Here is a 72,089-nt window from a genome sequence, read left to right as displayed (position 1 = left end):
TTCCTCGCTTGGATTGCACTAGAAATCACAAACAATTTGTGCGTTGAGATTGCACACTCCGAATTTCCAAAATCCGTTGACGGTGTAGCGTCGGCGGCACGGTGATGGAAGGAAAAATAACTTGGCCAAAAATTTCCCAACCAATTTATTTCATGGCCGAGACTACCATGATTCTAAATCATGGATTTGGTGTTAATTGATTATTAAACAATCATTAACTAATAATTATTGATTCTTAATCAACAATTAAGCAAATCCAATTTGCTTTGTGGGCCAAAATTTCTTCACCAATATATTATGGTGGCCGTGAGTTTTCTTCAAGGAAGGGAAGGATTCTTGAGTGTTTTGTGTACCAAAAATTAGGTTTTTTTTATTATGAGTCCTAGTAGTGCATATATAGAGTGAGACTCCTAATCTAATTAGGAGTCCATCTCCCACAAAGACTCTAATAATTTCATTATATTTAAACTCTCATATTATTAATATATAATGTATTTATTAACCTTTAATAATACATGATATAATAAGATTATATACACATATTTTATATCTCCATATAAAATATATACTTGTATATTAATTAAATTAAATAACCATTATTTAATTAATAAATTAACTCATTGGTTAATTTAATTCTAGACTCCTCTAGAACATATATGAGAATTTGTGCAACTTAGTAGTCACCACTACTAGCACAATCATTTAATTAGTAAATTCCAAATTCACTAAAAAAATGATTCCGAACTCATTATAACCCGAACGACGATCCGAGAGCGCCGATGTACAAAGGATACAAATCTTGTTCATATAATGAAAATCGAAAATTTCGAAGATCAAAATTTTTCATTACCAAATATAGAACTTGCCATATATGACAGTTACCATATTTGGCAGCTGCCAGTTTTAGTGAACTCCTTCACAAAACAGGCAGTTCCACTCTCCTTCCTTGTTTAGCAATCATGCTAACTTCCACTTCTTTCATCCTATAGAATCAGCTCATAAACTCCTTTATAAGCTTTCTGTTTGATCTCCATCAAACTATAGTCGCCAAATTCCAACTCCTTGAAATTTGACTATCTCAATGGAACACAGAATCCGATGCTTGTGTGACCCTCAATGGTTCAGGGATACAGCTAGCCGTGGGTTCACATCTCCATGTGATTCAGAATAACATTTATTCTTATTCGGGTTACCCTAGTTAACCCCATTCTTTTCATCAACTACTTGATTAAGAATGTCAGAACTCATTTCTGATACCTCTATCGGATCATGGTAAGAGCGTCTAGTATCCCCTAAGTATCACTGATAGTGCCTGCAAGAACCTTTAGTCATGGTTAGCGTACAGTATGGTCCCTTCAACAAATATATCCCGATCGAATATTCAACCATTGGTATATCGAGAGTTGCACATGAATTCGATAACGATACGATTTATCTTTGAGTACTAATAGTGGCATGGCATGTGCAACTAGGAAAACACCTTTCCCTAAAGCACATTTCTTGCTCTGGCCAGAGACTCCTTGCACTATTAACTCATCAGATCACATAAGGATATCTTCACCCGTAGGCGAACGGTGAATCCCCGACTACAATGAATTTGCTCCTGCGTATTTCGAAAGTACACCCAACCTCGCCACCTGATGACCCTCGATGGAGTCGGTAAACAGATCAAAGTGCATACTAGTACGTATAGCCCCTACATTGTCCCGGGTCAAAGGACTAATGGTGTACAACCATAACTGCGAACTATTCTACTCGATAAGTGGGAACCAATTGGATAGTCCGAGGGAGGGTTTTTTAGTGCATCATCATATCATATGATCACCCATCTGTGTGAATGGACATCTTCATGTCCTTGACAATGAAACATGGCGTTTACACCACAGATGCTATTCTCGAGCTCGAGCGCCTTTATCCTTGTTTTAGATGGCTGAATCGACTAGGAACCTATTTAGACTATACGGTACGCTTCCTAATGAGTTTCATGATATTACGTTGAGACGCAGACCTCATGGTACCTATTGTATATTCAAGGACTTTATCTATGCAGCTTGCATGGGTATACAGATAAAGTATAATGTCATAATCGAATAAAATCGTAAAATATTATTAAAATAAAGATTGTTTTGCATTAGAGTCAATAAAAGCCCTAGCCACAAGTTGGCTTGCCGGGCACCTACTCTAACAGAACCAGTACTTGGAAGAAACTTAATCGGAAATAGAATTAAAGGTAAACTGAGAATTTGAAAGATTTCGGATATTTAAATATGAGACCTTTGAACTAGTAGACAAACGGGACACGTGCCATGCTATCCGCTAATATTCTGAAATTTTTTAAAATACAAGGTAGGGACAGTGTACATTTATTAAAATACATAAATAAAATGGTCAAGTCTCCCTTAATGATTAATGAGGAGAATTAAATAAGTTATTAAGTAAATACTAAACGATAAGATTAGTTAGACTGAGAGTATTTTTTATCAGTTATGTGATAAACTAACTATTAGCTAGAGAACCTTAAAGACTAACTGACAACTGTATTATCAGTAGAGCTTCAAGAATTAGTATTATCACTAAATTCATGCATCCTAAGATAAATCAATAAGTGCTAAATATTTTTGAAGAAGGAAAATTTATTCTATACAAATGGTTTGGTGAAGATTTTTTAGCTTTTTGCAGTACAGTTGAGACATATTCCAAACATATGTTCTTTCTCAACACACGATCTCGGATAAAATTATGACAAATATCGCTAAGCTTTGTCCAAGAGTGCAAAAATAGATTGTGTGTGATCGCAATTGCAATTGTGTTGTTTTAGAGAATTGGTGACTCCTTAGCAACAATATCATAATCTTTCAGTTGTTGTTGAATCCAAAATAGTTTGACACAACAACTCCCGTCTAAGTATTCATATCCTGCAGTTGAAATGGCAACTGATGTCTGCTTTTTTCTTAACCAAGAAATCAGTTGGTCTCCAAGAAATTGACATGATCCACTGGTACTCTTTCTTTCAAGCTTAAAACCTACATAGTTTGCATCAGAATATCCAACTAGATTTAAAGATGAGTCCTTATCATATCATAGTCCAACATATTGTGTTCCTTTAAGATACTTAAGAATTATTTTTGGCAGCTAAATAATGAGGTTGCTTTTTATCATACTGAAAACGAGGACACCTACAGACTGCAAACATGATATCAGTCGAATGGAATTTAGGTATAGAGAAAACCTATTTAACCTCGATACATGGTTAACTCGACTAATACTCCCCCTTTGTCTTTATCAAGCTTAATTGCTGACCTCAAGGGGGTTGCTCTAGCTGAACATTATTCAATTACAAATTTCTTCAATAATTGTTTGGTGTACTTTGTATTGACTTAAAAAAGTTTCAGAGTCTGATTGCTTGACTTGAAAGCCAAGAAAGAGAGTCAGTTCATCCGTCATGTTCATCTAGAATTTCTCATGGATCAGTTTGGCAACTTCTCATAGAGTTTTGTGTTAGTTGATTAAAAAATAATATCATCAACATAGATTTTAAATAACAATGTATGATCACCTTTAACAAAAATAAATATAGTCTTATCAACAAACCAATTGTGAAATTATGATCATGTAAAAATAATGATAGTCTATCATTTCCATGCACGTGGTGCTTGTTTTAATTCATACAATACTTTATTTAATCTAAAATAATCAGGTTGAGTATTATTTACAAAACATGAAGATTGTTCCACATAAATCTTTTCTTGTAATGCGCCATTTAGAAATACACTTTTTACATTCATCTGAAACACTTTGAAATCTTTGTAAGAAACATAAGATAGAAAATTTCTAACTGATTCTAGTTTGGCTACTTGTGTAAATGTTTCATCAAGGTCTATGTCTTTTTCTTGCGTAAATCCTTGTGCAACTAATCTTGCTCTATTCATAATCACAATTCCATCTTCATTCAGTTTGTTTCTGTAAACCCATCAAGTTCCTATACTGACTAATTACAAGGAAATAAATAATATACTTTGTTCATGTCAAACTGATTTAGTTCTTTCTGCGTAGCTTCTATCCAACTGCTATATAGAGAGAGCTTCATCTATTTTTAGGTTCGAATTGCAAATAAATATAGCATGTATATTCATTAAGCATTTTTTTGTCTACTTCTTAGTAGAACTGAAGTGTTCTCGATTACCAGTGAAGGTGGATGCTTCTTACTCCATTTGTGACATTGTCCAAGAGGATTTATATTATCGATATTTAGATGTAGGATCAGTTTGAATATATTTAGTTGGGTTACCATCAGCTTGGTTTTCATTGATTTGGATATCATCAGTCTGTTTCTGTAGAGTCCAAAATCAGTACACGTAAAACCCTTGTATTTATATAAATGGTTACTTATTTATTTAATTTTAAATTATTTTTAGCAACGCATGATTTGTGAAATTGCATTATTTTGAATTATTACAAGTTTATGTGATGCGCGTTAAAATGTTTTCTTGAGTTTCATGTTTTATGCGATTATTCGATGCGGGATTGGACAAAAGAGACCCGGTGACGATTTGGGACGATTTGTAAAATGTGGTATTTTGTTTCAAGTCAAGAATTTGATATATTAAATGATTTATGAATTTTTAAGCATTTTAAAGTCTCATTTAATTATTAGGTGATTTTTAAGATTTTAAAGTTTCAAAATTTATCACTTGAGTATTTTATTCTAAATTATGATATTTTTAGTAAAGTTAATAGTGGGTTAGTATTCTTAATTAGCAAGTTAATTATTAATTAAACCACTTAATTCCCGCTAACCCACTAACCCATTAACACACGTTACTCACTCACACACACATGCATGTATACACGTACACACACTTGGCCTATGCACACACACCCACACACATTCATTGCATTCCATTTCATTTCTTTTGGAAGAAGTAGGGTTCTTGGAGAGCAGCAGCCACCACCCTTTTCCCCTTCATCATTTCAGCAATTCTCGATCATTTTTGTATCAAGAAATCGTGCCACAATTCGTCTCGGATCAACCCTCGCAACTCTCCGCTTCGGTATCGTCGTTCGTGACTATATTCACCAAAGGCGTGTATATTCTTTCGTTTTCGCATTGATCTTGTCATATTAATTATTTTGATGTATATTGTACGAAAAAAATGTGTATGTTATGCAAACGTTTGAGAAAAAATGTTTGAAACTATTTTGGATCAAAATTTTAGATCTCAAAAACCTGAGTCTGCTGTATTTTCAAATACTGTGAAATTTCGGTCAATTTTCTGAAAAAACTTTCAACATATAAAACGTAACACATTTTGATACCTTCGATTTGACAAGTAAATTCGTAATTTTTTTACAAACAACGTGTGAGTTATGATCATTTTCGTGAGACTGCTCTAGCTATGAAATTTATGTGTCACAAAATCTGTCACCCTCTGTTATTTCGAATTCTACGACTTATAGGTTGGTTTTCTGGAAATGTTTTCAACATATGATTTGTAGTACTCTGTTTTATCTTCAATTTTACAGTAAATTCATAATTTTCTGATAAGAAATGAGAGAGATATGATTTGTATCGTAAACCCGCTTAAACTGTGAAAATTTGTGCATGCTCTTCATGTTTTCTCAAGTTTTGTTTGCAGGCTTCGCCGGGATCTCCTGAATCTTTGCTGCTGTGGTTAAGGCAGCATTTCCAGAGCGTTCCAATGAAGCCCTCGACGTTTTTAAGTGTGTTCGACATTAAAAAAAATGTTTTATGTTTTTGAAGTATGCGAAATGTCTTGTGACCAAATATGAACGGGTTTTGAAGTTGGTGAACGTGGCCGAGGACCTCTCCACCCTGGTAAAGCATGAACGGGTTTAGATAGGGATTAGAAAGCGGTAAAGCATGACCAGGGATCAATCCACCCGGTAAAGCATGAAAGGGGATCTCATATATGTGGTAGTGGACATTCCTGCCAGCCCAGTACTGTGGTTTAGTCTGATCAAGCGCATTATGTTACAGGTCACTAGCTTTGAAACATATCTCTACACAAAATGATGTTATGCATGTTCTAGTACGTATGATGCAAGTATGTTTATGAAAAGTTTTATGAAATGTTGGCACGTCTATGTTTATGTAAGTACGTTCAAGTTTCAGTATGTATGTCCTACTTTAAAAATGCATGTGGTTTTATTATGTATTACTTGTTATTCCCAATTTATACATGTTGAGTCTTTAGACTCACTAGACTTGATCAATGCAGGTGAGGATGAGTATGAGAAGACGAGAGGTGAGGACCAGTGAGCTGACTCGGACTGCGCAGAGGCTAAACCCGAGGACCGCCTATGTTTTAAGAATTTATTCATGTTGATTCAAATACTCTGATTTTAATGAGTTTATTTTTCGATGATTTAAACGAATACCTTTTTTGCAAACTTTGGTTGTAACTGTTTTTATTCCAAATATTTTAGACGAGTAGTTTATTTTATCGTTATTTGAAAGGTTATTATTTATTTAAGAAATTTTTATTTTTCTACAAATTTCAAGTAGTTCAAAAATACGGTACGTTACAGTTTCGTCTCACTTTGATTTAGATAAGTATGGTTATTTGCGGAATTATATAGTTCCTCTGTAACCTGTCTGACCGGCTGATCTCAAATTTTTGGTTCAGGTGACTGATGAATCATCTTGTTTGCATTGATTTTATCTTTGTTGTCACTTTCTAAATGATATCTTGCATCTGATTACTTAGATTAGCTGGGTTAGCTTGATAATTTATTAGTTTAGTTTCATCAAATACAACAGGAACAATTTCTTCAACATTCAATATTTTCTTATTAAATACACGATAAGCCTACAAATAGAAGAATACCGAAGAAATATGTCTATATTGGATTTAGCCTCAAAAGCGGACAGACTGATTTTTACCATTATTATGAATATATCATTTACTTCCAAATAAATGATAGTACGACATGTTAAGCTTACTCTCATTCCCTATTTTATTTGGAGTTTTACCCGCCTTCTTGTTGATCATTGTTTTGTTCTGAGTATAGCATGAGGTGTTGATTGATTTTGCGCAAAATCTCTGTGAAATTCTTGAATCAGCAAGCATAGTTCAAGCAGCTACTTTCGAGCTTTTGTTTCTTCTTTCAAAAACTCCATTTGTTGAGGAGTTCGGGCAGCTGAATATTCATGATGAATCTCCTATTCTCATCTTGATTACTGAAATTGTTTTTTTTTTTTTTTTTCATTTTGAACATGCTTTAGAAAATTTATATTTTGAGTACATGTATAATCTCTACCACTTAACAAAATTACCTATGCAAATCTTGAAAAATCATTATCAATAACAAGACTATATTTCATTCAACTTAAGTTAAATACAAGTATTGATCAAAATAAATCCATGTGCAGTATTTCCATACATCTATTAGTCAGTTTGCTATTTTTATTTTTATGGCTAGATCTAAACTTTTTACCTAACTAACATGTTGAACATACATGTTTTTTTTAACATTTTTTATCTCACACTACAAAAAAACGCAAAACGACAACAGATAATATGCGTTGTCGTTTTGCTGCCAGAAAACCGTTGTAATTTACTGTGTTGTTGAAAGTACGCTCAACGACAACGGTTTTAAACCGCTGTCGTAGCGTCATATTGCGATGGTTTTTGAAATTAGCGACGGATTTTACCGTCCCCTATTTTTTGACCAATCCGTCGCTAATTGACGACAGTTTAAGATATACCGTTGCTAATTAACGGCGGTTAGGGAAACACCATTGCTAATTAACGACGGTTTAGACATAATCCGTCGCTATTTTTTAAGTAAAATAAAAAAAATTAATTTTATAATTTAATAAATCTACCAAAAAAACTTACAATCTGACTAAGCTAATAATATTCATGATCTTAACTAACACTTATAAATTACCAAGAATTTAAACAAAAACACTAACCCTAAATCAAAACTAAAATCGTCTAAGACAGAAAAATTTATCATAGATGTGGACGATGTGGAGGAAAATGGACCGGGAACACGAGTATTTATAGACAATTGTTTAATAAACCGTCGCTATTAGCGACAGTTAAGCAAAAACTGTCGCTATTAAAAAACCATCGCTATTTTAAAAATTGCGATGGTTTTAATAAAACCGTCGCTAAATATTCTCTATCCGTCTCTAATTAACAACGGTTCGCCTAAAACCGTTGTCATTTCTCCAAAAAAACACGCTAATCCGCAACTGTTAGCTAAAACCGTTGTCGTTTGTCCAAAAAAACACGCTAATCCACAACGTTTAGCTAAAATTGTTGTCGTTTGTCCAAAAAAACACGGTATTCGACAATGGTTTTCTACAACCATTGTCGTTTGTCCAAAAAACACGCTAATACATAACGGTTTAAACAAAAAATATTGTCGTTTGTCCAAAAAACACCCATCAACAACGATTTTTGTTAAAACCATTGTTAAAAGTAAAAACACAACAGTTTTCCAATAAAATCGTTGTCTTTTGAGCGTTGTTGAAGGCATATTTTCTTGTAGTGTCAGGAATTCCATCAACTATATTCAGTTTACGCAAGTTATTAACCAATCTAAAATCGAGATGATTCAACATATTATGTCATAACCATTGTTTATCCATATTTACTGCTACAAAACAAATTGGTGTAACTAAGTGATTATTAATCCAATTAATATTATACGTACTACCAGTTCTAATTCATGTCAGCAAGGTTTTATTATCAGTATCCTTAATTAAATAGTTGTTCTTATGAAATTCTACAAGATAGATGCTAATCAAATTGAACATAAATTTTCAACAAGCAGTACATCATTAACAGTAATGTTTTGTTGAGTAATCATACCCTTACCCATAGTCATAACCTAGCGTTGTCACCGAAAGTGATTTTGAGTCATTCATATTTGATTAAATTACTTATCAGTTGGGCTTGACTAGTCATGTGTCGCGAGCATCCACTATATAGATACCAGGCCGAATTCTTCAGCATTTATTCCTTATTAACCTAATCACTTGCATACTCCAGTTCAGAATCTGCCATGAGGCACTGGACCTCTTTTTCATCACTCTCACTGCCAGAACTCTCTGACTCAGAGGAATCAGAGTCAGAATCTACCCACTCGGCATTACTATCCTCAGCCACTAGAACTTCCTGATCTATTCTCTTCCTAAACGACTTCTTGTCATCCTTGAACCTCTTCTTCTCTTCATGAGATCAAACTTATTTATCATTTTTCCCTCTTTCATACTTCTTTAGCTTAGGACAGTCGGCTATAAAATGACTGATTTTCCTCACAACTGAAACATGTATGGTCCTCATCAATTGACTCTTTCTTGTAATGATTGCATTTGCTTGGACTTTGAAAATTACCTTGATTCTTCCTTAAAAACTTGCCAAATTTCTTCACAAATAATGACATCGAATATTTGTTTAATGGCTCGACTGACTTCTCTTTGGAAATAGATAGATAACTGGATGTAGCAGCCAGAGCCTTCATCAGTTTGGCAGTCGATTCACCATATGTTCTTGACTTTACCTCAAATTCATATGCCTTGATATTTGAGAACAAATCATACAGTTCTTTCTTGTTAAGATATTTTGATTCTCGCATAGCCATATTTTTAATATCCCATTTTCGCGAGATCACCCTCATTACTTTCAAGACTATTTCATGATTGTCATACTCCTTGCCAAGAGCAGACAATTTGATTATGATGTTACTCACATTTTCATCAAAGTCTGACATGAAATCACCAGTCTTAATCTTAATGGTGCCAAATTTCTGTATTGCAACAGACAATTTGTTTTTCTTTGTTTAGTCATTTCCCTCGCACAACTAGATCAGTTCTCCTAGGTCTTTGGCAGTAAAACACATCTTGATTTTGTTGAAGATATTTTGTCCAATGTCTTGTATAGAATATCCTTATCTACATTATCTAAGTTGGCTTTCTTCTAGTCTTCACTGGTCCACTCCATTTTTGGCTTTTCAATCATCTATGGAACATCGTCATTGATGGAAATGACAGTATTTGATATCATGATTTTCAATGGTCCTTCTGTGATAACATACCACATATCATCGTCTTGTGTAGCTAAATGAGCTTGCATCCTGAATTTTCAATCGTACAAATCGTCTTTGGAGAACATGGGAATCTTTTAAAGGAGGCCATTTTGAATTTAGTGTTCAAAGAAAAAAATTAACCCGCTCTGATATCCCTCTGTTAGGATTAGGTGACTGGTTAGAATGGGGTTGAATAAATAATCACAACAATTTTTTGTTTTTAATTAAGTTGGATGAACAACACATGAATTGTAATTCTTCTCATTTCAATATCTGTTGGCTAACAGGCTGATTATGTATGGAAATAGGCTTACTGATAGATTGAACACACAAAATGGCTAAGTAAAAAAATCAATTAGCTAGATAACTGAAGTGCATAACAAATAAAACTAACACAAGTAATTTTATAGATGTTTGAAGAATGAATTTCTCCTACGTCACCCTTTCTTTCTAGATTGGATAGATATCCACTAGAAGACTTTGAAAATTACAAGTCTTTATAAAAACATGATTCAGTAGGACTTTAATTTATTTACCATTGTCTAACTTAAAGTCCTAGTAACTCACTCAACTTAACAAAAGTCATCGGTACACTTCCGGCAAATTATAAGTATTTTTGAAAGAAAATAGTAAGCACACAAGATCCTTAATGATCTGATGAAATCGTTCAAATGTGTGCTGGGAACTTTGACCATTTAGGCTCTTGAAAGCTTAAAAATGCTTAAATTTTATCAAAGATGCGAGAGAGCTAGATTGACTGATATCTTCATCTATTTATAAACTTTTATCCAATGGTCGAGAAAATAAATATGACTAATAAAGTAGCCATTGGTTACGTCGCTTTACATGTCAGTGTCCTTTCTCACAATAGATCATCGAGAGTAGTGCTCGTGAAATTATGATATTCTATAAAAAAAATGAAAGAATATTAAAATACGGAAATTTTTATCAGGACAATTCAGTTGGGTTTTCATCCTTAGCACGGAGTAAACTGATGAATTTCTTGGATTTTTTGCATGAGAAGTCTAACTGATCGATTTATGATTCAGTAGGCTTCGCAAATCAGTCATCTTATTAATTTCAATTGTTCTTTGAGGATAAGCGTACTTCAGCTTGGTAGACCTCGAGAGCACATTTATGTAAATTCAGTTTTTTTGTTAAGTACTTCAGCTACATTTTATTAAACCACCAAAACTTAATTGATGTAACATTATATCTTTATCAAGTGTGAGTTATTGTATTCTGATAGAAGTAGTACTTCTAATCAGACTTATGTGAGAAATCGATCATTGTACTAAGAGTTTTAGTAGGTAGTTTTAAGTCCTACTGAAGTGGGTAGTTACAAAGTACTGTAATATCCAAGTCTTTTAGTAATACCTTATCACTACAACAAAAACGTTAAACGAAAACAGATAAAATCCGTTGTCGTAGGCCATTTAAAACTGTTGTAACTGAGGGTGTTGTTGAAAGTGCATTCAACGACAATGGTTTTAAACCTTTGTCGTAGTTATCATTAGCGACGGTTTATGATATGGTTTCCTTCGCTCATTAGCGACGGTTAGAGACTAAACAGTCGCTAATTAACGACCATTCTTGACGAAATCGTCGCTCATTAGCGACGGTTTAGAGAAAATCCGTCGTTAATTAGCGACGGTTTTTCATAACACCGTCGAAGCCGTCGCTATTTAGCGATAGTTTTTCATAACATCGTTGCCAACATAATCCATCGCTAATTTTTTAAGTAAAATAAAAAAAATTACTTTAATAATTTTATAAATCTACCTAAAGCTAATAATATTAATGATCTTAACTAACACTTAGAAATTTACCGAGAATAGAAGCAAAAAACTTAACCTAAATCGAAACTAAAATCGTCTAAGAGAGAAAATAATTTCGTGTAAAGGAAAATGGACCGAAAACGAGGATATATTTATAGACAATTTGCGACGAGTTTTGGTTAAACTGTCGCTATGTTTATTAAACCGTCGCTATTTTAAAATTGCGACGGTTTTACGGTTTTAGTAAAACCGTCGGTAAAACCGTCGCTAAATATAGGTCGCTAAATATAACAACAGTTTAAGTTTATTGTTGTTGTTTGTCCAAAAAACACGCTAATCCACAACGGTTTTCTAGAACGTTGTCGTTTGTCCAAAAAAACGCGCTAATAGACAACGCTAAAAGACAACGGTTGTTATAAACCGTTGTCTTTGACCCCCAAAAAAACGCTAAAAGACAACGGTTTTTAGAAAACTGTTTTCTTAGACACATCAAACACAATGGTTTTTAAAAAAACTGTTGTCTATTAGCGGGTTTTTTTAGGCTACGACAACAGTTTTTGTTGAAAACCGTTGCTAAAAGAAAAAACACCACGGTTTTAATAAAAAAATCGTTGTCTTTGATGTGTTATTGAATGCATATTTTCTTGTAGTGTATGGAAACAAAAGAAATGGATACGTAGAAAGATCCAACCTTAGAACTTCCATAAACAACCCTTTTTGTTTTACTTTCTACACTTCTGAATTGTATTGTTTACAAAGCCTCGATAGATTTTTTCCTCATTGAATTGTAAAGAATCAAACTTCTACTAATAAATTGTATGCCAAATACATATATATTATAATTCTACACTATATATAGTTATATACTATAACTCCCTATATTAGAAAGCATGAGGGCCTTATAGTTATTACTTGTAGTGTTTTGGTACTGTATTTTTTAATGTCAAAAATACCCCTGACAAATTACAAAAATAATAAATATTTTAATAAAAGATTTCATAAAAACCTATGTTATTAAATTTGCAACTTATCTATAAATAACATATTTAATCTATTTCAAAAATTCTTTTAAATTTTAAAAAATATTTTTTTATCATCATATATATTTTTATATTTTTAGATGACTATATCAATTATAATAAAAAATATAGAAAATCCTTAATTTGAAAATAACAAAAATTATCATGTTTGAATAATTATTTGAACTATATAAGCACATAAATATATGAAAATGTGCAATAGTGTTTTAAAGTAAATTATAAAGATTCAAATTCAAATTTCAAATAAATCCTCAAACCCTAGTTTCATTTAAAATTTACTCTCTTGTTCATCAAAAATTAGTTTAAACTCCCTACTATATTTAAGATTTTGAAAATTATCCTTTAAATCAATTTTCAATATGTGGCGTTGTTATACCTATCACTAGTAGAAAAATCGCTTTTTACTTCGCGTATTCAATGAAGTAATAAGGTAGTTAATTGCAGAAGTATATGGACGTGAAGTAATAGATGTATCTTTTACTTCGCATAATAACCGAAGTTGTATGTTTGAAAATACTGAAGTCTTTGGCCGGTTTTCGAAGGAAAATCGGTCCAATTTAGACCGGTGGCGAAGTAAGAAATGTTTTTTACTTCATCGATTATTGTAAATAATGAAGTAATATATTATATATAACTTCGTCTTAATTATTATTTAGCGAAGTAGTTTATAATATTTTACTTCAATATTAACAATAATCGACGAAGTAATTCATCTGAAAGACTTCGTAGTTATGTATTTTGATGAGGTAATAGACACAAAAAACTTCACAATTTATCCTATTTGTCGAAGTAAATATTATCTATAACTTCAGCATTTATCCTATTTGTTGAAGTATTTTATATTATGTTACTTCACAAATTGCATTTAGTGACGAAAGTAAGTGGTTCGAAAGACTTCAGTAATTTGTGTTTTGGTGAAGTAATTGCGCAAAACAACTTCGTTTTTACAGAACAATGTTGAAGTAAATTAATTCTATCACTTCGTCTGATTTCTTATTGACGAAGTATTTAATATTATGTTACTTCACAATTTGCAAATAACAACAAAGTAATTTACCTGTTACACTTCATTATTTTTTATTTTGATGAAGTAATTGTTAAAAAAGACTTCGCAATATATGACTTAATACAATAATATAATTAGTGTATTAATAAATTACACTAATATATGACTTAATACACTAATATAATTAGTGTATTAAAAAAAGACTTCGCAATATATGACTTAATACACTAATATGATTAATATCCACGAATCCACAATTACATATTCATCAATCCACAAGTAACCCAAAAAATGTATCCACAAAACCAAAAGTATATCCAAAAATCAACAATGACAAACGAAATATTTATCCCAACATACACCATCCATCTAAGCACCTACATAGGAGTAAACAAATTCACTCCATTCACTTCTGACCTCGTCATATTGACATTGGGTGTAATATTGGTTCTTGATGCATCCTGCAAACTGAAATTTGAAAAAAAAATACATTAGATTCTTCTATTTCAAATAAAAATTGACAGATATAAAATATATCAGTACTGGTAGAGGCAGGTTTCATTTGAAAGTACGAACTTATTTCATTTGCATATTGAAATAACACCAGATAAAAATTCATTACAGATTACCCCTAATTGCATGAAGACAATTGCACTTACTAAACCAAAAACACACCCCATTTCTTGACAAGACAAGCCTTCATTTCTCACGACATTGCACATATCTGTTCCTCATTCAAACCCACCAATATAAACCTTAACCAGAAAAACAAAACAAACACCACCGCATCCAAAGCACACAAAATTTACACTTCCATACAGACGAATCAAAACTAGCTTAACTCAATCAATTCAACAACAAGACACAAGCAAAACAAGATTTTCACAAAATGGGAAGTGCCTGATTAATCAAAAATGCACCGAGGAGAAACTCGATCAAAATAATTATTAACAGAGTAGTAATCAGGTACCGTAACAGAAGAACCCTAGCTTTTGTGCTAAAATAAACAGATACAGCAAATACTAACTAAATCCTACAATTTATGCGGTCGAGAATGAGCTAACAAATCCAAAACCAACAAAAAGCAAACAAATTTGAAGAGAAGTACGCTAATATGAGATCTATTGCGCCTCCTTTTTGTAGTATGCTCGTGGGATTTATGAAAGATCAAAGAACTAAAGCTGAATTTGAGATCGCTACTTAATTTGAAGATGAGAAAAATGTAAGAGGGAACCAATGTTAAGCACCAATCCGATATGAGGGAACCAATGTTAAGTACCAGTCAATTCCTTCAAGATGGTTAGTTGCATTTACATTTGCGTGAGGACAGATATAGACCAAAAAAATAGGAAAAGACAAAACCAGATCACCTTAAACTCCAACAAAATCTGAAGCAACCCAACTTCTTGTTTCAAGAAGCAAAATCAACTTAAAAGTAAGAACAGATTGAATTTGTGCCACTTGGAAATGATACAAGAATCTTGAAAAAAGGACAACACTTACAGGAACAAAATTTCCTTTTTTTATCACTAATATAAAATATATCACAATGACAACAATTCATCTCAAGCAATTATCTCAACAATAAAATATATCCCAATGGAAACACATTATCTCAACAATAAAATATATCCCAATGGCAACACATTATTTCAAAAATAAAATATATCTTAATGACAACAATTCATCTCAGTCAATCAACAAATTTATCCCAAGAAGAAACTCACCATCTTCTCCAAGTGTGGATCATCGCAATCGACTATCTCTTTCATGTACCTCATGACACAATATCCACACTCAACCGAACCACTTTGTTTCAGATTACCCTATAATGGAATTGAAAAGTTAATGCAACAATCACAATCTAATTAATAACCACTACCAATTCATGTACTCATAAATAAGTACGATACATACCGTCAATACTTTAAAACCTGGCCCTTAGAAATATCCTTGAGGCATTGTACATCTTCACCCCACTACATTTTAAATAGTAAGAAGATATATTTTTGCATATTTATAAGTTAATGTATTCAAAATCAACATAAGCTACTACCTACTTTGTCACAATAGTTTTCATGTATCATCTCGATTCCTGTTAGACGTAGAATCCAATAAATATATCATATTATTATCTTCGTTGACGATTGTCAAGATCCAATGGTACCTGAAAAAATGAAATTACAGCATTGGCTACCATGAAGTAGAAATCTATAAATAACTAAATTCTTACCCAGTGTTGTATGGGATGAGGCAGATGCTATCTCTACACATTGCTTCCAACTGGTCAGCAATATGTTGTGATAAGTCACGGCCATCTGTTTCCAATCGGGCATGTAGGTATATTACCGGGATCCACAAACGAAAAATAATCAGCCTTGTCTTTTTTCTTCAAATCTTTGTAGAGGTGACTGCATGATATAGATGCACTAATATATCGTTTAGAAAATTTTCAAAATATGAACAAGTACCACAAAAAATATTATATAAATGCACAAATATTGTAAGTTAGACATTATATATACCCCATGTAAACTAAAATTTGTCTGGCACCTATCTCCCTCATCTCCATAAAGCGTACGATATCTTCTCTTAGCAACCGTATGCTTTTAAGACGTCCAAACATAGCGTCCTCAAACTCAATGCATATGGTATCCGATTCATTCAGCAATCGAACAACATGAGAGTAGATATACTTGCACGACATGGGTAATGTTTTCTCAATTTCTTTGAAATTGTCGCGCTGACCAGGAACATCCGCAAGCACAAATGATTGAGGTTTCCCCTTCATCTACAATTTAAAATATTATTCATACAAGTATTTTAAAATAAAACATTGTTCGAGCAACATATCTGACAGTTGCAAACACAAAGTCAAATGAAAACCGAAAGTACCTTTGTCGTTGGAAAAATAACCAACTCTTTAGGTCAACCAACAATGACTCCAACAGCATCATTGATGATTGTTGGTCCAAACTTAATTGGGATCGGAAGCTGTGCTTTTTCATCTAAGACAACATCAATAGATACCTTGAAGTTCTCTTCCCCAAGTGGAACATGGTGAATCATAACATTTGGACCTCCTTCTGATATTATTTTGCCATAAGCCACCACGTTTTCGCGTTCTTTTACAGCCAGGTGACATTTTTTCCCCATTCAAGAACAAAAAGACATGATATATTTTTATATGGAGGTGAATATAATTTAATTGACATCAAAATTCAGAGACATACAAGCTTCGTATTTGAAGTGCCGCAATCATAAACTTCTTGCACATCATCTGACAATTTTGAGTCTTTCACTCCTGGGAACTTGTTTGATGCTACAGTCTCAGAAGATCGATCATTGATTAATGGAATCACAGCAGCAAGTTGAGACCTCAGCATCTCCAATTCAGCTTTCAAACTTTTAGTCTCCTCCGATTGTGCTTTTACATTTTCAATCACAGCTTTTGAGATTGTTTCTCTCTTCTTTCTTGGAGTTTTAAAGAATACTTGTGGTTTTACGAAACCTCCCACACCTCGAACCCTTCCATAGTGTTCTTGGCTTCCTAAGGCAGCGGTTAACACGTCATTCATTCCAGAAGATTTGAACTCTCCTTTGCCTTTCTTTGCCAACAATTCATCCTACAATTGGAGACATGACAAATCAATTCATAATCTACAGTGTTATTTATCTAGGCAATATGGCGATTGAATAAAACTAAACATTTACAACTTTTTCAACTACTTCTGATGTCTCCGAACATGTTATGTTGCCAGATTTGTCTTCTCGAGCTTTACGCCAAAGCACAGGTCTATCAACTTCCTCATCTTCAGCAACCAATTTTTTGTTCCGCTACAATTTCAAAACTCATATGTTTAATAACATGAAGAACATGCTAAAAATTACAAATATATTGCTCTGTTTCTTACCAGTTCAGCCTCCAAGCCAATGTAACCCTTGCGAGACATTCTGTGGTGATATTTACAATGCATGGTCCGTTTTTTTTGTTTTTCATGAGTAACCTGCATCATTATGTTGGCTCGGTTAAGTATTGAATTTAATAAATTCGTGAGGAAACATATCAAATTATTAAAGTACCTCTCATGATGGATCCAGTCTCGCATCCACAAATGCTTTCCAATCCGCTAGTGGGATTTGATACTGACTTGGTGGAGAAATCAACTTTTCAGGATTATCTTTGTTCGGCCAAACAAATCTACTAGTCAATTTGTTTTTGAAATCTCGCCACTTCTGAGATGCTGAATGCATCACAGCATACTGACTTTCTGGCGCTAGTTCAAAGACGTTCTGCAACAAAAACAGATTATTTAGAGGTGCAAGTATGATTGTAAATTCAAACTGAAGCTTGTACTTACCGAAATCTCTTCCCACAATTTTTGTTTTATGGTTTTTGGAACTTCAGGCCATGACTTTATACTGATTGGCACCATGGCTCTAGCAATAGAACCAATGTATGATTGTAAAGCCCTTCCATTTGCATTGTATGCTGGCCGCCCCATGTCATCATAATCAATCTTTGCTTTTTTCCTCCATCTGGCAGTAGCAATTAGTTTACCCATCAACGTAGGGCCTCGCTTGTTCCTCTGCACATCTACAGGATGTTCTTCTCCATCAGTAAGTATAGGGTGCTCTGCATTAGTAACTATATTTAGCTTATCATCATGTACTCCTTGTACCATCTCAACTGTAGCATTTGTGTCCTTTTTTTTACGACCCATTGAGCCTTTTTCTACATATTTACATGAATGAAACCAATGTTAAAACCTACACAATAACATTAACCATTAAAATAGCATAAACAATAATTCTAATAAGACATGTATAAACATGACATAAATAATAACAGAAACAATAATAACATAAATAATGAACATGACTTGTAGAAACCTGACATAAATAATAAACATGACATAAATAATAGCAATGAGGTTATGTTTATAGCATAACAAAAAACATGACATAAAAGTGAAACACATCATTTTTTCTTGTTCGTTTCCCTAGCCACCCTCAGTTTCTGATCTAAAGTAACTTTCATGAGCCGGAATACAATGAGTATCAACATCATCAATTGGTCGAGAATCAGGAATACTAGTCCAACCATCATCATCTCCCTCGTAACATCGATTTGGCACAGGGAGTACAATTGACCACCCTTTTTGTAATGGGTCATCAATATAAAAGACTTGATTGACTTGACTTGCAAGGACAAATGAGTCATTCTTGTGCCCTATTTTGTTCATATTGACCAAGGTGAATCCATATTCATCATTGTTGATTACTCCTTTGTCATTTTCAACCCACGCACACTTGAAAAGAGGAACTTGAAATTGATGATTGTCCAACTCCCATATTTCTTCAATCACTCCATAGAAAGTCACACCAGTCATCAAGGGATTCTTATCTTTGGCACTACAGACAAGCATGGTGCTAGCAACTAGAGAAACCCCACTGTTTTGGCAAACTCTCTCATCATCCCGTGCCTTTGTTTGGTATAAATTGTCATTTATCACATAACTACTATACTTAATGACTTGCCCACGTGGACCATGAGCCAGCCATGTCAATGTTGATGTTGTTCCACCATTGCAGCTATCTATTTCAGCATCCACCTGACATTTATACAATTAGAATAGGGTGATTAAAATACTAGCTCCAAACTGTTCACCACACCACAAAATGCATAAAGCAGATTTATCCACCTAACCTTTGCACGAAACCAGTCAATGAACTTCTTATTGTGAGCATCTTGTATCCACCTTTCATCTTTCTCTTTTCTCGGAAACATTGACTTCAGGAAATATTTATGTTCACTGTGGAAATATTTATATAGAAATTTGTGTTCGATATTAAATATTGACAATCACATGGGTGCAGAATTATAGAATAATGCAATACACTTACATAATGTAGGGAGATACTTCTTCTGTATTTTCCAGCACAGTCAAATGTGCTTGTTGAAGGTCAACTTGTGGCACTATAATTGGTGTTTTGCATGCTAAGAAGCAAGCAATTTTCGATTTGGGATCGCGATTTGATTGAGGGACCCCAATAGGATCAAGGTCATTTAGGTATTCCGAACAAAACTCAATTGCTTCTTCGGCTGAATATCTCTGAACAATGCAACCTTCAGGATGTTTTCGACTGCCTACATAACTCTTAAGCACCTTCATGGATCTTTCGAACGGTACATCCACCGGAAGTACACTGGTCCACATAATCGAACTTCTCGAACAAGATGAACTGTTAAGTGAAGCATGACATCGAAGAAAGAAGGGGGGAAATACTGCTCCAATAAGCAGAGTGTAACAACCAAGTCAGATTGCAACTTATCTAACTTGGCTACATCTATCACCTTGCAACAAATATCTTTGAAGAAGAAACATAATCTTATGATGGCATATCTAACATGTTTTGGTAACGCATCACGTATGAGTATTGGCAAGAAATGCTGCATTAGAACATGACAATCATAAGATTTCAAGCCAATCAATTTCAACTCAGACAAGGACACAAGATTATTCAGGTTCGATGAGAAACCTTCTGGGACTTTTATATCCATTATCGACTGACAAACTTGTAACTTTTCTTTTTTTGTGAATGAGCATGCAGCAGGAGGAAGATATGTTCTTTTTTCAACAAATTTAGGTGCCAACTCAGGCCTAACTCCCATTTGAACCATGTCCAACCTAGCTGCCACATTGTCCTTGGTTTTTCCTTTAACATTCATCAAAGTATTAATGAGAGATTCGAAGACATTTTTCTCTATGTGCATCACATCGAGACAATGCCTAACATGCAGGTGTTTCCAATAAGGAAGATTGAAAAAAATTGATTTCTTCTTCCAACTTTTTCTGAAATCTGTTGATCCAAAATCTTTTTCTTCTTTACTATCTTCCAAATTATTGTCCTTTGCATTCTTTCTCTTTTTACCTTTCATAATAATCTTCTTTCCGAAAACACACCTTATGTCAGAAAGCTTGTCAAACAAAGCAACCCCAGATAATGGTGTAGATGATTCTCCATGTTCTTTCATACCATCGAACTCACTTGCCTCCGATATGGATGAAACCGTGGTAGAAATCGTCTATAACCAACAAATGACATTTTCTTCCCATTTTCCAAATGTTTTGCACAAGTATCTTCTTTGCATACTGGGCATGCATAATAACCATGTGTAGTACATCCACTAAGGTTACCATAGGCTGGAAAGTCATTGATGGTCCATAGTAAGACTGCTTTAAGAGTGAAAAATTGTCTTCGATAAGCATCATAGACACCATCAACTCCATCCCACAATCGTTGCAAATCTTCAGCTAACACATCAAGATAGACATCTATATCAGTTTCCTAGCTGTTTAGGCCCTGAAATGAGCATAGTTAGCATGATGAATTTTCTCTTCATACACATGTTTGGAGGAAGATTATAGGTGACCAACATAATTGGCCAGCAACTGTACCGACTACTAAGGTTGCTATAAGGATTAATTCCATCAGCTGCAAGTGCAAGGCGAAGATTTCTTGGTTCACTTTCAAAGTCGGGCCACATATGATCCACCAACTTCCAAGATGGCGAATCAGCTAGATGACGTAACTGACCGGGAAGTCCTGTGGTTTCTGCATGCCATGTTAAATTTTTCGAGGTATGTAAGATTTAAACATGCGCTTAAATCTTGGTATGGGAGGGAAATACCACAACACCTTTGCAGGAACACCTTTCTTCTCAACGTTCTTCTTGGTTAGCTTCCACCGTGACAAGCCACATTTAGGGCAGTTTACGCAGTCTTTATATTGCTTCCTATAAAGAATGCAATCATTGGAACAAGCATGAATCTTTTCATGACTCAACGCCAAACAACTCAATGTATTTTTTACATCATACATTTTGGTTGGCAGGTTGTGATTATCTGGTAGCATATCCCCAAAATCCATTAGTAAATCGGAAAATAGAGCGTCACTCATCCCATGCTTTGCTTTGGTGTTGTATAGTTTCACAATTGCACTCAACTTTGTGTAACGCTTACATCCATTATACAAAGGTTTCTCTACTTCCTCCAAAAATTCCATAAACGCTTCTGGATTTTCTGTATAGTTATCATATGCTGCCTCATACATATTAGTGGTTTCAAAGTGTCCGTGATAGTTACCAATTGGCTCCTTGTTCATGCTCCAATTTACTTTGTCACTTTCATTAGACTCACCGTGCCAAATCCAATTCACATAATTTTGACTAAAACCATGGAAATAAAGATGCTCTCGAATGGACTTAGCTGGTCTTTTTTTAATATTTTTACATTTGCAACAAGGACAATGAATTAAATTGGGGTCAATATGGGGATTCTCTAAACAACCTCTGATAAACAGTTCCACACCCTCCTCGTACTGTTTTGACCTTCTATCCGAGTGAATCCAAGATTTATCCATTTCAATACAGCAAAATACCAGAAATATATAACAATAAATTTGATCTAAACCTGAAAATATTACATTTAATAATGTCATTTTCAATTTAATTTGTTGAGCGCAAAAAAAACGAAAGAAGACTACCTATTGACTAACAAACGAAAAAAGACTACACAGATGCATATAAGTTAGAAAAACAAAAAAATTCGACGGAGACAATGAATAACAAACATCGTCATCTCCAGTCCTCAACACACAGTGCATATAAGTTAGAAAAACCGAAAATTAGACAATGCCTAACAAGAAGGGGACAACAAATATTTTAGACAATGCCGAACATTATGAACCCAGAAACGGACAACCAAGGCCTTAGAAAACAACACGCACCTCCAAAGAAATGGTGTGTATCTCAACCACCAACCTCATCAGAAACTATTGAGTCATACAGAAAGGGACTTCTCAACTAGTAGCTCTTGATAATACAAGACAATAGACTACTGAGTCTTTGAACACAACAATATATCAATTCCAGTACCGAAAGACCTACCAATCGCTTGTATTAATTCTGTCAACACGTGAGCCGCATAGAAAACATGCAACCCACTATTCAGGGGAAAAAAAAGAACACCGAAGAAAAACAAACCATTTTCCGTCAAGCCAGTAAATCTGCAAGATTCTTGAAAATTTGTAGCATATTTTCGACTAAGATCATAATGCCTCAAATCGAGAAAACAAAAGATCAATGCAGGAGAACATATACGTACCTGTTTCTTGCTAGAGAAAACAATTCCCAGATACGTATAGAAAATTAGAAATCAACGTGGAAAATGCAAAATGGAAGGGAAAATATTTTACTCCATCTAATGGTCCATTAGAATACACTTGACTTATAAAGTCTTAACACCATGTATTTCAAACTTCTGATAAGGTTGGTGGTGGCCATTTTCAATAAATAACTCAACAGAGGTACGACAACAAGAAATTAACCAATTATCGTTCCAATCAATACCATACCTCGGGAAACTGGTGCCGGACTAACACAGGTAAAGAAATATCGTTCCAGTCAAAATGGAGAAGAAACAAAGGCACAGGGGATGGCGGTTGTGTATCTCAGTCGCTTCTTCCGTCTCAGTGCTTTGAACGGTGGTGGTGGTGGTGGTGTTTTGCTTCCCTCTCGGTGAGTGGAACGGCGGTGGTGTTGGTGGTTCGAAGCGAACGGCGGTGAGTGGAACGGCGTGGTGTTAGGGTTAATTTTGAAGGAAAATGTGGATCGATCTAATGAGCTCGTCTCTGAAGGATATATGATATAATCGATATTAATCAGCGACGGTTTCTAAAAATCCGTCGCTGATTAAATCAGCGACGGTTAAACCGTCGCTAAATGTTCAGTATAGTTTAGTTTCCTTTGTTAATCTGCGCAGTTCATCTTATTACTTCAGCATGAACTTATTTTTCTTATTTTTTACTTCATCAACATTGATATGCCGAAGTAAAATATAATAAAAAAATATAGTGAAGCCCGTGTTTTTAAACATCCGAAGTAATATATATTATTTTACTTCGCTTGTTATTACTGAAGTCATTGGTAATGTATTACTTCGTAATTTATTATTGCCGAAGTAAATCCTGCCGAAGTAAAATCCGATTTTTCTACTATTGTATCAAGCCTACCCAAAGTATATGGCTACGCAAGTTCCAGCCTATATACTATGAATTATGGTTTTTTAATAGCTTATCATGCTTCCGTATAATAAATTAAACATTTTACCGGTCATCGAGTTGTATCCACCGGGTTTTACAGACTGCTCTTCACAGCCTAACCATGCACTTGTAACAGATGGTTCTTGACGTAGATATCTTCAACAGAACTTAGCAGAACCCTGTACGTTTCCTACATAAGGGTGTATAGTAAATAAGTTTAATTTTGAAAATAATACATGAGAAGGGTCACAAACCTTTGTTATTTTATTCAAATATACAACATATTATTACATAATAGCATCCTGTAAAGGAAAAGAAACTATTTATCTACTTATAGTAGCTGGAATTACAACACATATGAACTGAAAATATTACAAAATTTATTTTGAAAGAAAAATGAAGAGGTTGAATGATGTCTTCATCTTTTTTCTGTTTTGATATATATAAAAGTCTTAGGGTTTGAAATCTGAACTTCAAACTTGTTAATTGCATTGTGAGTTGTGGCCGACAACATCTTTTAGTCGGTGTACAACTAGTTAGTGGTTTGTCATGTTGTTGTGGTTGAGTTGTTCATCATCCGCTAATGGAGTGGTTACATAACATGTCTTCTTTATTTTTGTCGTTGAATCTTTTGCTTTTGTTTGGCCCCCGAGGAAAATGGGACTTGTGTGGACCTTCACCACTTAGAATTGTCTACGCATTATGTTTTCTGTCAGATCTAGGCCGAAAACCTTTTTCGAATTCTGGCTCTTTCTGGTTTTGGAATTCTGGGTAGATCCCTTCCAACCGTCTTCCCACATGAGCTATATTATAGAATTTCCGACGAGTTCTTTACTCCTTGGCACCTTGTTGTTCACAGAAGATTTCTTTTATTTTCAAATATTTCTTCTGAAAAGCTTGTAGTTTTTTCCTGTCATGATATTTAACCAAAAAAAAACATTTACAGAATTTTGATAAAACATAAATGGGAACTTAATTTTGCCATCTATGTTAGACATACCCATTATCACTTTCCCATCTAGTGGATATGTCTTCTTCATAGAGTGATGAAACAAGAGGTGTTTCAGGTCTCTGGAGTATCCTTGATGAACTTCTAAATGTTCACGTATTGTCTTCTCAACTTGATGAAGTGAAAGGTTTCATGCGAGTCTTTCATGGCTGATTCTGGTGTTGTACTAGAAAATTAAAGCTCCAGAATATAGCTTATTGACAAATAATCATTATTTGCCTATATTTTATGAACATCTTCTTGAATCCATTTTGGTAATACTACGATTTTTGTGAAGTTGGGTGATGTAGTATAACTAAGGCCAGAGCTCCAAATTCATACCAAGATTTTACCTCATTGGGATAGAAATTTGGTTTCATCCAGATCTTAGGATAATTTTATGCTACATTAACTCGAATCATGGCTAGGTTGGTGTTGATAAATATTCTTGTTTTCAATTTCTCTCACTTATGTTGATATACCAGAAATTGAGAAATTATAAGCTCCTTATTACCAACCTTATATTCTCCCTAGTCAGTTTGAGGTATAAGGTTGATCTCTACATCTTCAATTCCCAAGGTGAAGGGTTGACCTGAAGATTCGTAGATAAGGATCCGGAGCTTCAATTTTTTCATTGGCCGACTCATCTAAAGATGATCCCAAATTAGCACTTGTGCTTGGGGTACTTGAATCCCCTACTCTAGGTACAGAGCCGAGTACTCGAAAGCTCTCCATTTGGGAAATCAATGGCTTCTCAATAGACTAGAGGATTAGCTTTTGCATTACAGACTATAGCTGATTATAAGCCTGTAAACAACATGTTATTCGATCAGAGACATTGATCTTATCAACGTGTTGTATCCTACCCACAACTTTTGCATTTAATGAAAGTTTATTGAACTTGGTTTGAAACATTTCAAGTTATTCCATCAAATGCCTCTGCATTTTCATTATGACATCAACATTAGCTCTATCTATCTCTTGTTAGAAAATCTGCAAGAATATTTTCATGATATTTAACAATAGCAATATCAAAAATATAATTTTGACCCAAAAAAATCCTACCATTTCAATAATCTAGCCTTCTTGATTTTAGATTAAATTCTATTTTTCAAGAAAGATTTTACCTATGTATTATTAATCTTTAAGGTAAATTTTTTGCGAGTAAAAATAATTGTCATTTTTTAAAAGTCCTTTTTCCTGAATAAAATTCATTTTCATTGATATGTTATCTTATGATTTCTGCGTTTGAGAATAGTTCAGTGCAATATATGCATGGTTGTCTCCCTTCTATTATGAGCTTTGTAAGAAACATTATCCACCAATAATCACTAGCATCTATTTATAATACCAATGCATCTCCATCTTGAGGAATAACCATTTTCGGGAGATTTTTGCAAATATATTTTAATTGGCTTAATTCTTTTGTGTTTTCTTCTGTCCATACGAATCTTGCATTCTTCTTCAGTAATGGACTAAACACTTTCCATTTTTGGCTAGATTTTTAATAAACATTTCAGTAAAGTTAACAACTCTTGAAAAACTCTGTTAAGATCGGTTCGAAGGGTCGAAGTAGTTTAGAAGGGATGTTGAATAAACACTTTAAGATATTTGACTTTTTTCGATAAAAGTGAATTAGTTTAGTGATAAACTGAATCCATGAATCTTGCTGTCTATATCGGTCAGTTAACAAGTTTAAGTGCGGAAATAAACCAATTGATAGATTGAATACTCAACGAATAACTAAAGTAAAGAACACAAAGATTTTATGGATGTTTGGAGACTTCAAATATTCCTACGTCACCCTTTCTATCACAAGGATAGGATTTTCACTAAAAGACTTTGATTAAATACAAAGACTGTAATAACCCACTTTAGTTTGGTCTTAAACAGTGACAAACTGAAACTCTTAGTATCTTTACAATTTATCAGTATACAACTGATTTTCTTTTCTGAGCACAATTTATCTTAAGAGATCGAATACAACAATGTAATGTGCTAGTGCTTTAGCTCAGATGATAGCCTGGAAGCTATGAAATATTTCTATTAAGTGTGAGCTTTTCTATATGAATATTGTAACTGAACTTGTATGCCTGAATTTAAAATACACTAAGTTCTTGTCTCAGCTGAACTCCACGACTATTTATAGGCTTTGCTTCCAACGGTAATATTAAGTGCGTTAAATGACTCATATCCATTGATTTGTCCTTTCTGACCGTGTTAACATCCTTCTGGAAATAGTATATTGTCCTTTCTGATTGTGTCAACATCTTTTCTGACCGTGTCAAAACCCTTACTCACTACGAGTTACAGTCTGCTTATGTAAAATTTGTCGGTTGTTGGCTATGCTCTTAACTAATGACGTGTCAGACTGATTATCAGTTGACTATATAGCTGATCAGTTGAGCTGACTGTACAACTGATCAATTCTAACTTATAGTTCAGTTATCTATACAGATTCTGTTAGCTTCGATCATTTCGATTGCCTTCGATTATTTAGCACATTAATTATCAGTTCGGGAAACTTCAGTTTAAGATCGAATTAATTCAGTTGAGCCGATCAGTTCTGCAATCTTCAAAAGCTTTATTTGTCAAACTCCGAAATTATAATTCCAACAATTTCCCTCTTTTTGGTGTTTGACAAAACATAGAATTCAAGAACTGATAAAATCTATCGATAAATTATTGTAGATAAAATAATATTCACTGTACAGATTCGTACACACCAGGAATGAAAGACTGTCAACTGTCAATCTAACTGAACTTACTGTTCTTCACTTATTTGCTCTTTTGTCAGCAGGTCCTTGATCAGTTGGTTGACTAGATCTTTTCTTTGATTGCTGCTGCTGCACTTCTTCTCCTTTTTGTCAACATCAGCAAGAGCAGAGAGAAGGCGGACTTCTGAGCTGACTTGAGATATAGCATTCAGCATTTGTTTTTGCATCAAATCCATCTGCTTTGATATACTTGTGTGCACAAAGTCAATTCGGTTGATAAGCATGTCTTGAGTCTGGAATAGAGTTGAAACTGTCACTCGATCCTTCTTTAGCTGATCTACAAGGAGAAATAATGAGGTGATATCCTTGGTAACCTACTTGAGGTTTTTCATGGTATTCTCCTTCATAGAATCTACTTTAAGCGTTTGCATCAGCTGAGTTGACTTCAATTCAGATAGTTGAAATGAAATTGGGCAAACTGGACTGAATTTCTTCAATCATGATATCAGTAGCTATAGGTATTTCAGGAGACAAGATTTCATATGTGGCAGGTGCTTTTTCCTTCTCTTTTCTATTGAAAATCACCATGGCTAAATGTTGTGAGTCAGTATCAGTTTGTTGTTCTAATTCTGAAACAACTTCTTCAATTGCTTCCTGCTGAGTGTCTGGAATTGAAGTAGTAGGCTGAGGAGAATTTGAGCTAGATGGCACATCAGTTGGCACTTGCAAATCAGCTACTAGTTCAGAGTGCAACTAGGCCACATCAGTTTGTTGTTTTTGTTATTCAGTCCTAGCAACTGACTGAACCATATCTTCAATTTGTTTCATCATAGCCCCCACGGCAAATTGTTCTTGCGAGCTTTGACATACATCTATCTCAGTTGGCTCGAGGTTCAACTGGATGTCAGTGGCAACTGATTGGATGACTTCGTGAACTTTGGCCAATGACAACTCAACATACGTGTATAGAGGTTGAGATGATGAAGGTGCGGAGAGTAAATATGGTTGAATCTGCTCAGGAACAGATTCAGTTGTTGGCTTAGAAACCTGTTCAGCAACTGGCTCTTTGGATGGTTCTGACTAAACTCCAGTTTACTGAACTTGCTCTACTGATGTTGGACTTTGGGAATCAATCGGTATGTATAATTGTTGATCCATTTCCCATACTTTGATCTTAATTTGCAAAGATATTAAATTTGAGTCAGTTGCTGGAAGACAGCTCGGTCGTTATAAGTAGTCGGACTGATTGGATCGTAATTCAGTTTCAACTGAGTTGTTATTTCAGTTAGCTTCTTCAAGCGCATTAGATCAAAGAAATAAGTCCTCCTTTCCAATGCCTGAGCAATAGTGATGGCCAGGACTGTCTTCAAAACCATTGTTTCTAGGACAATGAATTTCCCTAAAACTGATTTATTCTTCAGTAACCTGGCATACACTATAGTGCGAAACCACACACGTTCATCAAAATCTTCCACCTTAGACTCAGCAAATTTATTTATCTCACTCCAAATGCGATCGACATGAGTCTAAACTGTGTTGGTTGGCCTGGGCTCTTCAATCATTTTGCCCTTGCCTTTTGGGTCAGTTAGGACGTGAGAAATGGTCAGCCCTGTAGTGATTGTATCTACCCTTTCTTTAATCACCACACCTTTCGGTCGAGAAATTGGAAGAATAGTTGGTCTGGTGACAGAGATAAGAGGTGCTCGATGTCCAACAATTTTTAACTTCTCACCAGATTCGGTGACAAGCTTCAAAGGATGATCAACTGGCTTCTTAAGCTGAGTCTCTTCAGTTAATGATGCAACTAGAACTGACCGAATTGGTATAGCAGTTATGGGTGTTTCAGCTCTAGTAGACATCAGTCAAGAAGCAGGTATGGCTTCAAAAATGGTAGGCTTGGTCTTCTGTGACTTAGGTTTCTTCACAATCTTTGGAGACCGTGTCTTTTCCGAATAACTTTCACTGACAATCAATTTCTTTTTATTGTCAATTTCTTAGCCATCTCCTTGGCTTTGGCTATTTTCACATATTTTGGGGTAGCCAACGTCCCAATCTCAGTTTTGAGTTTCAAAAATTTGCTGAGGAGATGTCCATCTTGGTTTCGAGTGGCTGATCATTTTTGGCATTGAAAACCTTGAACTTGGATGAATTTTCAGCTAACTCATCAACGAGGCCTGAGCTTTTCAGCAAATAGCTGAGCTATAGACCGAAGCCATTGGACTGCTTGAAAGATTGAACTATGTATTTCAAGATATTGAAAATAATGGTTGACCAGTTCAATCTTATGCCTTTCATGATTGCATTCATGATTTCAAACTTTTCCAAAGTAAGGGCAGCGAATGAACCTGCCTTGGCGAGGACGCCTTTTGCAACAATATCAGCCATTAGTTGGATCTCTGGCTTCAATTCCTTCTTGGGGTCCGATACTTTGATCTTTTTCCCATCAGCAGACAACAGAGTCTGCATTTCTTCAATATCTGCTAGTTTAATCTCAGAAAAGTGAGACAGACCTTCAGTTGGGAGTTAGAAGAGATTGCTGAAGGATTCTTCGTCCACAATCAATATTTGATTGTTTATGGTCATTATAATCTTTCCATCATCAGAAATCTTGCTATTGGTATAGACTTCTTGAATTTCCTTCAAATAAATTACTTGGGTCACGATTCTCAAGAATTTCTTCAGACCAGCAGCTTCAATCATTAGAAATATGCTTCTAACAGCTTCATCTGAGACAGATAGAACAGAGTTGAAGTCGATTGCCATTGCGTTGAGAATGAAGGCTGGGGTTTGGCTTGCCATTAGCTTTGATTTTCTGCAAACAGAAGCTCTCTGAGTGTTTGAGTGCTTGAAAGGTTGGAATAGAGTAAAGTAAACTGAATGAAGGCGGCACTTTTTTTTTGTTTGTGACTATTCAAATTTTTGGACACGTGTCAGTCCAAGATTAATTTGAATATATGATGTGTACTTCATATGTAAATATGGAAAATGAGTCGATTGAACTGCTAGGGATCAAATTTCAATTAAGAATCAACGAATAACATGATTAATGAAGTATTTTGAAAGTCACAAAATTTATTGTGGAATCTCAACCTAATTGATAATCAGTTAACATATATGATAAGATCAGTTAGGTGAATAACTGAATGATCAGTTGGAAACAAAATCAGTTCAGTTTAAGACCAACTAATAATTGTCTTATCAGTTAACCGATTATAATTCAACGTTCCCCCTAAATATATGCAATAAATAAGGTGAAAAGAATCTCGTCCTCGTAGAATAAACTGTCGATTGCTGACAGAGATCTCTTCATATCCTCTGTCAAAAGTAATGATTGCAACTCTTCGTATGGTTCTGAGTCTATAAATAAAAGCAAACTAGTTAGTCACGAAGTCACTTGAATATTTTAGCAGATAATACTAATCAAGGCAGTAACAAATGGATAAAACAAGTAGTTCTCAGCAACTGGACTTGACAGAAGAGTTCATGCAGTCCATAGTGGCTGCGAGAAAACTCAATATAGAGGACAATGTCTTTGAGAAGACATTGTCTACCTGGAACAAGATCCAGGAACTGCAGTCTTTCCATGAGGAAGGACTTGTTACTACGAGGAAACGAGTGGCAACAGAAAATAAGTATCAGCGGCGACTCTTTGTTGCCCATGCTGCTGACATCTTCAAGGATGATGGTGTCTATCTGCCGATGCTTCACAAGGAGCAGAAGGTTCCGAGAAGGATTGCCTTCTCAGAGGACTTTCTGAAGACCTCTACTGGTGCGTTAACTACTTGGTTCACCAACTTGAGAGAGGCAGTAGATAGGGAAATCTGTATTGTAAAAGTTCAACTCTATCAATAAAAAATTTATTTAGTTCAATGATGTTTTCCCTTTAATGTTTTATTATTTCCTGCACTGAATCTTGGCAAAGAATCAATATACAAAAATATTAAATAAGTTAATATAAATCAATCAAACCAAAAATATTTCGAAAATAAGAAAACTTAGTCTTAGGAAGTGGTTTGGTGAATATGTCTGCTGCTTGTTGTTCAGTTGAAATGTATTCCTATCTGATCTTCTTGACAACATGATCTCTAATGAAGTGATGTCTGATATCGATATGATTTGTCCTGTAGTGAAGAACTGGATTGTATGTAATCGTAATTGTGCTAGTGTTGTCACAAAAGATTGGTGATTCTTCTGCAATGACTCCATAATCTTTCAATTGTTGCTGAATCCAGAGCAGTCGGGCGCAGAAGCTTCTAGCAGCTAGATATTCTGCTTCAGTTGTGGAAGTTGCTATGGATGTTTGCTTCTTCCTGAACAAGGAAATCAGTCTTTCTCCCAGAAACTGACATGATCTATTGGTGCTTTTTCTATCAAGTTTACATCCTGCATAATCTGCATCTGAATAGCCAACTAATTTGAAAGATGTGTCATTGGCAAACCATAAGCCCACATCTTGTATATCTTTAAGATATTTCAATATACGTTTGACAACTAAAAAATGCGATTGTTTAGGATTTTCTTAAAATCTAGCACATATGCAAACAGCAAACACAATATCAAGATGGCTAGCAGTTTGGTAAAGTAAAGAGCATATCAAACCTCTGTAAAGTGTCATCTCAACTTATATTCCCCCTTCATCTTTATCTAATTTTATTGATGCGCTCATGAGAGTATTTGCAGCTGAACATGTTTCCATGCCAAACTTCTTAAGCAGTTTCTTTGTGTATTTTGTTTGACTGATAAATGCACTAATTTCAAATTGCTTCACTAGCAGACCAAGAAAGAATGTCAGCTCACCCATCATATTCATCTCGAATTTTCATGCATTAACTTAGCAAATTTCTCGCATAATTTGGGGTTAGTTGACCCAAAAATAATGTCATCAACATAAATTTGCACAAGTAAAGTATGATCTTTCTTTTAAATTTGAACAATGTTTTATCAAATGTTCCAACAATGAAATCTTGATCAGGTAATAATTTTGATAATGTCTCATACCAAGCTCTGGGAGCTTGTTTTAGACCATATCATGATTTGTTGAGATGAAAAACATGATCAAGAAATTAGTGATTTACAAAACCTGATGGTTGTTCAACATAGACTTCTTTTTGTAGCTGACCATTTAGGAATGCACTTTTTACATCCATCCGGTACACCTTGAAGTTTTTTAAAGAGGCGTATGCTAGGAATATTATTATTGTTTCCAGTCTTGGAACTGGTGCATATGTATCATCATAATCGATTCCTTACTCTTTCTTGTATCCTTGTGCAACATGGATTTGTTGCGCACAACTGAACCATCTTCGTTCAGTTTGTTTCTGTAAACCTATTTTGTATGTAGAGCCCAAAATCAGTACACGTAAATCCTTGCATTTATTAAACGGATAAAATTATTTATTTAATTTTAAAATGATTTTAGCGAGGCATGATTGATTATTTTACAAGATTTTAAATTATTACATGTTTATTTGATGCACGTTAAAATGTCTTCTTGAGTTTTGTGTTTCAGGTGAATATTCGATGTGGGATCGGGAAAAGAGACCGGTGACGATTTAGGCAATTTACAAAAATGTGGTACTTTATTTCAAGTCAAGAAATATGTATTTTAAATGATTTATGAAGTTTTTAGCATTTTTAAAGCCTAATTTAATTTAGTAGATGATTTTAAGATTTTAAACTTTTAAAGTTTATCACATTTGTATTTTATTTTTAATTAGGGAATTTTAGTAAAGTTAGTATTGTGTTAGTATTCTAATTAGCATGTTAAATAGTTAATTAAGCAATTTTTACCTTAGTCTAATCCATTTAATTAACCACTACACACCCACACACACACATTCTCACGCACACACACCTACATGACACACACACACACACACAATTCTCTTGTGTTTTGTTTTCTTTTTTTTTTTTTTGAGAGAGAAAGCTAGGGTTCTAAGTTCTTCAGCAGCCACCCTTCCCCTTCGAATTATTTCAGCGAACTCATGTCCTTTTTCCTCAAGTAATCGTGCCACAAATCCTCCCTGGATCGGCCCTCGCATCTCTCCGCTTCGGTATCGTCGTGTTGTGAGTTTTAAATCATCTAAGCATGCTATATTCTTTCGGTTTTACATCGATCTTGTCATAGTATATGTTTTGATATTTATTGTGTGTAAAACTTCATTTTTGATATGCAAAATTTGAGCAAAAGATGTTAGGATCACTTTTGAAACGATTTTTAGATCTCAAAAATTGAGTTTGCTGTCATTTTGAATCTTGTGAATTTTCAATCTATTTTCTAGAAAAACTTTCAACTTATAAAACGTAGTACTTTTTGATACCTTCGATTTGACAGTAAATTCGTAGTTTTTGGTCAAGAAACGAGAGAGCTATGATCATTTTCGTGGGACTGCTCAAACTGTGATCATATAAAAATATGTCCTTTACGTGTTCTTGAGAATTGTTTGTTGCAGGCTTCATTGGGAACCGCTGGGTGATCACTGCTACATTTAGGTATATTGTGCATGGTGTTCAGATATATTTTGGTGCTCTGTTTCGTGTCGTTAAGCACTTGGTTGTATTAGAAGTCGTAGGAAGCATTTCGTGTCGAAATTCGTGTTCATGGGTTGTGCTACGTTGCATGTCGTGCATCGTTTTTCTGGGGCATTGGTGAGAGTTTTAATCATTGTTGTAGTGTCCTAGGATGGGTCTCGTTGCATCAATTCGAGTCGGTTGAGCGTGGCATAGAGTTTGCATCAAATTTGTTCTTTGGGGCCGAGTTTGCGCAGAGTTAACGCTGCAACTCTCTATGAGGAGCGCCGCATCGCCCGAATTTCGCAAGCCTAGCTCCGCGGCGCTGCCCTGGTGGCACCGCAGTGCTAGAGCTGTGGCAACTGCAGCGCCGCATTACCCAGCACCTAGGCACATGTTCAAGATATTTAAACCACTATTTTAGGTCAATGTCTTCCATCGTTTGGGAAATGTTCACACATCATTTCAGGATTTGTTTCGAGGTTCGACGTCATGGTTTAGTACGATGAATAAACGAGGTCAAGTCCCGAATGATCTAGAAAGTCATAAGTCAATTGTTTATTCCGGAGGTGAGCACGACTATTACGTCTAAGTTATGGAAATTAAGTGCTTGAAATTGAGTTAGTATGTGCAGCAGTAGCCCAAGCGAGACTCAACAAATCCCTCAACGCCATGTAAGTATGTTCGACATGCAAAGGAAAATATTTTAGGTTTTTGAGGTATGCTTATGGTCTTATGACCAATTATGAACGGGTTTGGAAGCCGGAGAACGTGTCCGGGGACCTCTCTACCCGGTAAAGTATGACCGAGTTTTGATCAGGATTGGAAAGCGATAAAGTATGACCAGGGACCAATCCACCCGGTAAAGTATGACCGGGTATCTTATGTATGTGGTAATGGACATCCATGCTAGCCCAGTACTATGGTTTAGTCTGATCAGGTGCACTATGTTATGGTTCACTTGCTTTGAAACATATCTCTAACGTATGTGCTAATTTAAAATGCATATGGTTTTATTAAACGCTACTTGCTATTTCCAGTTTATACATGTTGAGTCTTTAGACTCACTAGACTTTATCGATGCAGGTGAGGACGAGGATGAGGAGACGAGAGGCGGGGATCAGTGAGCTGGCTCGGACTGTGTGGTGGACTAACCCGAGGACCGCTTAGTTTTCAAGGATTTTTATGCATGTCATTTCTTTTACTCTGATTTTTAAGAAATTATTTCTTTTTGTTTAAAACAAATACTTTTGCAAGTTCGTTACATTCCAAATATTTTGTCAAACATTTTATTTGTATTGCATTTTTGAAAGATAATTACTTATTTAAGAAAATTTTTATTTTTCCGCAAATTTTAAGTATGTATAAAAGTACGGTACATTACAGTTGGTATCAAAGCGGTGTTCTCGTAAAGGGTTAAGGCTACTGCCGGTTGCGAGAAGCTCACGAAGTCACGCCTCAAGTCTGTAAGTTCTAAAATTTTTAAATTCTTTCATGTAGTAAGCATCAATGTCATGATTTCAGCATGTACATATTTTAAATTTGATTTACGTGCATCTTATGAGATAGAATTATGTTCATGCATGTTGGTTTACTGTGTTGGGTAAATTTTGGAACAGTATGCCTCCTAGACGTATGGTTGCACGTGGAGCGGGTGTTGAGGATAGAGAGAATCAGAATGAGGAGAGGGCCACTCCTCCTCACCCACCGCCAGATATGCAGGCAAAGATGCTTGCAGGTATGACTCAGTTCTTTGCACAGTTTCCAAGGAAAATACTAGAGTTGAAATAGGGGCGAGGCCCAGGCCAAAGGCAGTATATGAGAGGTTCAGGAGGATGGACCCAAAAACATTCTCGGGGACTACTGACCCGATGACAGCTAAGGGATGGATTAAGTTCATCCGAAGTGATTTTCGATTTCATGGAGCTGCAGGATGTAGACAGAGTTAGATGTGCCACCTTTTTGTTGACAGGGGACGCCAAGCTGTGGTGGGAGAGCACGTCTGTGTCGGTGAATTTGTAGACTCTGTCTTGGGATGGCTTTAAGGATGTCTTCCACTCCAAGTACTTCACTGAGGAAGTACGTTCCCGCCTGACCAGGGAGTTTATGACATTGCGACAGGGAGACAGCAGCCTAGCACAGTTCGTAAGAGATTTGAGATGGGGTATCACATCGTGCCCCTGATTGCTATTGATGCCCAAGAGAAGCTGAGGTATTTCCTTGATGGTTTACGGCCGATCTTACGCCGTGATGTTCGAATGGCTGATCCTACTACCTATGCGATTTCCGTGTCAAGAGCCTTAGCGGCAGAGCAGGACCATAGGGACATCGAGAGTGATAGGCAGGGCAAGAGGCCCTAGGAACCCCAGCAGCAGCAGTTCAAGAGGCCTTGTCAGGGACAGCCGGAAAGAGGCAATTTCCAGGACCGCAGAAAGGCAAAGGTCCTATGCCACAAATAAAGGCTCCTCAGAAGCCGGAGTACCCAGTGTGCCCGAACTGCAACCGTCAGCACATGGGCCAGTGTTTATGGGGTTCTGGCAAATGCTTCAAGTGCAGAGCCATGTGATCATATGTTGAGGAACTGCCCGCAGTTGAGGCAGCCTACCCAGGGGAGAGTGTTCGCCATGCGTGCTGAGAAGGCGAACCCAGACACGACTCTTCTGACTGGTAACCTATTTAATTCAGCACAGTAATTATTTTTGGTCATACATGCTTCAAATTTGCTTGGGATATTAGTATGTTGTTTTCGTATTTTGGAATCTCTGGATGGAAATTTTCAACTATACATGAGGTTAAGAGTTGTATTTTGGGATATAAGTTTATGTGTTGTGCTAAAGTCCTTCAGAAAACATTTTAATAAATAAAGTGGCCACGAAAGCTTTGTTAGATTTCAGGGCCACTCACTCTTTTATCTCGGAGACATTCGCCAATTATTTAGGCAGTCAAGTCCATTGGACTCGATGTGAACTACTCCGTGACAGTCCCATCAGGGGAAGAGTTATCAGCTACTAGTGTGGTCTGAGATATCGATCTTGAACTACAGGGCCACCTAGTTTATGTCGACCTGATTGTGTTGCCCATGCCAGAATTTGATGACATATTGGGCATGGACTGGCTAACGAAAAACAGAGTTCTCATTGATTTTCAGAAAAGGTCAGTGTTGTTAAGACCGTTGGGCGTGGAGCAATTTCTTTTCGAGCCAGACAGGTGGAAAAGTTTCCCTTGCATGATCTCTTGCATGCAGGCACGGAAACTTATACATAAGGTGTGCCAGGCATTCTTGGCCAGTATTATTTCAACACCTGATGCATCCACCCCGTCGATATCTGATGTACCGGTTGTCAAAGAATTTCCCGATGTTTTCCCAGACGACGTCATAGTCCTTCCACCAGAGAGAGAGGTGGAGTTCGTCATTGACCTTGTGCCAGGCACTATGCCAATCTCTACGACACCGTACCGTTTGGCTCCAACAGAGATGTTAGAGCTCAAGCAGCAAATTCAGCAGCTTGTAAACAAAGAATTCATCTGCCCTAGTTTCTCACCATGGGACGCACCAGTGCTCTTCGTAAAGAAGAAAGATGGAAGCATGAGGTTGTGTATCGATTACCGAGAATTGAACAAGGTAACGATCAAGAACAAATACCCATTACCAAGGATCGAGGACTTATTCGATCAGTTGCAGGGAGCTACAGTGTTCTCTAAGATAAATCTACTTTCTGGGTATCATCAGCTGAAGGTGAGGGATGCAGATGTTCATAAAACAGCCTTCAGAACTAAATATGGGCATTACGAGTTCTTAGTGATGTCATTCGGACTGACGAATGCTCCAGCAATTTTTATGGACCTTATGAATCGAGTATTTCAGCCCTACCTAAATTAGTTCGTCATAGTATTCATTGACGACATTCTTATATACTCGAAGAGCCATGAGGAGCACAGTCAACATTCGGATACAGTTTTGCAAGTCTTGCAGAGCCGCAAGTTGTTTGCAAAATTTAGTAAGTGTGAATTCTGGTTGGAGAAGATATCATTTTTTGGACATATCATTTCTAGCATTGGCATTGAGGTGGATCCAGCTAAAGTGGTAGCAGTAAAAGAATGGGTTGAACCGAAGAACGCATCAGAGATCCGTAGTTTCCTAGGCTTGGCAGGCTACTACAGGAAATTTATTCAGGGTTTGTCCTCGATTGCAATGCCACTCACTTCCTTGACTAAGAAAAATACTAAATTTGTATGGAGTGAAGATGTCAGAAGAGCTTCGATACTTTGAAGCAAGCTCTTATTATAACGCCAGTCTTATCCATGCCGTCAGGGCAAGGAAATTTCGTGTTGTACACCGATGCATCTAAGCTCGGTTTAGGCGCAGTTTTGATGCAGCATGGTCGGGTTATAGCTTATGCTTCCACACAGTTGAAGGTTCATGAGAAGAACTACCCGACTCATGATCTTGAGTTAGTTGCCGTTGTCTTTGCGTTGAAGATATGGATACATTATCTGTACGGCGAGAAATGCAGATATTCACTAATGACAAGAGCCTCAAGTACTTATTCATGCAGAAAGAGCTGAACATGAGACAAAGACAGTGGTTGAAGTTGGTTAAGACTACGATTGTAAAATTAGCTACCACCCAGGAAAAGCTAATGTTGTGGCAGATGCTTTGAGCAGGAAAGTAGCAGTCGTAGCACACTTTTCAGCACATAGATCTCTTCAGTCGGAGATTCAGAGGTTTGGCTTAGAAGTTTATCCTAAGGGCTGAGTTCCCAAACTATCTAATCTGACAGTCCAGTCTTCTTTGCTAGACCAAATCCGTAGAGGTCATCCTTCAAATGAACAGTTACAGAAATGGAGACTGAAGGATGAAGCCAAGGGCAGTGTACTCTACACAGTGTCTGATGGTATTGTGAAGTACAGAGGAAGGATGTGGCTGCCTAGTGTTGATTCGATCAGAGAGGATATTTTAACAGAGACACATACATCTCCCTAGGTACCAAGATATACAAAGATTTACATATGATGTATTGGTGGCCATAGATGACGCGAGACATTCGCCGATTTGTATCGGAGTGTCTCACTTGTCAGCAAGTGAAAGTAGAGCATCAGAGGCCAGCAGGAATGCTTAAACCGCTCCCTATTCTCGAGTGGAAATGGGAGAATATCACCATGGATTTTGTAGTTGGGTTGCCGAGATCAGTTAGGGGATCTAATGCTATTTGGGTTATAGTCGATCGACTTACTAAATCGGTACATTTCTTACCCGTGAAGGCAACTTTCTCCATGACTCAGTATGCAGAGCTCTATATCCGGGAGATAGTCCGATTGCACGGAATCCCAGTTTATATTGTGTCCGACAGGGACCCGAGATTTACATCGTCGTTTTGGAAGAGTTTACATGCAACCATAGGGACGAAGTTGCTATTCAGCACAGCATTCCACCCTCAGACATATGGCCAGTCTGAGCGAGTGATTCAGATTTTGGAGGATTTGTTGCGAGCATGTGTGATCAATTTCCTTGGGAATTGAGAATCGAAGTTACTCTAGTGGAGTTTACCTACAACAACATATTTTCAATCATCTATAGGTATAGCTCCCTACGAAGCACTATATGGAAGGAAATGCAGGTCGTCGGTTCATTGGGATGAAGTCGGTGAGAGATTAGAACTTAGCCCAGAGATTGTTCAGCATACTGCAGATGTGGTGGTCAAGATCCGAGACAGGATGAAGACTGCCCAGAGTCGTCAAAAGAGTTACGCTGACAAGAGAATGAGGGATCTCGAATTTTCCGTAGGAGATCGCGTATTCGTGAAGATAGCACCTATGATGGGCGTTATGAGGTTTGGGAAGAGAGGTAAGCTGAGTCTGAGATTTATTGGGTCATTCGAAATTCTTGACAGAGTTGGGACACTTGCTTATCGTGTAGCTCTACCGCCGAATATGGCCGGAGTACACAATGTGTTCCACGTCTCGATGCTGAGGAATTGTATGGCAAATCCTTTGCGTGTTTTGAGTTTTGTGCTGTTGCAGTTGGCTCTAGATCTATCATATGAGGAAAGACCTGTCCGAATTCTAGACAGACAAGAGCGGAGACTTCGGAACAAAGTGACAAAGTTGGTCAAAGTCCAGTGGCTAATCAATCAGTGGAGTAGCCCACTTGGGAGGCCGAAGCAGATATGAGAAGCCGCTACCTGGAGTTTTTTGGTAAGGTTAATTTCGAGTACGAAATTTATTTAAGTGGGGGAGGAATTATAGAGCCCAAAATCAATACACGTAAACCCTTGCATTTATTAAATGGCTAAAATTATTTATTTAATTTTAAAATGATTTTAGCGCTACAGTGCCACAAATCGTCCCGGATCGGCCCTCGCATCTCTCCGCTTCGGTATCGTCGTGTTGTGAGTTTTAAATCATCTAAGCATGTATATTCTTTCGGTTTTACATCGAATCTTGTCATAGTATATATTTTGATGTTTATTGTGTGTAAAACTTCATTTTTGTTATGCAAAATTTGGGCAAAAGATGTTTGGATCACTTTTGAAACGATTTTTAGATCTCAAAAATTGAGTTTGCTGTCATTTTGAATCTTGTGAATTTTCAATCTATTTTCTAGAAAACTTTCAACTTATAAAACGTAGTACTTTTTAATAGCTTCGATTTGACAATAAATTCGTAGTTTTTGGTCAGAGAAACTGAGAGAGTTATGATCATTTTCGTGGGACTGCTCAAACTGTGATCATCTAAAAATATGTCCTTTACGTGCTCTTGAGAATTGTTTGTTGCAGGCTTCATTGGGAACCGCTGGGTGATCACTACTACGTTCACATATATTGTGTATGGTGTTCAGATAAATTTTGATGCTCCGTTTCGTGTCGTTAAGCACTTGGTTGTATTAGAAGTCGTAGGAAGCATTTCGTGTCGAAATTCGTGTTCATGGGTTGTGCTGCGTTGCATGTCGTGCGTCGTTGTTTTGGGGCGTTGGTGAGAGTTTTAATTTTTTATCATTTTCTTGATATCTTCTAGTGATACTTTTGATTCGTACTCTACATCCTTCCTGTGTACAGGTATTTTGAGGAATTCTGTTTCTTGTTGTTGGAGGTTTTTATCTTCTCTTAATTGAAGCATTGTTTCTCCAAACCGTCTAGAATCCTTCATTTTTGGGTTCAGAAGTTTTATTTCATCACCACGCTTGTTGCAAAACTGGATTGACAATTTTCTGCAAAATGTCTCTCTTAATATCTGGACTATAACTTTGTGATCACATGGTGTTGTAAACACTAATCTTCTTTTCTAATTTTTTTTGTTCATAGGACTTACACGTTTGGAAGAAATTATTTCCTAGCAGAATGTCAGCTTTTGTATCATAGAAATAAATCGGTGGTGTTTTCACTTTGTATCAAGGTGAATGTCTAGCAACTCCGATTAATATTTCTGTCGTTTTGATCCCTTAGCGTAAAATTAAGATTCGCTTGGAAAAATCTGGTCCAGAAATATAAGGTAATTCTTCTTCAATTCATTTGGAAACATTCCTAGTTTTCCTATACAGATTCCCACTCTAGAATCAATATAAGCAGCAAAATATTAAGTTTTATATTGTTCATATAACATCCTGGGATGTATATCGATAATGAGCTTGTGGTCATTGAATTTTTTACATTCTACCATCTGCCATGAATTTCATTTCATTCTCTAGATGTTTCCAAGGTTTGTGTTCCTCGAGAAACTCAAGCCCAAGAACCAAATTGTGGGGCCCTTAGCTCCTAATCGTATTACAATGTACTTTGATTAGGTTTAACTAATTACAGCGAAAACGAGTTTAAAATTTCTTTACAACGAGCCCAAAATATTTCTTCTATAATTTAAATACTAAAAATAGTATTTAATGTCACCTCATAAACATGCCCACACGTAATCAAAACCAATCATATACAAACGACTCATATCCTCGGGACATGCCCCGGTATATAGATACATATACATATATACTGGGAACAAAAAAATAAACCTCAACTCAAACTGTGACCCCCTCAAGAAGTACCCTCTCCGGTCTCTTAATATTCTGGAGTACCTGCCATTGTCCACACACAAAGACAACAACAGCCCCCCTTTGGGGTGAGCAAAGCTTCGTATGGAACAACCATCATATATACCACAAATATCTAAACAATGATATATGGTATGCAATGCATGTATGTCGTGGAGGTATGAGGTCAAATGCCCATCCACTGAGCACATGTCAGAATCAAACGAATCGCTATCAAATCAATGCTCGAGCTGGCACACCGGCCTCAATAAGGGATACTCGTATGATAGCGTCGACGAAGCGCCATCAAATCCCAAATCTCATATCAATCGTCGGGGCCACAAATGTCTATGCTTTAAGGGTCATGTAATACCAAACATAGCATTGTGTTCACAAACCCAGAATCCAATCCAATCATATCAGGGTATCCAAGGATCATAGCTCAACGTGCATGTCATGCATCGATGTATGCATCAAACGATGTGTGTTAACAAAATATTTATTTTATACATCGATATTCAAATCACACTGTCATGTATGCTACATAACTCAACAATTAAGGCATATAGACACATATTCTCAATCCAATCAGTCAAATCAATCCAACATATATCATATAATACAGATACCTGTCGTATGTTACCCGGTCGCAACATACAACAGGTATCTGTATTATATGATATATGTTGGATTGATTTGACTTATTGGATTGAGAATATGTGTCTATATGCCTTAATTGTTGAGTTATGTGGCATACATGACAGTGTGATTTGAATATCGATGTAGAAAATAAATGTTTTGTTAACACACATCGTTTGATGCATACATCGATGCATGACATGCACGTTGAGCTATGATCCTTGGATACCCTGATATGATTGGATTGGATTCTGGGGTTTGTGAACACAATGCTATGTTTGGTATTACATGACCCTTAAAGCATAGACATTTGTGGCCCCGACGATTGATATGAGATTTAGGATTTGATGGCGCTTCGTCGACGCTATCATACGAGTATCCCTTATTGAGGCCGGTGTGCCAGCTCGAGCATTGATTTGATAGCGATTCGTTTGATTCTGACATGTGCTCAGTGGATGGGCATTTGACCTGATACCTCCACGACATACATGCATTGCATACCATATATCATTGTTTAGATACTTGTGGTATATATGATGGTTGTTCCATACGGAGCTTTGCGCAACCCCAAGGGGGGCTGTTGTTGTCTTTGTGTGTGAACAATGACAGGTACTCCAGGATATTAAGAGACCGGAGAGGGTACTTCTAGGAGGGAGTCACAGTTTGAGTTGAGGTTTATTTTTTTGTTCCCAGTATATATGTATATGTATCTATATACCGGGGCATGTCCCGAGGATATGAGTCGTTTGTATATGATTGGTTTTGATTACGTGTGGGCATGTTTATGATGTGACATTAAATACTATTTTTAGTATTTAAATTATAGAAGAAATATTTTGGGCTCGTTGTAAAGAAATTTTAAACTCTTTTTCCGCTGTAATTAGTTAATCCTAATCAAAGTACATTGTAATAATGATTAGGAGCTAAGGGCCCCACATAGTATGGTATCAGAGCATAGCTGGGAATGCTCGATTGAGTCTTGTGTACACTTGAATAGGCACAAATGAATTGTGCGTATGTGTTTGATTTATTTGTATTACTTGCTCCTACTTGATTTGATTCGAGTAAGTATCTGATGAGATTGATGATATGAGATGATGAGATTATGAAATTGTTATTGATTTGTGATATTCATCCTTTGATTGTAGATGGATCCCACAAATGAAACTGCGAGTAGCAGTACTAAAAGGATAGTTGGACAATTTGAAGGATTGTCCATGGATGTAGTGATGGCTCGATTCCAGGATCTAAAACCACCGAGGTTCTTTGGCACTGAGAGTGCTGAAAGAGCTGAAGCCTGGTTGAAGGATATTGAGCATCTATTTAATATTGTTGAGTATTCCAAGGCTCGGAGACTGAAACTTGCTCTTTATCAGTTGAAAGACTGAGCTAAATCTTGGTGGGAAGCCGCTGAGATTGGACTGAAAAAGGCCGGGATTGAAGTCACCTGGGATGTCTTCAAGGCCCAGTTTTTGGAGCAGTACTCCACTCCTTCCTATTATACTGCCCAAGAGAATGAATTTAATAATCTGCAGCAGGGAACGATGTCTGTTGCGGAGTATGCTTCAAAATTTTCTACTCTGTTGAAGTATGCACCTCACGTAGCTGGGAATGCGAGGGCAAAATATAACAGGTTTGTAAATAGATTACATCATGCTTTATATACTTATGTTGTTTCTGGATTGCCTGCCAGCTACGCAGAGGCAGTGGAACGAGCCAAGGCAGCCGAGGCTGGACTTAGTAGAGAAGGTCCACAGTATACTCCTCCACCTCCGGTGTCAGCTCAGCAGCCTACTTTGCGGTCGAGGGGTAAGAAGTTCAAGAAGACTGGTTCTGCTTCTTCGAGTTCGAGTGGATCACAGAGAGAGAGTCCTGTGATTGCTCCTTACTGTAGCCATTGTGGGGGAAAACATACAATTGAGCAGTGTCGAGGTATGTTTGGTACTTGTTATCAGTGTGGGCAGGAAGGCCTATTTCTCTCGAGTATGTCCGAACAGGGGTATGACTTCTTCCCAACCCCAGCCAGGATTTAGAGGTGGCCCCAGTATGATGAGACCTGCTGTTCCTGTTCCATCTTTTCAGCAGTCGAATGTCCCACGATATCGAGGACCAGGTGGTCAGAGTGCCCAAGTTCCTCCTCAAGTGAGAGTGTATGCCATGACTGAGGATCAGGCGAGAGAAGCTCCTGGAGGCGTGATTGCAGGTATTTGCACGCTTTGCGATTATCCTGCACGTGTTTTATTTGATACAGGAGCATCTCATTCATTCATATCTCATGCATTTGTTGCATCTCACGATATTGAATGTACCTCGTTGTATGATATTTTGTCGATAGCCACGCCAGCAGGGAAGATTATTTTGTCTGAACAAGTTGTGCATAATTGTGTATTGATATACGAGGATAATGTGATATTTCTGAATTTGATTGTCCTCCCAATGCACGACTTTGATTGTATTGTTGGCATGGATATCTTGATGACAAATCGAGCTACTGTTGATTGTTGTCATGGAGTGGTTCGATTTCGACCGATTGATGGACCCAAGTGGAATTTTTATGGCAAGGGTTCCCAAGCCAAATTCCATTGGTATCTTCCTTGAAAATGTCCCGATTGTTGACTAGTGGAGATGAGGGTTATCTTATCTACGCTATTGATATTTCGAAGAAGGAGTCTTCTTTATCTGAGATTCATGTTGCGAAAGAATTCCCGGATGTATTTCCCGATGAGATTCCTAATTTTCCTCCTCATCGAGAGGTTGAGTTTAGTATTGATCTTGTGCCAGGGACTGCTCTCATATCTAAAGCTCCCTATCGCATGGCACTTCTGGAATTGAAAGAATTGAAAGAACAATTTCAGGATCTTCTCGATAAGGGATATATTTGACCGAGTGTATCGCCTTAGGGAGCTCCAGTTTTATTTGTTCGGAAGAAAGATGGTACTATGCGAATGTGTATCGATTATAGGAAACTGAATCGGGCTACTGTGAAAAACAAGTACCCACTTCCTCGTATTGATGATTTATTTGATCAGCTTCAGGGTACTTCTGTATACTCGAAGATTGATCTTCGATCTGGATATCATCAAGTACGAGTTCGAGACGAAGATGTGCCCAAAACTGCTTTTCGTACGAGGTATGGCCACTATGAATTTCTGGTTATGCCTTTCGGTCTTACAAATGCTCTGCTATTTTTATGGACTTAATGAATCGTGTCTTCCGAGATTATCTTGACCGATTCGTTATCGTCTTTATTGATGATATTCTTGTGTATTCGAAATCGAAAAAGGAGCATGCTGAACATTTGAGACTGGTACTTCAAACTCTTCGCAATAGACTATTTGTATGCTAAATTGTCCAAATGCGAATTTTGGATGGACAAGGTGGTATTTTTGGGCCTACGTCATTTCGAGACTTGGCATATCTGTTGATCCTGCGAAGGTCGAAGCTGTATTGAATTGGCCAAGACCTACGAATGTTCCTGAGATCCGTAGCTTCATGGGTTTAGCTGGATATTATCGACGTTTTATTGAAGGATTTTCGAAAATAGCTAAACCTATTACTCAACTGACGCAGAAGAATCAACGATTCATTTGGTCAGATGAATGTGAAGCTAGTTTTCTTGAATTGAAGACGAGATTGACCACAGCACCTGTGCTAACTATTCCCTCAGGTACCGGAGGATTTGTTGTGTGCACAGATGCGTCTGGTAAAGGTTTGGGTTGTGTTCTGATGCAACATGGCAAAGTGGTTGCTTATGCGTCTCGTCAATTGAAATCTCATGAAACTCGTTATCCTATTCATGATCTCGAATTGGCTGCCATTGTGTTTGCTTTGAAGATTTGGCGCCATTACTTGTACGGAGAAAAGTTTGTTATCTATTCGGACCATAAGAGTCTGAAAGACCTCTTTTCTCAATCTGATTTGAATATGAGGCAACACAGGTGGATGGATCTCCTGAAGGATTTTGATTGTGAGATTCAATATCAACCTGGATCGGTGAATGTTACTGCGGATGCCCTTAGTCGGAAAGTTTATGATTATGTTTTAGCCTCTGTTTGTGTCGCCAAAGTACACGAGGATATATGTACTTCTGGCTGGACTTTTCACTCGAATTGGAATTCTGTCATTGTCTCAGCATTGCAAATTGAGCCGAATTTGATATCTAAAATACGAAAGGCCCAACGAAGCGATGCTCAGATCCAGAAGTCGAAAGAACTTGTATCTGCAGGACATCAGTCTGGATTTCAGATTTCTTCTGATGGTTCTTTACGACTTAATGGTCGGCTGGTAGTCCCTGATAATTCTGATTTGAAATCTTCCCTTCTTCGAGAAGCACATTGTAGCAAATACAGTATTCACCCTAGAGGTCGAAAGATGTATTTGATGTTGAGACCTCAATTCTGGTGGAGACGTATGAAGAAGGACATTGCTGAATTTATTTCGAAATGTCTTGTCCGCCAGCAAGTGAAAGCCGAGAGAATGAAACCTGGAGGATTACTTCATAGTCTCGAAATCCCAAAATGGAATTGGGAACATATTGCTATGGATTTTGTGACTCATTTACCTCGTTCGTCCAAGGGATGTGATGCTATTTGGGTTATTATTGATCGGCTTTCGAAATCTGTACATTTCATTCCGTATGAGCGGACTTATCCTTATAAGAAAATGACACCGTTTGAAGCTCTATATGGGAGACGATGTAGATCACCGTTATTCTGGGATGAGATTGGTGAGAGACAATTGACTGGACCTAAAATGATACAGGAAATGAATGATAAGGTTCAGTTAATTCGGCAGCGGATGAAAGCTGCTCAGGATCGTCAAACGAGTTATGCGAATAAACGAAGACGACCCTTGGAATTCCAGAAAGGTGACAGATTATTTTTGAAAATATCTCCCTTTCGAGGCACTGTTCGATTTGGCATGCGAGGGAAATTATCTCCTCGTTATGTTGGTCCGTACGAGATTCTGGATCGAGTTGGTGATCTTGCGTATCGATTGGCATTGCCACCAGCTCTATCTGCTATTCATGATGTGTTTCATGTTTCTATGCTAAGAAATATGAACCATATCCATCACATGTACTTGCACCTGATGAGGTTGAACTTGATCCTTCTCTTTCCTATGTCGAACAACCTGTTCGTATTATGGATCGGAATGAGAAAGTATTGCGTAATAAATCGATTCCGTTAGTTCAAGTGCAATGGACACGACATGGTGTTGAAGAATCAACGTGGGAATTGGAAAGCAAAATACGAGATTCGTATCCGCATTTATTTGATGCTAGTCCATCTGTTCCATTGTATTCGATGTATTCTGATCCTTTTACTGATTTTAGTTTTGATATGTACTATAACTGGTGACATATTATATGTTTGCTAATGTTATGTATATAGAGATGTTTGAGATTTCGAGGACGAAATCTTTTAAGTTGGGGAGAAATGTGAGACCTCGAAAATAAAATAGCTTTGATGGCATTTTGGTAAATAAGTTGAAAAATATTCAATTTATTTTGATGGTATTTTCGTAAATAAGTTGATAAATAATGAATTAATTTTTAAGCATAAAATATGACATATCTTGGTCATATGCAGTCCAAATGATTCGAGATTTGGATATAAAGTAGAAAACTCAAAGATATAGAAGTTTCATGTTTTGAGTTTTGGAAAATTTGATCGTTTGACTTGTCCAAAGGGATATACAGAAGTTAAAATTTTAAATAATATATATTATTTTATTTTATTTTATTTTATTAATATAATATAATATAATATTTAAAAAAAATAAAAAATAATAAAATAAAATAAAATTTGTTGAGGCGGTGGAATCATTTCCAAATGAAATGAATTTCACTTTATCCATTACAGATCGAGAAAGGCGGAGAGAGAAGGAGGAAAAATAATAATAATAAAGATTTCGATTTTTTTTTTCGATCTTGCGATTTATCGGTTTATTCAATCGACGAATCGACTTCAGTTCTGGGATCGTTGACACGAGGTCTTCGATTTGAGGTATAAATTTTGTAGTTTTGGTGATGTTTGAAATTCATCGATTTTTGGAATAAATCCGATAAATTGTTAAATCATACATAAATTGAAGATTGTTGAATAGTGTATGATTTTAACGAAGAAAAGATGATTATAGTGATGTTATTTTGAATTATTTCTAATTTATTATAATTAGAGAATTTTTAATAGTAGGATTGAGATTGAAGAATTATTTGTCAGTTATTATTAATTCTGATTAATATATGCGGTAGAATAATCGACAAGAAACTAAGTTTTGAAGTCGGAATTGAATTATGCTATGATTTGAATTTGATATGAAATTTCAAAGTTTCAAAAGATATTTGAAACTTATATTGTTGATTTTGAATGATGTTATTGATTGAAATGAATATTTTATTAATGTAGATAGATATTTATACCGAAATCTAAAGCTACATCGATTGGAACGAAGAATTGAGGTATGTTGCGATCGGGTAACATACGACAGGCATCTGTATTATATGATATATGTTGGATTGACTGGACTGATTGGATTGAGAATATGTGTCTATATGCCTTATTTGTTGATTGATGTGGCATACATGACATTGAGATTGAGATATCGATGTATAAAATAAATGTTTTGTTAACACACGTCGTTTGATGCATACATCGATACATGACATGCACGTTGAGCTATGATCCTTGGATACCCTGATATGATTTGATTGGATTCTGGGGTTTGTGAACACAATTGCTATGTTGGTATTATATGACCCGTAAAGCATAGACAATTGTGGCCCCGATGATTGGATATGAGATTTAGGATTTGATGGCACTTTGTCGACCCTATCATACGAGTATCCCTTATTGAGGCCGGTGTGCCAGCTCGAGCATTGATTTGATAGCGATTCGTTTGATCCTGACATGTGCTCAGTGGATGGGCATTTGACCCGATACCTACACGACATACATGCATTGCATACCATATATCATTGTTTAGATATCTGTGGTATATATGATTGGTTGTTCCATACGGAGCTTTGCTCACCCCCAAGCGGGGATGTTGTCTTTGTGTGTGGACAATGGCAGGTACTACAGGATATCCGGAGACCGGAGAGGGTACTTCTGGAGGGAGCCACAGTTTGTGCTGAGGTTTTATGTTTATTTCTTGTTCCCAGTATATATGTATATGTATTTATATACCGGGGCATGTCCCGAGGATATGAGTTGTTTGTATATGATTGGTTTTGATTATGTGTGGGCATGTTTATGATGTGAGATTAAATACTATTTTTAGTATTTAAATTATAGAAGAAATATTTCGGGCTCATTGTAAAGAAAATTTTAAACTCGTTTTCCGCTGAAATTAATTAACCCTAATCAGATTGCATTGTAATAACGATTAGGATCTAAGGGCCCCACACAAATGATCTGGTTCTTTTCCTGAGATTCCATTGATATGAACTTCTAATTCACCAATATTGATCATTTCTTGATAAGTTCCTACCATAAGTTATTCCAAATGGTATATAGTAGTACAAGGAAATTGATTTTTTTGTCTTGTAATGTCAAATATTATTTCCACTTCTCTCCACCCTACTGGACATCTAAGCTTCCCATTGTCGAAAAACTTTTGGTACATGTTGGGCTTCTTGGATATGTATTATATCTTCACATGCGACTTATTATTCTATCTCCTTGAAAAGATAGTCTTCTTGATTCTCATCTAAGACTTTGATTTTTTTTATAGAATCTGTTTGTCTTGGATCTGAATATGTGTTTTCTATATTAAAAGAAACTTGATTCTTTCTGGATAAATTACCTAAGAAACTTTTACAAATATTTCTGGTATTTCAATAAACTGATTTTCAATAAACAATTTTGAGTGATGTGTATCATATGAAATTTGATATGTAACAGAATATGGTATATTATTATCTTTCATCAGTATCTTTTCTTTGAAAACTTTGATATAATGTTAAAGCTCAGCTGAAATCTAGATCTACCGAGTTGTAAACAATTCTTAGGTAAATTACTCTTACAACTTTTCCTGCGTAAAGATTCCTTGATATTGTTCCCAATATTGAATCTTTAATATTACCTATTTGTTTATTACATTTAGCAATGTCAATAGGATAATCTATTTCTTCTTTAAAAATAGCTTCTATCATAATCTGGATTCCTCTGATATGAATCTAGGACATGGTTTTTGCTACTTCTATCTTGAGTTTTTTCAATTCCACCTTTATTTCTTCAAAAGTTAATTTCATCTCCATCTTATTTCATGTAAGTACCGTTGGAATTGTCATTTTCCTTCTTGAAACTTTATAGATTATATGATGTTTTCTATTCCTTAGGCCAAGATTTTCTAATAACTTTTCTACATGTCATGTAGAGAATCATTGATATCTCTATAGACTAGATTTTTTTCATCATCTTTTAGAATTTTTCTCATGATCTTTTGGACAATGTTATGAAATATTTTTGTCTGACTAAATAAAATAGACAAGTCTTCATGTGTTTCGTGTTGAAACACCTCTTTTCAGTAAGAATCTGATTAAGTTCCATCAGATTCTTCCTGACTCGAGTTTTCTTCTTCTTCATATGTGCTCTTGTCTGAAGGAATATCTTCAAACTGGTATACTTGAACTAGATCTTGGTAAAAAAAACCACTTCTTCAATATCCCGAGTTGGTTCAAAGAGTTTTATCCATTTTCTGCCATTTTCTAGATAGTTCGTCGAAATATGACATCTTGCTCCACATGTCTAGTAATTAAAATCTTTAAAAGTTTCACAGCTCGGGCTTGAGCTCTTCTTAAAGTTTTCTTTGTTGGTGTAAGTCTCGTGCTTCGAGTTGAGTTTGATTCTTGGGATGACATACTAATTCTTGATGGTCCACTTCTTTGCCAGATTTATAAAATTTGGTTTTTTTTCTAAACTATGTTGTTCTTGGTTTCCAAAAACTGTTTCCACTTCTTCACCTTCTGGCATAAGGATGAGATCTAAAACCCTTCCTTTTATATCTTTGTGCCTTACGTCCAATTATTGTTTGAAGATCATTTTCTTTACAACATAAAGTTGTTTATTAATACCCCCTTAATCATTTGTAATTCTTATGTAATGCTGACTTATGACACTATTCTTCCAATTTTTCTTCGAGAAAAGAGGCCCTCCGTGCCAAAGTATCTGGATGATTATGGACATATTACCTAATTAACATTTCTCTCCATGGACTTGGAATTTTGGCGAAGAAAAGTTGCATTGCTATATTTTATTCGACCTTTGACTTCCATCTATATTTTTGAATAACTTAATGTATTCATCCACCAAACAGATGTCAAGTAATTCAAGACTATACAGAGTTTGAGTATATATATTTTTCTTATCTGTGTCTTGGCTGTTAAAATAGCCTACCATTATAAATTGTGCTATAAATAAGATAGTCATTCTCCTCTATCTCACTAAGAATTCTCCGGCTAGGACTGACTCTTTGATTTCTGCTGAAGTAATGTCCCGAGCTATTTTAACTGATTCCATTAGACTCATTTTTAAAAGTTTAATGAATCCTTCTTTATTGAGATCAAGTGTGCCTTGTTAAAATTCTCATAGTCGATGTCCAAGCATTTAGAAGATCTTCTCTGTTTTTGAAATCAAATACATTAAGGTTAAGCATAATCCTATAAGAATATATTGGTTCTAAAACACGACTTTCCATAGGGTGTTTGGTGCAATGAAATTTGATTTCTTCTTGACCTTGTTCTCGCTGGATGTGCTTCTCCACCTACTTGAAAATCTGTTTGGGGTCCTTTCATATATGTATTATGAGATCCCACACTTTCTTTTTGTGATTCATGGGAAAATGACCAAGTTATCGAGTGAGGTTCGCCCCCTGTTGTATTCATCTTCATATCTACATTATTGGGATTCACAAAAGATTATGCGAGGTCTTGAAGATCTTCTATAACAATCTTTTCTATAGTTTTCATCAGATTAATTTCTTTTCTGAGATAGTTTTAATAAGACTGATTATTTTTTCTTTGTCAATTAAAGGTTTGACATTACTTTGAGCTTCTCTCATTGGTGAATAAGGACTCAGTACCAAAGGATGATGATAACCTTCCATCCGAGATTCTTTTACTAGAACTTGTTTGTTGTTCTAGAGTTATGATTCTTGTTTGAATATCATTTCATATTCCAATAATTTCTTCTTGTTTTTCAAGGGTTATATCGATTTTATGTAGTATATAATATAGTTGATTGTCATAGTTTTGTACTGTTTTTTCAATCTCTAAGATCTACAGAGAATTTAGAGGAATATGTGATTACTTCTAGGAACTTATTACATTGAATCATAAGTTTACCTTAGGACTCTAATGTTTTCTTCTTTGCACCTGATGTGTAATATTGGTTAGTTCTTCTTGTAAATATTCCAAAATATTGGAATAAATCCTATAAATATCTAATCTTAAACATATATTCGGATCCATAATTTTTTAGAAAGTCTCATACTTAAACATTTAATTACACAGTAATAATAACATTTTATGTTTTAATTTTTTTTACCTAAGTTTTGATTCTATTTCTAACCCAATTATAACATTAATGATATTTTTGATCATTTTGTCAAAATGAGAGAGTTCAAACAAAAATTTTAGGTCATATAAAATAAATTCTAAGTTGAAACTTGAATTGAATATTTTTCTTAATTTACTAAATATTCAAAGTAGTATACGAATTTTCCAAAATTATATATGATTTATTAATATTATATATTTTAAATTATAATTTCTTGAGACTGTAAAAGATTTTACCCGAATTTTTAAATACACAACAAATGATGGTTCTATAAAATAAAGTAAAAAGAAAAAGAAATAAAGAATCATTTATTTAGAACTTTATTTCAACAATTTTTTTGAAATTAAAATTATGCAATCGATTTTTTAAGCATAGATGGAGAAAATAATTCAACATATGTCCTTATTAATATACTTTTTGTTTATTTTTCAGCGTAAATTAGTAGAATTTGTTTTTTGAGTTAAATAAATTAATATAATTTAAACTGAAATATGTTGAGTCAAACGTTAAATCACCAACAGTCACCGCTACTTTGAATTTGATGTTGACATGGTTGGACTTTGGAGAACAAACCGATCGAATATTCCGTCTAAATATTCGAAATTTTTTCCAATTATATATATATATAACAAATTATCGATAAATCTCCATCTCAATATTTAATTATGTGTTTAGTTTTTATCATACTAATTCTTTTTCTGCACTCTCTAAATAACCAAATAAATATTTTTTCACTTCCTTGGACTCATATGTGTTTTTTCGGATAAAATTTGGTAAAAAAATATTTAAAATCTCGAACAAATATTTGATATTTTATAATTAAATTTTTTGGAATATATAATTTTTTAGGACTCAAATATGTATAACAAATTTTGATATTAATGTCACACATTTTTATGATGAAAATTCGGTACAAAATCTTGAAAATCCGGTATTAATATATGATATTTGAGTACTAAATATTCTTGATATGTCATTAATATATTTTTTGGAGTACTCAAACATGTATAACAAATTTTAGTATTAATGACACGTTTTTATTGGATGAAAATTGGTACAAAACTATTAAATATGTGGTACTAATATATGATATTTCAATATAAATTCTTTCAGCTCAGACACTAATATATGATATTTGAGTAGACAAACAAATATAAAAATTATTGATATTAATATAGTTGTTACAATTTTATACTCAAAAATTTATCTTTTGTAAATATTCTAAACTAATTTATCCTGCAATATCATATATATGTTTCAAATTTTCAATATTTCGTACTGAATTTCATCCGAAAAATAATTGTGGACCCAAAGAGTGCAAACATATTTTTGTGTGAATCAGATATTGCAGATAAAGTTTTGATTTGACAGAAATTGAACACATATTTAATTATAGTTACTAAAAAAATTAAAATATTATATATAAAAGGAAAATTATTTTTGTGCAAAAACTCATTTTACTAAGTTTTTCTAAATCGCCATTGCTAATTTAAAACGAAATCATTATTGAATTGTAAAACAAAAGTCTTAAAAAATTCTTTAAAATAAAATCGTTGATCACGAAGTTATTGTTTAATGGTAGTTCAATCTTCATCTTTATATATATGTTTATATAATTTTGTTTTGAAATTTGTGAATATTTTATATTTAAATTTACCATATATTTAAATCGAGTTGTTACAAAATTCAGAAAATAATACCTAACAAAATGACATATTTTATATCTATGATGATCAACTAAGATGTCTGAAGCATCTTAATTGCAAGAGCCTAAAGAGGGAAAATTTTAGATTTCGAGCGAACTAATTTTTTCATATGAAATTTGATCCAACACTTCGTAGATAAAATTTTAGGATATTAAAATCCCAAAATATAATTTTTATTGTTATTATTATTAAATAAATAATAAACTAAATATAAAATGAATGGTGGTGAAGATTCAAAGTATGAAATTGTACTAATTTTATTAAAAAAAAAGTCCAAATTGGACTATCGAAAAAGGCTGCTGCACTCACATGGTTCATTTCATGTAGACAGAAAACTCCCCTCACATTCCTCTCTTGTCTTATATGCCAATGATCACCCACACCTAATTATTACATTTCAATATAAAATAATAATAATAAATAATAATATGTACGAAATCAGATGTTGCTTGCAAGGTAAGGTTCGATGAACAATTCATCAAATTTTTGGATAAATCTTATCACGGTTGAAAATAAGTGGTCAAGTATTGAAAATAAGGGTTATAAATATTGAAAATTAGTGTATGATGATGTATGTAATGATGTATTTATTTTTGGATTATTTCCAAAAAAATTTATAAATAGATATCTCAATTTGTGAAAAAACACAATTAAGTAGACAAAATTTTATAAAGTGTGTAATTTAATATATTTTGTGAGTTTGAGATTTTTAGTTTTTACCGTAAATTTTTATTTTTAAAAGTCTCTTTGATTTCTTTTTCAAAGTCTAATAACTCATTTCACTTTAAATGTATTTCACCATTTTATTGATGATATAGCTGATAATGATATAATTCAAATTTTAAATATAGTTTATGAATTATGTCTCGATAATTCTCATGATTGTTTTATGTCTACTCACTTATTTGAAAATTATCATATCTCTTCTTATTGATTCCAAGGGCATAACGTTTTAAGTGACGTATGTGTTAGGGCCGAGATATTGATTTAGAGGGAGGAGAATAAACAATATCAAAAAATTCACAAATTAATTTGACTGAGTTAGCAATGCTTAATTGTTCTTGCCGATTGAACTTCAATAAACCAACAGATAGGTGCTGCGCAAAAATGAGCTCATCGAATCGGTTGAACAACACAAATGGTAAGTCTAAATAACAGTTAGGCATACAAACTGAAAAGTGCCAGTCGCTGAAATTGGCAATACACAAAACAATTGTTTATGGATTTTTGGAGATTAAAACAACTCATACGTCACAAATTCTTCTACTTACGAAGGATTTCACTAGAAAACTTTTGTGATTACAAGTAATTTGCAAAAACCAACTTCACCAGAGCTTATCCATGACTTATTAAAACTCCTCGATATCTCACAGTTTAAATAAAATGATTGGTAAGACTCTTATTATCAATTATAACTATTTATCAAGGAAATATATTACCAAAATTGATCTTCAATCATCAGATAAAATAACTTAACCATGTGCTAAAAAAATACTTTGATAAGTTGAGCTCTTAAGAACTTGATACTCATAATAATACTTGTGATTGAGAATTGTTGGAGAGATAAATTCCAAACAACTTATCTATTTATATCCATGGATTCCCACCGTCGAATTTTTCAATCTGATAGTCATTTCCAACTAGAGAGGTCGTTGTTTAATATCATTGTCTTTTCTGACAGATAATATACTTTGGTAGTACGCATGGACACTTACATTCTAACGGACTATAAATATGTTATCAATATGCCATCATGACTCTGATCTTCAAAAGAATGTTGTAGAAATCTTCATAGAATGTTTGCTGAAATGTTTGATTGATTCAGTACAATAGGCTTCTTAGCAACAACCATCTCTTCACCAATTTCCTTCTTGATGGTCAGTAGAACAGGAAGGAATATGTTCATAACATGTCCCTTGGGCCTTAGCACAATCCCATTATGCACATTAAGAGTCTTGAACTTATGGAGAGTAACTGCATCACTCAGTGGGACTCCAACTTCCTCAAACAACAGACTCAAAGGAATAAAAAAAACTATGTAACTGTTTGTCTGAGGTGATCATCACCTTAAGCGTTTGAAAGAGAGCTGCTGAATAGTTCACCACGATCTTGATTTTCATATTTGTAACTAGATTTCTCAACTTGAAAAGTTGGCTCCTGATGTTCATATTTTTAACTAGATCTAACAAAACTAATGAATTTAGTTTTTTCTTTGTCTAGGAACACTTTAGTACTATTGTCAGTTATGTTGCTATCATCACAACTGAATATCGAAACTTGTCCTATATCTTGATGGCTTCTGAAACTCCTGAATTTTCTCAAGGCTGATTGAAGACCTGATTCAGAGTTTTATCAGCTCAGATAATTTCTTGTTCTCAGAAATCAGCTGTTGATACTCAAAATGTACTCGCTCACTCTATGTGTTTAGCTTCGCAACTTCTGACTTAAGACTTAACACTTCGCCAGATTGTTCTCAGTTAGGCTCTATATCATTTGCAGTTAGACTAGCTTGCTTGGCTTTGACTTCCTCGAATGACTGAGAGAGTCTCTTATACTCATTGACCATATCATGAAATGTTATGACAAGGTCATCTCGTGTAATGTTAGTTGAGCTAAAATCAAATATCTCTTCACTGATAGATTCCAGCCTGGCATCGATCATGAGGCACTGAACCTATTTTCATGACTGCTACTACTGACACTCTCTGATTTAGATGAATCATATTCAGAATCCACCCACTTGTTCTTACTTTCCTCGATCACCAACACTTTCTGATTCCTCTTCTCCGTGAATGCTTTCTTGTCATTTTTTTATTTTTATCATGGGATATTTTGTCCTTATTAATTGACCTCTTGTCATCCTTCTTTAGTTTAGGACAACCGACGATGAAATGTCCAGTTCTTCCACAATTAAAACTCACATTATTTTATCAGTAGACTCTTCTTGTGATAATTTCTTATGTTGCAACTCTGAAAATCTCGTGACCATTTCTCAAGAATTTTCCAAATTTCTTCACAAATAATGACACTGCTTAGTATTCATTTGTTAAGTAGACTTCTCTTTGGAAACTGATGTCGCAATTGTTGTAGCAAACAATGCTTTGGTTGCTTTTGAAGTGGACTCACCATCAGTCCTTGATTCCAACTCAAACTTGTAAGCCTTAAAATCAGTAAACAGATCATGAAATTCAATTTTATTCAAATCGTTTGATTCTAGCATGACCATCATTTTCACATTTCATTCCCTTGGGAGAGCCCTAATCACTTTCAATGTTATCTCTCTGTTTTCATATTCCTTCTCGAGAGCAGCCAATTAGATTATTATGCTGCTGAAACTCTCATCAAAATCAGACATGGATTGTCTAGTTTCATCTTGTTGCTATCAAACTTCAGGATGGAAACAGGCAATTTGTTTTACTTTGTTTAATCATTTCCCTCGCATAATTGAATTAGCTTTTTCCCAGATATACGTTGCAGTAGTGTACATCTTGATTTTACTGAACGTGTTCTTATCCAACGTTTTGTACAATATGTGAGTAACAACTATATCTAAGTTGGATTTCTTTTTTTCTTCACCAATCCATTTCATTCTTGGTTTTTCAATCATCTACGGTGCACCTTCTGAAATAAAAATAGTTGTGTTTGCCTTTAAAATCTTTATTGGTCATTCTGTTATGGCGTACCAAATATCATAATCTTATGCAGCTAAATGAACATGCATTCTAATTTTTCAGTCATCCAAATATTCTTTGGAAAACATCATAATCTCGGTGAAGCAAGTCATTTCAGAGACAAGAATTAACAGCTCAGATACCACTTTTTAGGATTGGGATATTGATTAGAGAGGGTGGATAAACAATATCAAAAAATTTGTGATTTCGGTTGGGGTAACACTGAATTGTGATTCTTGTCGGTTGTGCTTCAATAAACTAGCAGTTGAGTATTCTCCGAAAATAATCTCATTGCAACAGTTGTGTTGGAACATTTTATGTTCGTAATATTAATTTTGATGATTCACAAAACTTTTTATTTTATTTCTAATGATTTTACCTAAGTGCGCAAAAACTGTAACTGATCAGGATTTGAACTTATTAGTTATCGAGCCAAAACAGAAGCTATTGAGACGCATACTGAAAGCGCCAACTGATCGCTCAAACTGAACCAGTTCAACTGAAATATCAAATTAACAGTTCAACTGATTGTCCAGTTGATAGGCAGTTCAGCAAAATACATTCAGAAGCCTAGCCAGCTGATGAAGAGCTCAACTGATGAAGAGTCCAGCTGACCAGTTCAACTGAAGCAGCGAAATCAGTTCAGCTGATGAGCTAACTGATTCCACAGAACCAATTCAATATTAGTTCAACTGACCAATTCAGAAAATCAGTTATGAATCAATCAGTTTCCATAACACGAAAATCTTATTCAATGGAATCTAGCTATGCGCACTGAGGAAAACTTTTGTCCAGTAAAAGGACAATAATAGACGTTGCAGCAGTTCTTAAAGCCAAAATGTTCCAGAATGGCTGCCGGAAAGTACAAGACAAATATCGAGGAATGGATTCAAAATGCAACGGGTTGAGTCTCACTGTACGATCAAGCTTCGTGCCTATAAATAGAAGATGAAGATCAGTGAAGACCAATGAAGCGAACAAGAAGTGTGTGAAGTTCAAAAGAGAAACAGAGCATGCCAACTTCTTAGTATAGAAGCAAAATTCTCAGTGTATGAGAACACCTTCGTGTTGTATTCATAATTAGGTTCTCCCACACGCACACACACAATCACTCGCATATACAGAGAGTAGAGCTTATTGAATAGATGAGTGAGTCTTGAACAAGGACAATAAACTTGTGTATGTAGTCTTTGACACATAGACGTTAAACAAGTGTTGGATGAAAGTTGCTGCCTTCAGTCTAGACTAGGAGTTCAGTTAGGCAGTAGGGTAAGTCCTAAGCTGAGTGGGTTTGTACAAATCTTTGTATAAATCAAAGTTTTCTAGTGGAACCTACCCGAGGTGATAGAAGGGGTGACATAGGAGTTGTTGAAGTCTCCGAACATCCGTAAACATATCTTGTGTTATTAATTGTTTAATAAATTATTTTTAAAATTGATTTGATCATTTCGAGCAGTTATCAGTTCAGTTCTCGCCATAACAAAACTGATATATGCAAGAACTAATCCCCTTTATATCAGTTAATCAGTTTACACAATTTAAAAGTTTTAAACTGATTAGCTTTCTTAACGAAGAATTATTTCGAGTATTTCCCGCTTGGTTTAAAACCAAATTCGATCTATGTTTACATTATTAGAAAACGAGCTATTGCAGCTCATTGAGAATATTGTATTTGAAGTACCTTCAAAGGTGCCCAAACCGATTCATCAATTGGTATCAGAGCTAGTTGTTCTAAGAAGGACATTTGAAAGTTGATATTTCAAAATATGTTTAAAAACGGTTTTTAAAATAGATTTCAAATTCCTCTTAAAAATTTTATATGAGCTTACGTAGGAAGAGAGAAGATTGTTGGATCTGCAACTAACATTGTAGACACTTCTCTTGACTCCAGATTTTGTTGTTTTAGAAACTTGCAGGGTTTTGAGTTCAAACTAACATCAGAACATCTAAACTGATCGGTGAACAAGATTTCAGTTGCCAGCCTACCAGTTCAGCTGATCAACAGACGAAACCTAGCTAAGTTGAAATGGTGGATGATTAAAATGGAGCTTAAACATCAGCAGTATACCACCGCTTCATTGTCATATCAAATCAGAGTAGATGATCAATGCGGTTAAGCATCAGTTAAGTCCAGTTTGAGCCAACTCGACCAGTTAGCCAGAACATAGATCAAGTCCAAGGCAATTATCTTCTCTTTTGGCAAAAAGAGACTCAAAATCGATGCAGCATTTCAAAGCAACAACCAGTTGTTGGAATATCCAATTCTATTGTAGAGCCTAAAATTAATATACGTAAAACACATGCATTTATTTAAATTGCTAAATTATTTACATAATTTTAAAAATGAATTTAGCAATGCACGATTTATGATTTGCATTATTTTTAAATTATTAGATGTTTAATTGATGCACATTAAAATGTTTTCTTGAGTTTCATGTTTCAGGCGATTATTTGATGCGGGATCGAGAAAAAGAGACCGACGACGATTTGGACGATTTGTAAAATGTGGTATTTTATTTCAAGTCAATAAAGTGCCATTTTAAATGATTTATTAAGCTTTTAGCATTTTTAAAGCCTAATTTAATTTATTAGGTGATTTCAAGATTTTTAAACTTTTAAAGTTTAACACATGTCTATTTTATTTCAAATTTAGGGATGCTAGTAATTTAGTGGGTAATTAGTATTTTATTTACAATGTTATTTGATATTAGTATTTTTAATTAATCAAAATAACTCACTAATTACCTCCCTAAGCTTTAAACTCACGCACACACCCTTTTCACACACACACACACATTCACGATAAACACACACACATTTCTTTGTGTTCCATTTCATTTCTTTTGAAGAAAAACTAGGGTTCTTGTTACCCTCTCCAGCAGCCCATTCCTCTTCGATTTTTCCAGCAACTTTACATTCAGTTTGTAGCAAGAAAACGTGTCACAATTCGTCCCGGATCAACCCTCCCATTCTCTCCGCTTCGGTATCATCGTTTCGTGAGTATATTCATCAAAGGCATGTATATTCTTTTGTTTTTGCATCGATATCGTCATATTATGTGTTTTGATGTTTATTGTGTACAAAATCCATGTATGTTGTGCAAAAGTTTGAGCAAAATGATTTGAAACGATTTTGGATCAAAATTTTAGATCTAAAAACCGATTCTGCTGTCACTTCGTGTACTGTGAATTTTCGGTCAAATTTATAGAAAAACTTCAAGATATAAACGTATTGATTTTTGATACATTAGATTTGAAAGTAAATTTGTAATTTTTGGATAAGAAACGAGTGAGTTATGATCATTTTCATGGGACTGCTCAAACTGCGATTTTATGAAAATGTGTTCTTGACGTGTTCTTGAGAATTGTTTGTTGCAGGATTCATTGGGAACCGTCGGGTGATCGGTGCTGCATTTAGGCTTATTGGGTATGATTTTTGGACAATTTTTGGTGCTTTGTTTCGTGTCGTTAGGCACTTGGTTGCATGAGAAGTCATAGGAAGCGTTTCAGTGTAAAATATTCGGGTCCATATGTTTTGTTGCGTTGTATGTTGTGCGTCGTTGTTTTTGGGGCATTTGTGAGTTTGAATCATTGCCATAACGTCCTAGAATGAATCTCGTTGCATCGGTTTGAGCATGGCTTTGAAATTGCATCAAATGTGTTCATTATGTTTGTTGCGCGCAGGGTTAACGCCGCAGCGCTCACCAGGGAGCGCCGCAGTGCCCGTTCCGTGCAAGTCTAGCACCGTGCCCTACCCTTGTTGTGTCGTAGTGCTAAACCTGCGGCCTTGCTAGCGCCGCGGCTCCAGGCAGTGCCGCAGCACAGCATTGTCCAGCGCCTAGGCGCTTGTCCATGACTTTTAAACCACTATTTTAGGCCAATGTCTTCCATGTTCGGGGAAATATTCACACTTAATATAAAGATTGTTTCGGGGTTCGATGTCATGGTTTAGTACGATGATTAAACGAGGTCAAGTCTCGAGAGATTTAAAACGTCATAAGTAAATTGTCATTTCGGTGGTGAGCACGACTGTTACGTCTAAGTTATGGAAATTAAGTGCATGAAATTGGTTAGTATGTGCAGCAGTGGCCCCCAAGCGAGACACAAAGAATCCCTCAACGCCATGTAAGTATTTTTGACGTGCAAAAGAAAATATTTTATGTTTTTGAGGTATGATAAATGTCTTGTGACAAAATATGAATGGGTTTGGAAGCCGGTGAACGTGGCCGGTGACCTCTCCACCCCGGTAACGCATGACCGAGTTTAGATCAGGATTGAAAAGCGGTAAAGCATGACCAGGGATTAATCCACCCGGTAAAGCATGATCGGAGATCTCATGTATGTGGTAGTGGACATCCCTGTCAGCCCAGTAATGTGGTTTATTCTAATCAATCGCATTTATGTATGGGTCACTTGCTTTGAAACATATCTCTATGCAAAATCATGATATTATTTATTTCCAAGTATGTATGATGCAAGTATGTTTATGAAAACTTTTGATAGGATGGCTCGTTTATGTTTATGTAAGTACGTTCAAGTTCAAGTATATACGCTCTACTTTAAAATGCATGTGGTTTTATTATGTATTACTTGTTATTTCCAGTTTATACCTGTTGAGTCTTTAGACTCACTAGATTTGATCGATGCAGGTGAGGACGGGTATGAGGAGACGAGGGGTGAGAACCAATGAGCCAGCTCGGACTGCGCGGAGGCTAAACCTGAGGACCGTCTATGTTTTAAGAATTTGTGCATGTTGATTGAAATACTCTGATTTTCATGTGATTGTTTACGATGTTTGAACAAATGCTTTCGCAAACTTTGGGTGTAGTTGTTTTATTTGAAATATTTTAGACGAGCTGATTATTTTTATCGCAATTTGAATGCTTATTATTTATTTAAGAAAATTTTTATTTTTCCGCATAATTCAAGTACTTAAAAATACGGTACATTATAGTTGGTATCAGAGGGGTGTTCTTGTAAAGGGTTATGCCTACTACCGGTTGCGAGAAGCTCACGAAGTCACAACTCAAGTCTGTAAGTTTTAAAGTTTTAAATTCTTTCATGTAGTAAACATCAGGTCGTGATTTCAGCATGTGCATGTTTAATTTCAAATTGCGTGCATCTTATGATATGGATATTATGTTCATGCATGTTTGGTTTACGTGTTGGGTAAATATTGGAACAGTATGCCTCCCAGACGTAGGATTGTGCGTGGAGCAGACGATGAGGATAGAGAGCCTCAGGATGGGAGAGGGCCACGCCTCCTCGTCCACCGCCAGATATGCAGCCTCAGATGCTTGCAGGGATGACTCATTTCTTCGCACAGTTTGCGGGGAACCAGGCTGCAGTAGACACGGGGGCTAGTCCCAGACCAGAGGCGGTATATGAGAGGTTCAGGAGGATGGACCAAAAGGAGTTCTCGGGGACTACTGACCCGATGATAGCGGAGGGATTGATTAAGTCCATCGAGGTAATTTTTGAGTTCATGGAGTTGCAGGATGCAGACAGGGTCCTCAGAGGCCTGGTGAGCACCAAGTGTGCCCGAAGTGCCACCGCCAGCATGCGGGACAATTTTTATAGGAATCGGGCAAATGCTTCATGTGTGGAGCCGATGATCATATGCTGAAGGACTACCCGCAGTGGAGGCAGCCGACCCAGGGGAGAGTGTTCGCCATGCAGGCAGAGGAGGCGAACCCAGACACGAATGTATTGACTGGTAACTTATTTAGTTCATCACTGTACTATTTTTGCCATGCATGTTTCGATTTTGATTTGAGATTATTAGTGTGCTGTTCCGTATTTTTGGTGAGTTGGGATAGAAATTTCCAGTTTATGCATGAAGTTAAGATTAGTATTTTGAGGTGTAAATTTTTGTGTGGTGCTAACGTCTCTCGAGAAATATCATTATAAAGAGAGTAGCCACGAAGGCCTTGATAGATTCTGGGGCCACACACTCTTTTATCTCAGAGACGTTCGCTAATCATTTGGACGTCCAGTCCATTGGACTCGACGTTAACTACTCAGTGATAGTCCCATCACGGGAAGAGTTATCAGCTACTAACGTGGTCAGAGATATTGATCTTGAACTGCAGGGCCACTTAGTGTATGCCGATCAGATTGTATTGCCGATGCCAGAGTTTGACATTATCTTGGGAGTGGGCTGGCTAACGAATAACATAGTTCTTATTGACTTTCAGAAAATATTAGTGTTGGTAAGACCGTTGGGCATGAAGCAATTTCTCTTCGAGCCGGATAGATGGAGGATTTTCTCTCGCGTGATCTATTTCATGCAGGCGTGGAGACTTATTCATAAAGGGTGTCAGGCATTCTTTGTCAGTATTATTTCAGCACCTGACATGCTCTCATCATCGATATCTGATGTTCAAGTAGTCAGAGATTTTCCTGACGTGTTTCTAGACGACGTCACAGACCTTCCACCAGAGAGAGAGGTGGAGTTTGCCATTGACCTTGTGCCAGGCACTGTGCCAATCTCTAAGGCACCGTACCATTTAGCTCCAGCTGAGATGTTAGAGCTCAAACAGCAGATCCAAGAGCTCATAGATAAAGAATTCATCCGCCCTAGTTTCTCAGCATGAGGCGCACCAGTGCTCTTTGTAAGGAAGAAAGATGGGAGCATGAGGTTGTGTATCGATTACCGAGAACTGAACAAGGTAACGATCAAGAAAAAATACTCACTGCCAAGTATCGAGAACTTATTCGATCAGTTGCATGAAGTTACAGTGTTCTCTAAGATAGACCTACGGTCTGGGTATCATCAGCTGAAGGTGAAAGATGCAGATGTTTATAAGACAACCTTCAGAACCAGATATGGGCACTGCGAGTTCTTAGTGATGCCGTTTAGACTGACGAATTCTCCAACGATTTTTACGGACCTCATGAATCGAGTATTTCAGCCCTACCTAAATCAGTTCGTCATAGTGTTCATTGACGACATTCTTATCTACTCGAAGAGCCATGAGGAGCACAGTCAGCATTTGGTACAGTTTTACAGGTCTTGCAGAGTCGCAAGTTGTTTACAAAATTCAGTAAGTGTGAATTCTGGTTGGAGAAAGTAGCATTTTTGGGTCATATAATATCTAGCAGCGGCATTGAGGTGGATCCAGCTAAGGTGGTAGCAATTAAAGATTGGGTTGAGTCGAAGAATGAGTCAGAGATCCGTAGTTTCCTAAGCTTGGCAGGCTACTATAGAAAATTTATTCAAGGGTTTTTTTGGATTGCAGTGCCACTCACTTCATTGGCTAAGAATAATGCTAAATTCGTATGGAGTGAAGGATGTCAGAAGAGCTTTGATACTTTGAAGCAAACTCTTATCACAGCGCCAGTTTTAGCAATGCCATAAAGGCAAGGCAATTTTGTCTTATACACCGATGCATCTAAGCTCGGGTTAGGCGCAGTTTTGATGCAGTATGGTCGGGTTATAGCTTGTTCTTTCAGACAGTTGAAGGTGCATGAGAAGAGCTACCAGAATCATGATCTCGAGTTAGCAGCCATTGTATTTGCATTGAAGACATGGAAACATTATTTGTACGGTGAGAAATGCCAGATATTCATTGATCACAAGAGTCTCAAGTATTTCTTCACGCAGAAAGAACTGAATATGAGACAAAGAGGTGGTTGGAGTTAGTAAAAGACTACGATTGTGATATTAGCTACCATCCAGGAAAAATTAATGTTGTAGAAGAAGCTTTGAGCATAAAAGTTGCAGTCGTAGCACAGCTGTGAGCGCAGAGATCTCTTCAGTCAGACATTCAGATGTTTGGCCTGGAATTTTATCCTAAGGGCAGAGCTCCTATGATGTCTAATCTAACAGTCCAGTCTTCTTTACTAGACTGAATCTGTAGAGGCCAGCCTTCGGATGAGCAGTTACAGAAATGGTTACTGAAGGATGAAGCCAAGGGCAGTGTACTCTACACAATGTCTGATGGTTTTGTGAAATATAGATGAAGAATGTGGGTGCCTAGTGTTGATTCGATCAGAGAGGATATCTTGTCAGAGGCACTTACATCATCGTATTTCATCCATCCAGGAGGTACCAAGATGTACAAGTATTTGCAGATGCTGTATTGGTGTCCAGGTATGAAGCGAGACATCCGCCGATTTATATCTAAATATCTCACTTGTCAGCAAGTGAAAGCAGAGTATCAGAGGCCAGTAGGAATGCTTAAGCCACTCCCTATTCCAGAGTGAAAATGGGAGAATATCGGCATGGATTTCGTTGTTGGATTTCTGAAATCAGTCAGAGGATCCAATGTCATTTCGATTATAGTGGATCGACTTACTAAATCGGCACATTTCTTACCGGTGAAGACGACTTTCTCCATGACTCAGTATTCAGAGCTCTATATCCGGGAGATAGTCCGATTGCACGGGATCCCAGTTTCTATTGTGTCTGACAGGGACCCGAGATTAACGTCGTCTTTTTGGAAGATTTTGCATTCAGCTATTGGACGAAACTGCTAATCAGTACGGCATTTCACCCTCAGACAGATGGCCACTCTGAGCGAGTGATTCAGATATTGGAAGATCTGTTGCGTGCTTTTGTGATATATTTTCATGGGAATTGAGAATCAAAACTACCTCTAGTGGAGTTTACCTACAACAACAGTTTCCAATCATCTATAGGTATGGCTCCCTACGAGGCATTGTATGGAAGGAAGTGCGTATTGCCGATTCATAGGGATGAAGTCGGTGAGAGATCGGAACTTGGCCCAGAGATTGTTCAGCAGACTGCAGATGTGGTGGTCAAGATTCGAGACAGGATGAAGACCGCCCAGAGTCGTCAAAAGAGTTATGCTGACAATAGAATGAGAGATCTCGAGTTTGCCGTAGGAGATCATATATTCGTTAAAATACCACCTATGAAGGGTGTTATGAGGTTTGGGAAGAGAGGCAAGCTGAGTCCGAGATCCATTGGACCATTTGAAATTCTTGACAGAGTTGGAACACTAGCTTATCGTGTAGCCATACCGCCAAATCTGGCCGGAGTACACAACGTATTCCATGTTTCGGTGCTGAGGAAGTATATAGCAAATCCCTCTCATGTATTGAGTTTTCAGCCGTTGCAGTTGGCTTCCGATCTGTCATATGAGGAGAGACCCGTCCAAATTCTAGACAGAAATGAACGAAGACCTACCCGAAACTGTTTTTTAAGATTTAATTTCGAGGAAGAAAATTATTTAAGTGGGGGAGGAATTGTAGAGCTCAAAATCAATACACGTAAAACCCATGTATATATTTAAATTTCTAAATTATTTACCTAATTTTAAAAATAATTTTAGCAATGCACGATTTATGATTTGTATCATTTTTAAATTATTATATATTTAGTTGATGCACGTTAAAATATTTTCTTGAGTTTCATATTTCAGGCGATTATTCGATGCGGGATCGAGAAAAAGAGACTGAAGATGATTTGGGCGATTTGTAAAATGTGGTATTTTATTTCAAGTCAAGAAAGTGCTATTTTATATGATTTATTAATTTTTTAGCATTTTTAAAACCTAATTTAATTTATTAGGTGATTTCAAGATTTTTAAACTTTTAAAGTTTAACACATGTGTATTTTATTTCAAATTTAGGGATGCTAGTAATTTAGTGGGGAATTAATATTTTATTTACTATGTTATTTGATATTAGCATTTTTAATTAATCAAATTAACTAACTAATTACCTCCCTAAGCTTTAAACTCACATACACACATTCATGAAAAACACACACACATTTCTTTGTGTTCCATTTCATTTCTTTTGAAGAAAAACTAGGGTTCTTGTTACCCTGTCCAGCAACCCCTTCCTCTTCGATTTTTCCAGCAATTTTACATTCAGTTTGTAGCAAGAAAACGTGCCACAATTCGTCCCGGATCAACCCTCGCATTCTCTCCGCTTCGATATCGTCGTTTCGTGAGTATATTCATCAAAATCATGTATATTCTTTCGTTTTTGAATCGATCTCGTCATTTATATGTTATGATATTTATTGTGTACAAAATCCATGTATGTTGTGCAAAAGTTTGAGCAAAATGATTTGAAATGATTTTGGATCAAAATTTTAGATCTGAAAACCGAGTCTGTTGTTATTTCATATACTGTGAATTTTCGGTCGACTTTCAGAAAAAATTTCAACTTATAAAAGTAGTACTTTTCGACACCTTCGATTTGACAGTAAATTCGTAATTTTTGGACAAGAAACGAGTGAGTTATAATCATTTTCGTGGGACTGCTCAAACTGGGATTTTATGAAAATGTGTTCTTGACGTGTTCTTGAGAATTGTTTGTTGCAGATTTCGTTGGGAACCGTCGGGTGATCCCTGCTGCGTTTAGGTATATTGGGTGTGATGTTTGGATGATTTTTGGTGCTTCGTTTCGTGTCGTTAGGCACTTGGTTGCATTAGAAGTCGTAGGAAGCATTTTGATGTCAAATATTCGGGTCCATGGGTTTTGTTGCATTGTTTGTTGTGCGTCGTTGTTTTTGGGCCGTTTGTGTGAGTTTGAATCATTGCCATAGCATCCTAGGATTAATCTCGTTGCATCGGTTCGAGTCGTTTGAGCGAGGCTTTGAAATTGCATCAAATGTGTTCATTATGTTGGTTGTGCTCAGGGTTAGCGCCGCACCGCTCACCAGGGAGCCCGCAGAGCCCGTTCTGCGCAAGTCTAGCACCGCGGCGCTGCCCTTGTGGCGCTGCAGTGCTAGAACTGCTGCCTTGCTAGCGCCTAGGCGCTAGGCAGTGCCGCAGCACAGCATTGTCCTGCGCCTAGGCGCTTGTCCATGACTTTTAAACCACTATTTTAGGCCCTTCTTCCATGTCGGGGAAATGTTCACGCTTCATATAGAGATTGTTTCGGGGTTTGATATCATGGTTTCGTACGATGATTAAACGAGCTCAAGTCCCGAGTGATTTAGAAGTCATAAGTAAATTGTCATTTCGTTGGTAAGCACGACTATTACGTCTAAGTTATGGAAATTAAGTGCATGAAATTTTGTTATTATGTGCAGCAGTGGCCCCCAAGCGAGACCCAACGATTCCCTCAACGTCATGTAAGTATGTTCGACGTGCAAAAGAAAATATTTTATGTTTTTGAGGTATGCTAAATTTCTTGTGACCAAATATGAACGGGTTCGGAAGCCGGTGAACGTGGCTGGTGACCTCTCCACCCCGGTAAAGCATGACCGGGTTTAGATCAGGATTGGAAAGCAGTAAAGCATGACCAGGGACCAATCCACCTGGTAAAGCATGATCGGGGATCTGATGTATGTGGTAGTGGACATTCTTGCCAGCCCAGTACTGTGGTTTAGTATGATCAGGCGCATTTATGTATGGGTCATTTGCTTTAAAACATATCTCTACGCCAAATTATAATGTTATGTATGTCCAAGTATGTATGATGCAAGTATGTTTATGAAAATTTTTACGATAGGATGGCACGTCTATGTTTATGTAAGTACGTTCAAGTTCAAGTATGTACGCTCTTCTTTAAAATGCATGTGGTTTTATTATGTATTACTTGTTATTTCCAGTTTATACCTGTTGAGTCTTTAGACTCACTAGACTTGATCGATGCAGGTGAGGACGGGTATGAGGAGACGAGGGGTGGGGACAAATGAGCCGGCTCGGACAGCGCGAAGGCTAAACCCGAGGACCGCCTATGTTTTAAGAATTTGTGCATGTTGATTGAAATACTCTGATTTTCATTAGATTGTTAACAATATTTAAACAAATTCTTTCGCAAACTTTGGGTGTAGTTGTTTTATTTCAAATATTTTAGACGAGCATATTATTTTTATCGCAATTTGAAAACTTATTTTTTATTTAAGAAAATTTTTATTTTTCCGCAAATTTCAAGTAGTTCAAAATACTGTACGTTACATCTATTATGTATAAATTAACTGATATTTGATGCTGTTTAATATTTGTTAAGTGTAGTAGCATTTCCCTTGTACTTGATAGTGTACTTAGGCATAATTTGGTACATGGGATAAGGGAGGGATTGATAAATAATCCTCCTTATCCCATGTTTGGTACCTTTTTAAAAAGCCCATGATAATATCATGAGCCATTGATAAATAATTTTTTAGAAGGATAAAATGTCCATTCTATTAGGTGTGATAATTTTAATTTAATGATAAAATACACTACAAATGACTTAATTGTCCTCAATTTATAAATGATTTTAATAAATCTATGCTAGTAGGTAGAAATTAAAATCAAATAAATATTTTAATTGATTTTTATATATTATATAAATGAATTCGAGATAATTATATAAATAATTTTTATAAATATCAATGAAATTATTAGTATCATTCGATTAACCTTAAAAATTGATATTTGACTTGACTCACAAAATCAAGGGCTCGATTATCATATTATATAATATATAAAATTAGGTAAAAATAAATAAATCATGCAAACACTATCGACGCATAAACAGATAAAAAATATGAACTCAAGCAATAACTTTGAAATTATAAAATTTATTATGATAAGGTTAATTTTGTTATTACAATATAATATATAAATTTAATCACTCTTATTAAAATCCTACCAAATATTAAATACAATATCCTACATCTTATTTATACTTAACTTATCCTTATATTATATATCACATGTTTATCCTATCATGTGTACTAAACTATGCCTTAATATATAATACAAGGGAAGCTTATTTAATTAAGTAAATATCATGTTTATCCAGTTGATTTGAATGTAACTGAACTACTATTTTCGATTAAAATGTTGCCTAAACTGCTTAAATTTTAAATGTTGCTAAAACTTCATTAAACCGCGTAAATGATTATATTTTAAGAGGTAGTTTTTAGTTCAGTTCTTGAGGGAAAGTTTTCTTTAAAATTATCCCTCGAACTGAAAATTGTTTTAAATTCGTTTAAACTCGTTTTTCAATTCAGTTCTTAAGGGAGAGCTTTCTTATCCCTCGAACTGAAATTTTTTAATCGTTTTAAATGTTATTGATTCTCACAAAGGGGATAATCAGTTAAATTTTAAAATTTTAAATTGCTTTAATTGCTCAAGTTTTGTGATCATCAAAAAGAGGGAGATTTTTGGAAAATTTCATGTTCTCAATCTTGATTTTGATGATTCACAAAACTTGTTATTTTATTTCTAATGATTTTACCTAAGTGTGCAGAAACTGGAACTGATCAAGATTCGAACTTATCAGTTATCGAGCCAAAACCGAAGTTATCGAAACGCAAACTGAAAGCGCCAACTGGTCGCCCAAACTGAACCAGTTCAACTGAAATATCAAAAG

General features: G+C 35.8%; 3 long non-coding RNA genes across 3 annotated transcripts; all 3 read right to left on the bottom strand.

The window, feature by feature from the left end:
• Window positions 1-16,210: 16,210 nt before the first annotated feature.
• Window positions 16,211-17,511, bottom strand: LOC142522908 (uncharacterized). Its single transcript, XR_012814547.1, has 3 exons — window positions 16,782-17,511; window positions 16,412-16,677; window positions 16,211-16,297 (listed from the first exon to the last, which is right to left on the bottom strand). It is a non-coding gene; the product is annotated as an uncharacterized LOC142522908 (long non-coding RNA).
• A 106-nt stretch (window positions 17,512-17,617) lies between these two features.
• On the bottom strand, window positions 17,618-18,160 carry LOC142522162 (uncharacterized). The gene is made up of 3 exons (XR_012814395.1): window positions 17,970-18,160; window positions 17,801-17,893; window positions 17,618-17,723 (listed from the first exon to the last, which is right to left on the bottom strand). It is a non-coding gene; the product is annotated as an uncharacterized LOC142522162 (long non-coding RNA).
• A 1,143-nt stretch (window positions 18,161-19,303) lies between these two features.
• Window positions 19,304-19,900, bottom strand: LOC142522305 (uncharacterized). The gene is made up of 3 exons (XR_012814441.1): window positions 19,794-19,900; window positions 19,597-19,702; window positions 19,304-19,501 (listed from the first exon to the last, which is right to left on the bottom strand). It is a non-coding gene; the product is annotated as an uncharacterized LOC142522305 (long non-coding RNA).
• Between the last annotated feature and the right edge of the window lie 52,189 nt (window positions 19,901-72,089).

Source organism: Primulina tabacum, chromosome 13 (genome assembly GCF_025594145.1).
Source record: "Primulina tabacum isolate GXHZ01 chromosome 13, ASM2559414v2, whole genome shotgun sequence".
Taxonomy (NCBI): Eukaryota; Viridiplantae; Streptophyta; class Magnoliopsida; order Lamiales; family Gesneriaceae; genus Primulina; species Primulina tabacum.
Note: the sequence above shows the minus strand (reverse complement) of the source record. Positions and strands in the feature narration are given on the sequence as shown.